This window comes from Vicugna pacos, chromosome 35 (assembly GCF_048564905.1).
Source record: "Vicugna pacos chromosome 35, VicPac4, whole genome shotgun sequence".
Taxonomy (NCBI): domain Eukaryota; kingdom Metazoa; phylum Chordata; class Mammalia; order Artiodactyla; family Camelidae; genus Vicugna; species Vicugna pacos.
The window spans coordinates 34500701-34572789 of NC_133021.1; the positions used below are offsets into that span (position 1 = coordinate 34500701).

Below are 72089 nucleotides of genomic sequence, written 5' to 3' on the forward strand. Positions count from 1 at the left end.
CTTTCAGGGACCCCCACGCCTGCGGCGCCGCGTCGCAGACACCTGCTGATGGTTAGAGCCCGCCGCCCGGCCCTCCCCCTGCAAGCCTCCGGCGTCGCTTTCTCGTATCCCAGCTGACCGCAGTCCAGCAAACGCCTCTGGAGTCTCCAGGTTTCCTGGTCTGTGTTAAATTTATTGGTATTCCTATATAGAGATGAACCATTCATCCGATATAAAATAGGGGCAGTTGGGGGAATTAAAAGCTCTCACAGCCGAAGCCCTTTAAGGCACCACAATGGGTGTGTTCACTTTAGAACAGTGTGCGTTGCTCCCAGGCGGCGTAACTTCCCAGACGGAGGTTCAACTTACTACATGCGTTGAGATTCAAGCCACCACATAACTCTTCACAGAGCGCAGGGAAAAGCCTTGCGGGGCAAACATTAACTAAGTAACTAAAATAAGCACACAAAAAAGACACACACACAGAACAGGAGGGACGGCGGATGGGAGCTAACAGGCGCTGTGCTGCGAGGGGCGTCTCCGGAGGGTGTAATATTTAAAACTGAACCACAGTGGGGTTCACAAGGCGAGACTGCTGAGACACGTAAGGGCAGGTGTGCCTTGAAGAGGAACCTGCTGACCGCCGTCCGCTTCAGCTGTGCTTTCCCCACTGGCAGCAACTCCTCCCGCATCCTTGCAGGAGGTGCACTCAGTACTGGCGCGTTTGTTGTGTTCTGTCCGTCACTCCCCTGGGTGCGCGGCGGCGTCCGTCACTCCCCTGGGTGCGCGGCGGTGTCACTCCGTTTTAGTTGCATCGCCCTAATGCTAATTAAGCTGTTTGAAAACGGAACCAGTTTCGTTACTTTCTCTCCAAACGGTCTGACTTCTACACTTTGTCTTGCCTCACTGCCCTGGCTGGGCCCTCAAAGCACAACATGCGTTAGGTGTGGTGAGAACAGGCGTCCTCGACTTTTTTGTGATGTGTCTGTTTATTTTTATCCAAAGCAAAATGTATGTTTCTTTAGCTTTCCCTGTCTCTTCCTCTTTGACTCATGAGTTATTTAGAATTATATTTTTAACTTTCCAAATATTTATGGATTTTTTTCAGGTAACTTCTGTTTGACTTCTTAATTTTTTTTCCCAGAGAAATTACTTGGAATTATTTCAATTATTTTAAATTTGCCATGGCTGTCCTGCAGCTCAGAATGTGGCCTCATTTGGTGAATAATCCATGTGCTCATGAAAGTAACGTGCATTCCGCTGTTTGGGGCTGGGTGTGCCATGCGTGCCCGGTAGGTCAAGGTGGTGAATACTGTTGCTCAGATATTCTAAATCCTTAACGATTTTTCATCTACCATTAGTTTGATTCTTGACAGAGGAGTGTTGAAATGTTCAAATAAAACAGAATTTTTAATGTTTCCTTTCAGTTGAGGTAATTATTTTTCTTCCTTTTAAAAATAATTTGGCAATAATCATTTATTCTGTTTCTTCAGTTGTTAAACAGGAACGTTTGTACTGACGGAGAAGCTGGTTCGCGTCCAAAATTCCCGCTAGGACACCCTGGGAGTCAGATGGCCTCCCGAGCTTGGAATTTTGGGGGGATCTAGAACAATGTGACCCTGCCTACAACAGATGACATGCGAGGCCTCCAAAGGGCCTGTGTGAGAAGCATCAAGTCAGACACATGAGCGTCTCTGCAGGGAAACGCGCAGATACTGGCGCTCGGTGGGGAAAGAAAGACTTTTGTAAACAGCCTCATTTAGCTCAGTCCATTAGTGCTCCCAGTGAATTATGACAAAACTTCCACTGTCAAAGGCAGCTGGGTTTGGGAATCAGAGATAAAGGAACGTGGGCCTGTGGCAGCTCGTGTTTGGGCGATTAAGACTATAAATTACAATTAGATCGCCACTGAAATTTACCAAGAGCGCAGAAAAAAACACAAGTAAAGATTAATAATAAAGTGATTACATAAAAGTAACTAATGGGACACACTCGTGAGCTTGTCACACACCCATCTACTTATATACGTTCAAGAGATACATACACATATTTACACACACATGTTTGTCATTCAACTGCTGTATATTAACATGTTCATGCCTCTTGTTTACAACTGACTGTCCAATAACTGGGGTCATTAAGTCTGGGCAGTGTTGAATTCTCATCAATAATTAAATCATCAGATATGGCGTTCAAGCTGGTTGATGTTGTAGGACAAACAACTATTTGTGTAATTTTATTTTTATGAAAGCACTGATAAAACCTTTTACAAAAACAGCTTCCCAATTTGTCACTAGGAAACAACAATTTGTTAACTACATCTAATAGGAATCCTCCTTCCTGAAAAAGAACTACTTGCAGGGTATGCAGGGTGAGAATCAGGTCTCACCCGGGCCTGGGCCTCGTTAGAAACTGGACGTCACTGACCCCGCTCCGTCCTGCCTTTACTGGCCGTGCCAAGACCGCCCCCTCCTCTGCCTGCTCTGCTGCCCTCGCGATCTGCTGGGTAAACGCAGCCCCCGTTCCCTTCCACGTGCTCTGTGACGCTTGAGGAGCCAAAAGGAGCAAACTTGGCTCACGGAAACGTAGCCGAGCTCGGGCAGACTCCCTGCTCCAATGCGAGCATGTGGCTGAGTGACTCTCACGCTGCATTTTAACCTAAAAAAGCAACATTTCTCAAAATCTGTTTAATCTTCAATTAATCATTAGGAGAGCCCGACGGATTCAAGGTTTAATCCACTCACTCTTATTCCATCAAAAATACCTGGTTCACATGATCTTATTGATGGAATCTCACGGGCTATCAGTTAATTTAAAAGTTCTAGAAAAATTTTTTAAAAACTTCCATGACCTTTGGTCATGCAGAAGCTAAACTAAATACCCAGAAGTTCGAAAACAATGATTGTTGCAAACACGCTGCCCCCTCGCCCCCCAAAAACCACACACACTCGGGGAGACTGACTCCTTCAAATGAAACTCTTACATTCTTCTGAATATCCACACAGATGAGTCAGAAAACAAAAAATAAAGAGCATTTTTTGAGAATAAGAGTTCCTGATGATCTAAAGCTTCTGAAATCCTAAAATATTACTAAACAGTCTCATTGCACTTAGAATATATGAATCTTCTTTCAAAACTTCAAATTGTTAATTTCTGTGACATCTTAGTCAAGCTGATGTAAAACTGAAGTGCCAAAGACTGCCTGTAAGAAAACATTTAATTTTAGCCTTTCAAAAATAATGTATTTCATATTGTTTCATGACAGTGTCCGCCCTGAGTCTCCATGGAGTCCCCCCGTGTAATTCAGCTGCGGTAACAGTGCGCATTCCATTTACTTGCCCTCATTTGCCCCGTTCTGTACAATGACAACAACGTAACAGTCTCTCCCTCTTCGGCAAGGCTGAAAGCAAGCTCAGGTACACGTGGTAGGAATACAATGTATACGCTGATCCGTGCAAATGGACCATTTTAGACACTGGTCCCCTGTTCTGGTTATTAATTATTTTATCTATCTGTAATATAGAAATGCATTTTTGTTATGCAGACACAGTGAAGCCTCCACAGCCTCCTCTCTCCCAAACCTCTTTGCAGCACCTGTGAGAGAGCAAGTCCGCGACAGGACCGCAGCCAGCAGCCGCACTTCAGCGTCAGGGACGAGCCCCTCGGCACTGAGATCATCTTCCTCAGAGGCTGCGAAATTGAAGAATGGCTCAAAGGAATCATATGCCGGCCTCAAAGGGCAGAGAGAGACCTGCTTTCCAAACTATAGTTCACTGCATGTCATCTCTAGACCAGAAACCCCTCCTGAGCTTCAGGAAAGCGGAGCAATGAGTTCACAGGCACTTCGAGATCATGATTTTTAAAACTAAGAAGCACCATCTTGTACTGAAACCCAGGATTACACAGATTAAGAAAAACAGTATCTCAGAGCAATTGGCATTGAACCTCAGGCAGGAAAACTGAAGCTAATCCGGGAAATGACGACGAGAAGCGTTAGTGATATAATCACGAGGATGAGGAGGAGGAGGAGGAGGAGGAGGCGAAAGAGAAGGAGGAAGAGGAGGAGGAGGAGGAGGAGGAGGAGGAATAATGACGCCATGAACGGGGGCAGCAGTGCACAGGGGCTTGTTGCGTGCCGACAGCCTGACAGCAGCTCCTCCCGACCCTGATACCCCGAGGTCTGACAAGTCCAGTCAACTTTAACTTCAGACCTTCTCAGGCCCCCATGGAACCTGCTCGCTGGTTTCCAAATCTCCACTCCTTACACCCCACAGTGAAGCCATTGGGCCCTTTTACAACAAAGAGGCTGTTATCCGGTGGGTAGAAATTTCAGTGTCTTCTTTCTGCCCTTCATATAAGCATCAAAACTCTCGCCTGACATGGAGCATGGTTTGTTCCAGGTCTTTGTTCTCACTTCCCTATTGATGAGGTCAAGTCCGGCTTCGTTCCCTCAGTCAGTTGAGTACCGCAAGTCCCTTCGACCTCAGGACCCTTGCACGTGCTGGTTCTCCTGCTCTCAAACCCTGCTTTGCTTGGTCCCCTGAACAATGTCAAGACAGCACTTCCACCATCATCCAATCTTTTCATAATTTCTCTTTGTTGATATTCTCATTCACACATTTTTTCCCTCTTGCTTTCTTTCCTTTAGTCTTTGTCTGTGGTGGTTTCCTTCAGTGTTTCGCGTGTATTTAAGATAGCTGGCGGAGAGTTTTGAATAAGTTCAATAGTTGGCTGCTTCTTCGATGGCATCTGTTGGCTTATTGTTTACCTGTGAGTGGGCCATAATTTTTTTTTGATGTTTTGTGATGTTGATATGTGGACTGCTGGGATTTATAATGTGGTAAGTTTGGAAGTCAGAGTCTCCCCTTTCCTCAGAGGTCGCTTCTCTTGATTGTTAAAGCCTTCTCTTTGTTCAGGGACTTTTGCACCGTATTCTGTAAAAGAGTGAATTCCTTGTCACACGTGGCCACTGAAGCATCTGTTCCTAGTTTGTACTAGCACGGTGTTCATCTTTCTCTGTCTTATTTCACCTAACGTAACGCCCTCAAGGTTCAGCTGTGTTGTCACAAATGGGAGGGTTTCCTTCTTTTTATGGCTGAAGCGTATTTCAATACACATGGTGCACTTTCTTTGCCCGTCCACCCACGGACGGATGCAGGCTGCTTCTCCGCCTTGGCTATTGTAAGTGATGCTGTAATAAACACGGCAGTGCTGATCTTTTCATGACAGTGGTTTCATTTTCTTTAGATAAATACTCAGAAGCAGAATTGCTGGACCATAGGGTAGTTCTGTTTTTAATTTTTGAGAAAACTTCGTACTGTTTTCCACAGTGGCTGCACCACTTGACATTCCCACCAGGCATGCACAGGGGCTTCCTCTTCTCCACGTCCTCACCGACACTGCTTGTAGCCTGTCTTTTTGACGATGGCCACTCCAGCAGGTGCGAGGTGGCGTCTCACTGTGGGTTTCATTTCCGTTTCCCTGATGATTAGCGACGTTGAGCATCTTTCACGTGCCCGTTGGCCACCTGGGTATCTTCTTTGGGAAAATGTCTCTTCTGGTCTTCTGCCCATGTTTTAATTGCGTTGTTTTTTTGGTGTTGAGTGTTATGAGCATTCTTCTTTCCCCCTCGGTGCTCTCTGGGGCTCCACATGCCCCTTTTCATACGCCTGTTGACTTCATTGCTATTGTCTTCTCATTTCTTACTCATCATCACTACTGTCATAGGTTTTTATTCTATTTTTATTTTCAAAGCCATTCTTTTTAAAGGACATGGACGCTCTTTTCTCATTTAGAGCAATTGCTTTTCAGGCCACACGTCTCACCCTGAAGTTGCCTATCCTTGGAGTCCTCAGTTATCTCCACAGTGTCTGATCTGTTACTTGTTCCTTTCCATTGGTTTGCTTTTTCCTCTTGCAGAATTAAATCAAGTGTTTGTTTTTAGATTTGTCTTTCCCGGAAAGGGAACTTGTGAGTTCATATTCTGAGGCCTTACCTGACTGAATATGAGTTTATCTTTTGCATTTGATTGATAGACTTGCTTGATATAAACTTCCAGGAGAAAAACCATTTGCTCTCACACAGTTGAAGGTCAAACTCCTCCGGAGTCTAAAATTCATTCTCACCAATGTAAAATCTTCCTATTCTTTGTAAGCATATTTTTAAGAGTTTTTTTCTCTCTCTCCAACCTGAGAAGCTCTTAGGACACTTTGAATTTAGTATTGTTTACATTCATACTGACTCCGTCTAGGGACAACCATTTGCTGTTCATCACAAAAATGTTCTGTAACATACCTACCCGGAACTGAGCGGTTTAAGACAACGGTCATTCCTTTCATGGTTTGCGGTCAGCTGCGGGAAAGCTCCCAGGCCCCGCCGGGCTGGCCAGCCCTGCTCGGCTTCGCGTGCCCCACCCTCCCCGCGTGAGCAAGCCTCCGGGGGTGTTGTCGTAACGCTGCAGGCGGGGGTGCGGAGAAGCAGTCCAGCTGTGCAGGCGTTTTTCCAGCTGTGAGGCCTGGTATTTTTGGTTACATTATACATTTTGACATGATTAACCATCGCTGTAGTAGACTCAGCGTTGCACGTGTTCTATTTTGTTTGTTTGAAATTGGTATTAATTCTTCTTTAAATGTGTGTCAGAGCTCACCAGTGAAGCCGTCCGGCCTCGGGTTCCTCTGTCCTGGGGTATGTTTGGTTACTGACTCAGCCACCTCACTCATTACTGATCTGTTCAGATTTCCTATTTCTCCATGATCCCCCTTCCCATCCCTGAACTCACACACTAATACTTTCCTTCTCTACTTCCTGGTTGGCTGCTTTATCTTGAAATATGCCTTAGTTTGGAAAGTGCTATAAACTGCATCTCAGAATCTCCTGGAATCACAAACAGACTCTGTCATGGTTCTGTTGCAAGGCGTCTCTACTCTGCCTTGGATGTTGACCGGGCAGGTGGCTGGTCTTGCAGAATGAGTGACACAGGTGTTCTTGTCTCCAAAGCACAACGGGCTCTTTGTTTCTATAGCGATACTGTTGGCAGCGTGGAAAAAAGAAAGGGGAAAATATAAGAGAGGGAAGGAGGGAGAGGAGGAGGCAGGAGGGGAGGAGGGAGAGGAGGAGGCAGGAGGGGAGGAGGGAGAGGTGGAGGCAAGAGGGGAGGAGGGAGAGGAGGAGGCAAGAGGGGAGGGGGAGAGGAGGAGGCAGGAGGGGAGGAGGGAGAGGAGGAGGCAAGAGGGGAGGAGAGAAGGAGGCAGGAGGGGAGGAGGAGGAATTAAGGGAGGAAGGAGGGGAGGAGGGAGAGGAGAGAGAAAGAGAACCTTTTGCCTAGCCTGGCCCACAATGGATGTTGATTCAAAGGTGCTGGCAATGGTGGGAGCCCCCAGGGGGCTGTGAGGTAAGTACATGTAAGAAGTGGACTCCTACAGGTAAAATCTGACTAATAAAATTAGCTCAGAGCAAAATGATTCTTCAGAGAAACCAAAACAGATGCATAATTAGAGATGGAAAAGCACTAGAAAGGCAGAAAGAGAAAAATCAACTTAAAATAGCATCATCTCTAGTGTGCGGTGTTGCTGTTTACAAGCGGGATGTGGGCTATTTTCTTGAAGCACACTCACAAGCATTCTGTGGCTCCGAGTGGCTAAGTGCCCCGAGGAACTGAGCGCAGAAATGAGAGTGGGTAACGGCGGAAATACCGAACCCCAAACGCCAATTGCTTTACATTTAAAATAAACAGGTTTTAAACAGACTGTCCCACAGCTTATGAACTCGGTGCACGTAACTAATTGTGTGCTATGTGTACTAGCTCCTGAGAGCGCTTTATGATTTATGGAGTTTTGCTGTTGCTGTTGTTCAAGTCTCTTAACCACTCTCTTCTCGGTTTTGTAGTTTGTTCTGTAATGGGGGGAATCCCAGCCTTACAAGTCGCAGGGGGTTATTAACGCGTGCTCCTGATCACCTCACTGGCGCCCTCGTCTTCTCCTCCCACAATTCCTCCTGCTCAGTGTTACTATATGTATTTAGAGGAACCATCCAGAGTATTATTCAAGTGCAATGGCCCCATCAAGAATCTGAGCGTAGAGGCGACTCCCTCCTGCTGTTCAGGAGCCTCAGAACACGACCCTGCTTTACCCGTCCACGCCACCCCCTCATCTAAACGCCTGCCTGCTCACCCCCTCAACGCCACGTTGACTGCAGCCTACGTGTGCTAATTCTCGCAGCCTCTCTGGAATAACTGACGTCTCACTTGAAGGCACAGCCTTCTTCCCAAAACCTCTCTCGAGCACTTGGGCCCTGACGACTCTGCCTGGGTGTGAGGAAGAGGAAGAGACTGGAAGAGGAGACACCACTTTCTGTAAGCTTAGGACCTGTTCGGGCAGCCAGGCTACGGGCACACGAAAGTAAAACAACGAGAAATAAACAAGCGATGAAATACGTAAGAGCTACGGAACTTCAGACACATCCACCGTGTGCACATTTTCTACACATTTTAAAACTGTAATCCAAATAACGCAGCTGTCTGAGTCACTATATTTTACTCAATCAAAGGAAATACTGGAAGCTCTTTAACCTGGTCAGAAAGTCATCATTACTCGTCAGAAACCCAGACATTTGTCCTTACAGACGAGGCTCACACTCTGGAATGTTGGTAATAACGCTGGTGTACCTTCTAGCTAAGACGACTCAACACAGAAAAATGGCACTTATGGGGGGAGGGTAAAGCTCAGTGGCGGAGCGCGTGCTTAGCTGGTATCAGGTCCTGGGTTCAATTCCTGGTACTTTCACTAAAAATAAAAATTTTAAAAAACAATATGAGGATGTAAGGAGCAACCATAGGCCAATAAACTTGACAATTTAAGTGAAAGGAATACATTCTCAGAAAAATTCTACCAAAAAAAGAGAAATGTCATTTATAATTGCTTAACTCTACGAAGTGGGGAGCAAAGGGAAGAAACAATTGAAAAATGATTAAAGCCTTTCACATTTTCTTTTACTTCTTTTTAAACCTTCCCCTTCCTCCAATAATGTTAAAAAAAAAAAAAGAGCAAGTGATGAGGTCAGCAGACGCCATAATTAGCCTAGAATCCAAGTCATCACTTCCTTTCTCCCTGTGGGAAGTTTCAGAACTGCTGACACTGCTGCTTAATTAAATTTAGAGAATTTTAGCAGCTAATTTCTTTGGCTTCACAGGACAGAGAAAACAACTACATATTTACTTTACTGGTGACAACATGAAAAGTGCGAATGGACCCTCTTTACAAATTCAAGTGTGCGCAGTGGAGAATTACACTGATCTAGCTTTGGGACTAGTGAGCGCCTTTGCAGATTCGGAGAGAGCCAGCGCTGTGCCCCCTGGAGGGAAGGATCTGCCCTCACCGTCTCTCTTACGCACCTACTTGCTTTCAATACCAAAAAGACAGTGCAACAGCTTCTAGGCAGATGCCCCCAAAACTACACCTAATACTCCTGCACCAAGTCACTCTCCCTCATTGCTCTCCGGGCTTTGCGCCTCCACTCATCATCCAGTTGCTCCATCCAGAGTGTCCTGTGGCTTCTGCGGACTCCTTCTCACCACATAAAGACGTCCTCCCCACACGGGCCGGGGCACTTGAGCCTGCTTCGTGACAGTGTTTTCTTGTCTCCTCAGCTGGTTCAGTCAGATCAGGATATTGTCAACTGCATTTCTTGCAAAGACATGTTTGGATTCGGGTATGAGGTTGCATCCTGGTGCTCTGGGGTAGGTACCTGTTTATTCCGAAGCGCTGGCTCCTGTAGGTGACTTTCTGAGACCACCCGCAGTGTAGGAGGGCTCCCTTTTCTCCACAGCCTCTCCAGCATTTATCGTTCACGGACTTTGAATGATGGCTATTCTGGCTGGTGTGAGGTGATACCTCATTGTAGTTCGATTTGTATTTCTCTGATAATTAGTGATGCTGAGCACTTTTTCATCTGTCTATTGGCCATCTGCAGGTCTTCACTGGGAAACTGCTCGTTTATGTGATCCCTATCAAATTACCCAAGAACTAGAACAAATAATCCTACAATTTATCACAAAAGACCCAGAACTGCCCAAGCAACACTGAAGAAAAAAAGATCGAAGCTGGAGGAATAACCATCCCAGAATTCAGACAATACTACAGAGCTACAGTCATCGAACAGCATGGTATTGGCATAAAGACAGACAAATGGATCAGCAGAACAGAATAGAGAGCCCAGAAATAAACCCACAGACCTAGGGTCAATGACTCTTTGACAAAGGAGGCAGAATATACAATGGAATAAAGACAGTCTCTTCAGCAAGTGGTGTTGGGAAAACTGGACGGCAGCATGTAAATCAGTGAGGTTAGAACATTTCCTCACTCCATACACAAAAATAAACTCAAAATAGCTAAAAGGCTTAAATATAAAACAAGGCGCGATAAACCTCCTAGAAGAAGACACAGGCAAAACATTCTCTGACATGGATCTCAGCAGTGCTCTCCCAGGGCAGTCTACCCAGGCAATAGAAATAAAAGCAAAAATACACAAATGGGACCTAATTAAACTGACAAGCTTTGCACAGCAAAGAAAATCATAAGCAAAAAAAACGACAACCTATGGAATGGGAGAAAGTATTTGCAAATGATGTGGCTGATAAGGAATCCAGAATATATAAACAGCTCATACAACTAAAGAACAAAAAAACAAACAACCCAATCCAAATTTGGGGGCAGAAGACCTAATTAAAATGTAGCTTGTGTTCTTGAACTTCTTTTCCACTATAACCGGAAAACTGTTGCAGGTGAGGGAGGGGAGTTTAGTCTTAGATTCCGCTCTGGGGGACATTGTAAGACTGCCAGGGAACAATCCACAGGCGTGTGTGCAAACACCACGTACTGTTACAGGAACTCAGCACAAGTCTGGGGAGCACACAGGCAAACGATGGGAGGGATTTGCAGGCAGAGGGGGTGTTGAGGGCCCCCACCCCTCTCTCTACCTGCCCAGGGCACAGCGTGCACCTCGTCGACCGACATCATTAAGGGATATTTCAGAGTTTGAGCACAAGGTGGCAGAAAGGAAACCCCACACAGCCTCAGTGCAGCCTACACGAAGCTCCGCAGTGGCAGTCTGCATGCGGGTCTCCCCGGCGGCTAGGACTGGGCAGCAATCCCACACCCCTGTGCGCTGAGCGCTGCACCACACGAGCCGGCAGCCAGTCCCGACCCCCTGTCCTTCCGGTCACCACAGTGCGAGTGCACACTGGACACACGTGGGCCTAGGAACAGCCCTGGTCGGGAACCTCCAACAGGGAGTTTGCTGCACCATCCCCTGTGGTCTTTTTAGTTGAAAGAAAACTTTTCTTTTTACTTTCTACTTGCTTTGAGCCCAACTTGACATATTTCATCTCCAGAGGTTTCACTTACATGTTTAAGAACACACAACTTATAAAAGATTGCTTCAATGGCAAACGGGAGAAGTCAGATAATGATGTTAGCATCCTGTGCTATCTCACGCCACGCCCGCGGCCTGGTCCCACGTGAGTCATCCTGGCTTCACAAATAAGCATTTACGTCTGTTCTATCGGCAGATACACATTTGGTAGAAAATGCTATCCGAAAATGTCAGGGTTTTTTCAATCTAATTAGTATAATTGCTTAGACGAGAGAAGCAGAAGTGTTTTTTTTTTTTTTAATATCTATCTATTTTCCACGATGCCAGAAAGGTGACTGCTGGCTGTGTTTCTTTGGTTACCGTGAGAGTGGTGGCTGTCAGGCCTCTAAATCTCCTGTCACATGAAAGCATTTGTGAAGCTGAAGCCCTGAGAAAAATGCCAGGTTCTTGTCAAAGACCCTTTTTCCTCGTATCACTGGCTCCAAACAAAATTTGATAAACTTGGACTTGAGAGTGTTCACTCCAATTGTGAGTCTAGTCCTGCTTGAGTCAGCCCCTGTTTAAACCACATTTACACTCTGATAAAAATGTGACGGTTAGAAAGACACGGCCCAGCACCCGCGACCTGCAGGCAGCATGGGTGGGGGGAGACACAGGTGTCAGATGTATGTCTTTTTGAGGGGAGGCGGCAGAAAAATCAGGCCAACAGTGTAAAAGTCAAGCTGTCTTTTGAGAACTTTCTCTCAGAATTGCCAATGATGTGATGGAAATTCACTAGGAAATTTTTTTTTGCAAATAAGGTTTAGAAACAAACTTACTGAACAATGTCCAATTGTGGGTTTTCTGACGGACAGCCATGGCCTGGACCTGCAAACAGACAAAAAAATGCAGAGTAAATATTAGCCACTCCTCACGTTTTATTCCACTGATCTAACCAGGGGAGGCACCAAGTCAAAGTCAAGTCAGAAGACGAGTATTCGATGTATTTCAGGCCACAGTGGCCTCTGTGGCCATCACGGTTGGCCCCATGGCTGTGAGAGGACCCCGCAGCCCGGGACCTGCCCGTGACCCTGGCCCCTCCCTGGACGCGGGGGCCCCCTCCCTCCCTGCTGTCGGGCTGGCCGTGTGACTGCTGTGAGTCTGGGGGTCACTCGACACTCCTGAACAGGAACACAAGACATGGCCGTCTGGTTTGCCTTGACCTCCTGTGTTTGCCCTTAGCCATGAGGGCAACATGCTCCAGAGGACACTCCCACCTGGCTTCTAGAACGAGACGGCCCCGGGACAGACAGGCAGCCTGGGCAGAGCTGCAGAACCACCCCATATGCCGCCGTGTGTGCGATTCCAGGAGCTGCGAGCCGTCTCGGGAAGCCACTGAGATTTGGCGGGGGGCGCCTGGGGCCTTGGCGGAGCTGACAGTTGGTGTCCCAAGGCCGCAGGGACCCTCCTCTCCTTTGGTGCCGCACAACCTGCAAACCAGGCTCCGAATGCCGACTCTCGGTGCGTGCGTTTGCCCCTTAATGCTTTTGTAATCTTCCACGTTGAGTCTCTCCCGTGAGCAAACCTACCTCAGGGGTCACTTCCCTAAGCCTCCAGAAATGTTACAGTGCCACTCTTGACAAGGCACTGAGTAAAGGACATTCCACACAAAGAATTCGTTGACAGGTTATCCGGGAACCTGAAATTCCGGCAACAATTGCAAAAGCTCATTATGAGGCTGAAGCAGACCTGAGCTGGTTAATATCTGAGGGCTACTGAAGCGTGTGGGGACCCCTGGGATAAAGATGGCAAACAGACAGGCGGGGGTAACGGTCACTTTTGGGAAGCAAGGAAAACCTCAGCGGGTGTTTTGGTGACACAGAGAGCGAGCCTTCATCCTCCGCCCAGGAATCTGCACACGGGACAATCCCTGACGAAGCGGGTGTCCTGCAGGTGTGAAACTCTGGCTTCCGGTGAATCGTCACCGCAAGCCGCAAGTCGCCAGCGGGTTCACAGTCTTTCAGACACACAATTGGCAAATGTGCTTGGGAGGCAAGATCTGCGACGCAGTGCTGTGTCAGCGTGCAAATTAGCACTGGTTCCTCTTCCAAAGAAGGAGGGAGACATTTTTGACAGAACCAAAAAGAAAGACAAACAAACAAACAAAAGCTAGAAGAATCTGTTGGAAAGAGGAATGCCCCTCTTCTCCTAAAAGAAATAGAAGTTTTTTTTTTCTGGCTTTTTGAGACCATGAGACTGACTTTGTAATATGTACTCACTTCAGTAACTGGTCTACACTGACTATATTTGCATTTAAAATACGATCACCTTTAGAACCAGGGGAGGGGAGTCACGCTGAGAAAGCCCGACACGGCTCAGCCGGGCTCCAGGCTGGAGCCGGGCACACCGAGCGTGAGAGCACAGCCTGTCCCCCTGGAGCCCCCACGGCTCCGGAGGGCCCGCCTGCCGAAAGAGCGCTTCTCTGCCCGCCTGTCTCGGGGCCGCTCCGGCGGCTTCCGGTCCCGGCCGAGCAGTCCTGCCACCTGTTCCCCTTCAGCATTTGTCATCGCGCTCTGCTGTCTTGCGCATCAGAGCTGGGATATTTTATGAGGCTTGTATTTGTCACTTTATGTTTTAGAAGTTCAGAAATAGTAAGCAGGTGAATACATCTTTTCTAAACGGAAAGGCATACTAGATTTTTTTTTGTCTCACCTACTGATACACTACTATGCTTAAAAAAATGGAATTGAAAATCAATTTCTTCCGTCATTCATCTGGAATACCTTATAGGTTCCATGATAACATAGTGTCTGTCAAAACGCAGTGCGTAGGCAAATAATAGGAGGAAATCTGGGTTTGAGAAGTATCTGCTTCAAACTCCCTTAGAACGTCTTGTGTTAAGCAAACGGCTTGCTGCATACTTCTTCGTTTTACTGGAGCCCAATCCAGTCACAGCTCTTCACACTGCTGAGAAATAAAATTCCATTTCACGTTTCAGTGTCCATCATTCCATCAAGTAAAGCAAATACCATGGCCTTTGTAAGAACTTCATGCACAGACTTCATGAACTGGGGTCACATCGTGTTTCCTGCAACCTCCCGTCAGCGACCTGTTCTCCCCTGGTTAGGCTGTAGCGTGGATTTAATCCTGCTCTCGGAGCCCGTGGCAGAGAGGGGACATCTGGCAGTATTTCGGCTTTCTCAGGGAGAACGCAGAAGTTAGGACAAGAGAAGCAGCTTAACTTACTTAGGAAGATGGTATTTCAGGGCTGTGAAACTCCCAGCTGCAGAATGGTATCACTATTAAAAAGTGATAAACACTCAAGACTTCGTATAAAGCTACAGTAATCAAGAAAGCGTGTCACTGTGGAAGACAAACAGTGCTGGAGCCAGAGACACCCACACAAACACACGTGGTTCCCGTGTGGCCTTTGACAGAGGGCCAGGGCGGCACAATGCTGGGCGTTCTCCTCAACAAACAGGCAGGAACCCCGGGCGCCCACACACAGTAGTGTGAAACTGGACACGCACCTTACAGCCGTCACACAGCCCAGCTGAATGGATCACAGATGCACACGCGGGACACAAGACTGTGCGACGCCTAGAAGGTAACACAGGAGAAAGCCCAGACGGCCCTGGGCTTGGCAGTGACACGGCGACTTTCAGACACAACACCAAAGAAGTGATCCATCAAAGAGCTGACCACGAAGACCAGACCCTTCTGCTCTGTGAATACGCCGCCACGGGAATGAGAAGCCAAGCCACAGGCTCGGAGAAATACGCGCGGAGACACACCTGATGGAGGACTGTTATCAGAGATGTGCAAGAATCCTTAGAACCGCAAACATAATGGTGGCTGTGTTTCATCACACATCCCAACCCGCAGAATGAACACCAAGAGTGAAGCCCAACGCAGACCGTGGGCGTGGTGGTGGTCCTGGGCCCTCGGAGCAGCGCAGTGTGGGCTCGTCGACTGCAACAGATGTGGCGTCTGGTGGGGATGCTGATGGGGGAGGGGCCGAGCAGGGGGAGGGAGGGGGTACACAGGAAATCTGTACCTTCCTCTTAACTATGCTGTGAACCTAGAACTGCTCTAAAAAGGGTTTATTTTTTACGTAACAAACATTGGGTTCATTATTTTCGAACTGCTTGTTATTTACATTCCTGTCCAGGCTTTCGCTGGACAGTGCAGCTGAATAGGTGTTAACACTCTGGGACCATGGTTTTAACTTTCAGGTGATTCCGCCGTGATGAGTCAGGTTTTGGAACTGCCCTGCACATGACTAATAAGGAAAGGAAAAAAATGGGGAACACGTTAACCGGACAGAACGCATCCTTGCAAAATCACGCCTCGCAGGTTCTCACTGCTGTTGGACGTGCCCCGCCTGCTCCTGGGTGAAGGAGCCCGAAACCGCTCTTTCCTGTCCTGGTTTCTCAGACGCAGTTTTGCCCGAGGTTAGATGCTGGACAGGTGAACACGTGTGGATGTCGCTGCTGGGGGCTGCAGTCTCAGACCCTGCCTCTGTCAGCCAAAACATGACGTGATAAAATACAAACGTGCCACCTTGGATACAGTTCATGTTAGAGTATCACCAGAAATAGCAGGAGGACGCAGTTCTCTCACGTTACAGCCGTTTCGACGATGACGTTGAGGACAGCGCAGTGGGTGAAGACTGAGCAGGCGTGGGGCTGCCTGTCTCTGCACAACTACAGCGGTAAGAATTCTCCTCGTATAATAAAGCTCAGCACTTGTAAATGTATTTGTCAAGAAAACTCAGGGATTGACACACAGTGTGTAGTGGTTATAGGTGATTTTAGTATTTATTATTATTCTTTTAGATGTAGATATTTTATTACATATTTTTATGTTTTGTGTATTTCCTAAACTATGCTTTTTTAAATTCAGGAAAAAAATAATAAAGCTTTATGTATCTATAAATAATCTTTATACATACAGGGTTATAATAATATACAATATATAATAATGTCATATAATATAGAATGTTCTTACTACACAAAATCTTTAAAGATAAAATATTCTTTTATTTTGGCAAAATGGCCAACTAAAACATACTATAGATAACATACATACAGGTATAACACAGGCAAGCAAACGCACTGATAGGAAAATACATATATTAATTGGGGAGGGCGTGGCTCAGTGGCAGAGCGTGTGCACAGCACGCGTGAGGCCCTGGGTTCAATCCCCCAGCCCCTCTGTTACAATAAATAAGAAAGTAAATAAACCTAACTACCTCCTCCCTCCAAAAAAATGAAAAATTCATATATTAAAAAGTACATACATTCCTGTAATTCTGTACATAAACTGTTGATGTAAATTGAACATCCGATGCCATTCACGCACACCATCTCTCTATGAATATAATCATCCTAAAATACACACAGCCCCAAGATAACTCAGATTATTAGAACTGTAATAAATTATATTAATAAGTTCTCTGTCAAAATATTCTTTTAACAAAGTCCGTTTTGTATACATGTCTATCTTTAGGCTCCATATTAACTTTTTGTTGTAAGCGCTTTCTGAAGCATGTCTCACATCAGGCAGGTTTTATCACATTGGGACTCTGGGTATAAAAAGGTAAACTGGGGTTATAAGCTTGGATATACTCGTTCTTACCAGCCTGCACTTTTTATTGGAATCTGACATCTTTATCAGTGCAAAGGGGGCCTGTGAAACGTACAGGTACTTGCCGGGCATTCTGGGCCCTGCGATATGAGCCTGCGGCCCGTTTTGGCAGGTGGTCACCCTGGGTGGGCACAGCACACGGGCCCTGGCTACGCGTGGACTGCGGCTTAAACCCTGACTGGCAAAGCCCCTGCAGCGGATCTCCGGTCGCCCTGCTAGGACGCAATGATGAGGCTCCCAGGCAGTCTTAGCGGGGACGGTCGCCGCAGTCCCGCCCTCAAGCCTTGGAGGCTCCAGGCAGTCTCCCCAGACACAGGGGCCACTAAGGAAGGGCTGAGAGGGGTCCCTTGCTGGTGCCCGGCGGGGCTACGCTGGGTCTTGTGGACGCTCCGTCCTGTGGGACGCCCCTGGCAGGCTCCTGCGGCCGGACAGCCTGGGTCTTCCTTGGGCCTTCTCTCATCTCCGCCCCCTGCGTCTCGGGGTCGAGGGCTTCCCCAGGCCGGGACATGCCGAGATCATGCTTCCCACGTACAGGGGATAAAGAAACAAAGGAAGTCACACCAGCATGTCTGTCCTCATATCTCAACACCCTCCGCCAGTCTGACCTTTCTTTTCTTCATCTTTAGTTTTGTGGTATCATTTGCTTTTTATATATTGTCCAAAGTTTTAAACTGTAATCGTTTGGAAGAACAGAGTGGAACACATTTACTCCATCCTCCGTAACTCGAAGTCAAGTGGCCATCATTTTGAAGTTCATTTTTTTGTGTGCATATACTAACAAATCTAAAGGCAAAAGATATCATGTCTCTCAAAAGCCAACGACGAACCGCGAGAGCACTCATTACACACAGTGCTGTAGTTCAGGGCCTCTTCTCCGGCTCAGGCCTTTCAAACTGCCGACAGAGGGTGTCGGGAGAGACGCTGGTCGGAAACACAGTAACTCTTGACTGTCGTCAACATCCTGACTGGTGCCACGGCGGCTCGGGGACTAAAAATAAAGGCACTCCCCAAGACTGGAGGCCAGCGTGGAAGCTTTTGGCTCAGAAGCTAAGTCTCACCTTTCAGGGCAGGAAAGGCGACAGGGCCAGAACGCGAGGCAGGCGATCAGCCTTGAGCGCCGGGACGGCCCCAGGGCGTCCGAGTCCTTCGTGTCCCCGCCCAGCGCTCAGGCCTCGGAGGGGCAGCGGCCAGGGCGGCTCTGAGGGGCTCTCAGCCCAACCCGCTGACGCGTCAAGGCAAAGCCTGGCTTCGGCCGTGGGGTCCACGTCCCGCTCTTCCCTCCTCAGCAGGCGGGCACAGGCCTTACTCTGAACACTGCGCACCAGCACGATGGCAGCGTTAGGCCATCAGTGTCATGCGGTGCGACCTGCCTGCCGCCCCTGCCCGTCCCCACCACTCTTGTCCCCCTGTGTAGCCAAGGTTCTGGAACCGCCTCGTTTCAGCCAAAGTACTTACATCAGTTGGTCCAGATTTTCTTTGCCTGAAAACATCTTTACTTGGTCTTCATTTTTTAAAGTCTATTTCCACTGAGTATGGAATTCTATCTTCATAGCTTGTTTGTTGTTATTTTCAGTTTAAAGAAACCAGTCCGCCATCTTTAGCCTCCCATTATTTCTGCTTTAGTCCCTTTAAAGTAATCCCTGGTTACAGCTCTGGATGACTTTACAGGTACTATCTCTGCAAGATATTAAGATTTTGTTTTTCCTCTCTTTTTTTGTTTGGTGGAATTTAACCATTGTGCCTCAAGGTGTCATTAGCATCATATTTGTCTGGCTTGAGATGGAATTTGTGATTTCTTGAATCTGTCAATTAATACCTTTTGCCAGATTTGGAAAGACGCTGAAAAGCCTTTCTTCACAGACTGCTTCTGTCTCTGTCTCTGTCTCTCCCCGTCTGTATCATTTTGGGGATCAAATGACGTGCGTGCTACACCGTCCCCAAGGCCCATGGGGAGCTTGTAACCCCTTTTCTGTATTTCCCATTCTTTTCTCCTTGTTTTCTGTTCTGTGTATTTCCCCCTGACCTGCATTCCAGTTTCCTAATTCTCTCTTTTGCACTTTCAAATATGCTATTAAACACCTCAGCTGGATTATTGCCTGTAGGTCTGCTCCCGGGATGTCCAGCAGGTTTTACTGCTACAGAGTAGCAGACGCTCTGATCAGCGCTGTCCCCTCCAGGCCACAGCTCACCTCGCGCACGCAGAGATGGAGACGGCTCTGTGCGCGGCCCTTCAGGGAGCCCATGGGAACCACTGGCTCTCACCAGGCCCCCTCTCCTCCCTGGTTAGGCTTCAGCTTCTTGGCGGCGACTTCCCCTTTCCTTCTGTAGGCGTCCAGAGCTCAGCAGCCCAGAATCTAGTAACTGCGGAGAGAGGAAATTCCACCGGCATGCCAGGCTCTGTATTTTCAATTTCCTTCTCTCCAGGGCCTTCCGTCCTCGAGTCCCAGCTGCAGGACTGCTTTCCAAGGCCCTGGAGGAGCCGGGGCCTTGGTGCACTGATACCAGCTGCTCCCGTGTAAGTGGAAGAGGAGCAATCTCTGTCCTTGGGGTCCCTTCGTCCGAGGTCAGGAACCGACGGCCGCGTTTGCTGTCACGTCATCAGCTACTGCCTTCCAGTGCACACGCAGCTTGTCCTCCACTCGCCAAACCTGCCCGCTGTGCACATTCTGCACACACAGCACATTCACTGTTTCTTTCTTGAAGAGACTTTAATTAGGGTCTTATGATGAAAAAAAAGGAGTTACCTTCTCCACTCCATTCTTACATGTCTCCACCTCCTCCCAGCACACGCACGATCATTTTCCTTTGTGAGGGACGTGCCTTCATTCTGGGGGAGTGTCTGTGGTTACTTATCCCTGTGTTCCTAAGCAACACGCTCCTGCTCCTTACACAAGGGTAACAGTTAGCTGACAGGGCTCTGGTTATAAATGCCGACGTCAGTCAGTGTGCGTGTGTCTGTCTGTGGTTATCCAAGACACCTTCCAGCTGTAACATCCTCTGGGAACACTTCATCCTTCCCTGAATCTGACAGATTAATACAAAGAAACCGGTGTGACTATTACACAAACTCACTGTGCCCGAACAAAGCTGATCTCCACACAATGAATCTCTATGTCTGCAGGCTGGTCTTCCCAAAGGGGCTGCCACCCACGGGGATATGACATAGAACCACCCTCCTAATCGTTCACCAGCTCTACTGTTCCAGTCCCCCCGAGCTCCCCCACCCTCCCCTCACCGCCCACGCCGACTGTGTTCTCTCCGAAGCCCTGACTACCGGCCCCACGTGTTCCTTCACACTTCACGTAAGTCAAGGACTGCAAGTGGAGTTAGAATCACCCCTGATACAACCGTTTACTATCAGATTATTCCTGCGCCCTTTGCAAAAAGCCCACCAACAAGCCAATGAACAAAACAGCTTCCATTTCACGTGTCTATCTTTCTTTTGAACGCTGATCCTGACTCATGAAAAATTTCACCAAGACGACCCAAGTGTCTTCCTCTCTACCCCCGTTAATCTGAGAGTTTTAAAAAAAATACCATGTAAACTCTGAAAATACAAGTGTCTCGTTTTCACCACCGCATCCCCAACACCAGCTGAAGGTCCTGTCCGAGAGCAGGACTGGATAAATACTGCTCATTAACAAGTGGGCACAGATGGGTCTGAGCCACCCAGTCGACAGCAGCGGCCGACACGGCCAGCGTCCACACCCAGCCCCACCCTTCCCTCTCCTCCTCCTGTGTCTCAGTGAAACCTCGGCACGTTTCCCTGGACCCCTCCTGTCATGATCCGTTATACCTCTGACTCCTTCCGTTTCATCCTCCCCCTCCGTAAACAACCCTTCCCTTTAGTATTAGGACAAACTGACAAAAATCAAAACCAAATAAAATCACCAACCCTTGGTGCCCACGTTGCATTCCAGCTGCCCCCTGGCTGCTCTGTTCCTTCTCACACCCACAGACCTCGGAAGAGTGATCGACATACCCTAAAACCCTTTCTATGGCTTCTACCAACCCTGCTCCGTCGACACTGGTACACACAAAAGAGTGCAAAATGCTCTGAATTCATATCGGTGAATTCCTGGAGTCTGTTTTAGGAACGGATCCCATGAGCGTGCAATCTTAGGAGGGAAGAAGAGAGTTTAGGCTAAAACTGCTAATAGAGACGGCATTTTAGGAGATTCCAGATTACTCTGACAACTCACATTGCTGAGAGACGTAGAATTCTGGCTCAGCTGACTCAGTGGAGTCTGTAATCAGTGGTACCCACCACCAAGTAAGCCTGAACTGTTATTCAAAATTATCAATTCTAAAACGCAGAAAATGACCCAAAGACCTGGAAGTAATTGATCTTTTGCGATATGCAAATCCATCTCTTCTTCCCAAAAGGGCCCCGAATGCACATCCTTTAGAAAAACCTTGATAAGTAAATGTTTGTTGAAGGGGGTTGCATTATCCTTGAAAAGTGTTTAATTTCTATTTAATGAAAGTAGAGGTGAGAGACACGCCAGTTAAAATGGGTTTTCTGACTTAAAAGGAAATACTTAAGTCACGGGTTGTGTTTCATTATCAAAGAGCAGGTGAGCACGTTCATGACCAGTGGGAGGGGGCAGGCATGGGGGCTGAACACAGCGATACACCAGCACAGGTGGGCGAACATGGAAGCCCCGCCTGATCTGCACACCTCAAGGCATCAGTCTGACAGAGGCCAGGCTGCAGAAACGGTCGTTTGTCCAGTGTCCAGACCGAAGGCACATTGCAGCTCAAAGCCCACGGAACTGACGGGGGATGGGCTAATTTGGGGAGGGCGGCTGTGGTAACACCATTAACATCCGGTCTTCTCGTCTGTGTCGTTTACCTGGGTTGCTGCATATCAAACCCACGATAGTTTACAGCCACCTAAGGACATGACATAACCAAAATACAAAATACGCAGTCATTAAAGAGACATACTCAGCACTCCAAGTATTGTCGCACACAGACTTGGAAGTAAACTGAATGCCGGGAGAGACCACAGCTGCCAGAACGTACGCACGCGGTCAGAACATCGGGGTACGGGCTGCGGACGGCGAGTGGAATTTGGTCTTGGGTCTTTCTCATCTGAGACCCAGCAGACCCCTTAACCCGCCCCTGGCTACTCCCCGTGTCAGAGCCTTTGAATAACAGTCTCTGTAAGTGGAAGAGCTATGCTGTTTATCTCACTGATCTGCAGAACAAGAATCATTTGAAATCAAAGTGAAAACCTGTTTCCTTCTAAAATAAAAATAAACAAAAACTATAAAACAGTCCTGGGGAAACTGCAAAGATCAGTGTCACCAAAAATGTCCTGAAAATGCAGATCTGTGGCTTTTATTGCCCACGTTCAACTAACCAGCTTGGCCTGTTTCATAAAACAGGTTAATCAATTCGTGATTTCACTTGCATGTGATGTTCCAATTTTACTTTATTTACTGGAAGCCCTGACATCTGGTGAGCAACTGTTTATCCTGCCAATACTTGTGTTTTGTTTTGTTTTGTTTTGTTTTGCTTTTTCCAGTAAGCGTGGAACCCTAAGGTGTTACATCTGATCTCTGGCTCTGTCACAATTAACTCCAAAGGGACTTCAATGACTCTGCGAGTCCACAGGGCACACTGGCAGTCTCCCATGTTGGGAACATCAAGCTGAAATTACCCAGGAGGCTAAAGGCACCAGGTTTCTTAGATGCCTTGGCAATAAACATGTGTTCCAGAAAATGAGGAATAAACTCCTTTAAAATAAAAGCTTTTGCAATCTCTTGCACATTTCTGCACTGCTGAAGTCTACATATATGGGGCAAATTGTTACACCTTTCATTTCTAACCACCGGAAAAATGAGTCACAGTGCCCACTCTGAGTAAGGCTCAGCGCAGAAGAGCCTTGTTTCAGTCAGTTCAGGCTGCTGTCACAAAACACGCCACGCCGGGGGCTGAGCAGCAGAATTGTCTCTCACAGTTCTGGAGGCTGGAGGTCTAAGACCAGGGTGCCTATGTGTTGGGTTCTTGGTGAGAGCTCTTCTGGGTGTGTGTCCACATTGTAAGCGCGCGCGCGCACACACACACACCCCCCCTGTCTCTTCCTCTTTTTCTAGGGGCATGAGCTCCACTGCAGGGCCCCACTCTCATAACCCCAGTGACCACTCTCCAAACCCCTTCACGCTGGGGGGTCTGTTTCAACAGACAGACGGGCAGAGGGACACCCTTTGTGACGCGGAAACCCTCGTGTGGGTCACAGCTGCAGTTTCTGCAGCTACGTTGGCCTTCCTACTAAATCAGCGCTTCAGTCGTAACAACGCATTGGAACTGCTGGGAGATTCACCGGCGTCGGGCTCCAGCCCCCGGCTTCTGTACTCCAGATCCACAAAAGAGTTCGTCTCTGCAAAGCCTTCTCTTGGCTGCCCTGAGATCACTTCAACCTGAATATGCATTTACGGTCCAAGCTGTCACTTTCCACTTGTAAGGCTCAACTTCCAAATCTAGTAAATCACCAAACTCGGTTGAGGTTGCATCCTCTTACATCTATTCATCTCCGCTTCCATCTTGCTAGTCTTTCTCAGCCACCAGTTACACAGCCTCTCAGGCTGTCTGCTGCAGACACGGGGACGCCTTCCTGGTGCTCTTACCTACGAGACAGCCTCCCCAGGAAGGCCGTCCGCAGAGCGCGCAGGGGCCCGGGCACGCGGCCCCGAGTAGGGCAGACCAAGTCCTCGCCACGACTTCTCCCACGAATTCCAGCCCAAGGAGCAGCTATGGGACATTTAAACAGGCCACTTCCATCATTCAAAGTCACCCCTCGAATCGCACGTAATCAGACATGACCCACTTTCTCACTGCAGGGACAGCGAGCTGATTTTTCTCACTGGAGTCTGAGGACGCCTCCTCACCAGTTCCAGACGTCTCAGCGTGGCTGCCTGGACATTCAGTCTCCTTGACTTGATTCCGATTAAAGGATAATTTAGAGCTTTTAAAAAAAATCATCTGTCATCTAGAAATGTCATCAGCCCCTCTTTATACTGATTTGTCAAGTGGTGGCCGAGTACCGCTGTTTAGAGATGGCTTTTCAATGGGGTGAAAGAAGAAATGGATTCCCCATCTCCTCAGCCCCATTAAATGCCTTGTGCCCCACACAGTGGAGCTCCTGGGGGATGATACAGGTCAGTGGATTTGGGGTCTGCAGATGGTGGAGGACGATGCCAGTATGAACTAAGCCTTTTTAGGTCATGATTTAAAGATAACCAACTCTTAGAGTGAATAAAAGGCCACAGAATGGGTCTAGGGGTGGGGAAGGACAAAATGCTCCAAAAGTCAACATTTCTGGAGACCTTTCAAACACCTGTCTCTGATGGTGCAATTAACAGATCGGGAAGTCCAAGCCCCTCGTCCTGGTTCGGGGCAAGTTCACACTGCCGGAATCCCTACCTTCCGTCTACACGGTTAAGTAATGCAGTTTTCCTGAGGCACAGTTTGCATTCAATAAGCTCATGCGTTTAAGGTGTACAGTCTGTCCTCTGTGTGACCTCTGAGCACACGTCTGTCCAGAGACTGCAGGTCCACAGACCCCCGGCACCCCCTGGGGTCCTATGAGACCCACCCGCTACTCCGCTCCCGGCGCGCCCGGGCGGGCGCTGTCTGCTGTCACCGTGGCAGGCTCACTCGTTCAGGTCTGCACAACGGGGACGCGGAGCGTGCACCCTTTCCTTCTGGCTTCTTTCACTCAGGGTCCCTGCGGGGGCAGGGCGAAGCTTCTGCGGGCTCCGCGTTCATCCAAGGACCTACAGTGAGGTCATGGGGCAAGTGCGCATCCAAACTCGGAAGACACCGCCGAACCACTCCTCAGAGTGGCTGGGCAGCCCCGCAGTGCCACCAGCACGGCGCGGGGGCACCGACACCTGCCCTGGGCAGCCGTGTGGAGGCTGTTGCCGTTCTGCGGCGTGTGCCTTACGGTTTTAGTTTGCATTTTCTGAATGACTGATCAGTTTGAGCGTTTTTTCACGTGTGTCTGACATCTCTGTCGTGGGTGAAGTTTCTGGTAACATCCTCTGCATACGTACAGACTGCACTATCTGCTTTCTTGTTGAGGCTTGGGAGTTCTTTGTGCATCCTAGAAGCAAACCCTCTAGCAGGTCTGCTCTTTGCAAAGATACTTTCAGCTCTTGTGTTTTTATTCTCCTAACAGTTTCCTTTTCCAAAGGATACTTCTTAATTGTGATGATGTATCATTTACAGATTAAAAAAATTTATAGGCCATCCATGCTTTTGAGATCACATTAAAAGTCTTAAGAGTTATCGTCTTGAAATTTTATAGTTTCAGGTTTAAATGAAATTTTTTTTCCATTTTGACTTATTTTTGTTCAGTTTGAGTCATTTTACTCTTGTCTTCCATGTTTCTTTCAAATTCATGAAACACAGTTAGAATACTTGCTTCAACGTCTTCATTAATTTTACTCCCGTGTCTGTTCTGGTTCGGTTTTAGCCGATTGATTTTTGTCCTAATCCTGTCCTTACTTGGTTTTTTTTGTGCCTAGTTAGTTTTCATGGCAGTTGCCAAACACTGTGGGTGTCTCTCTTGGCTGCCGAACAGTTTTGTTTTCTTACAGATGCTCTTGTGCTTTGTTCCAGGACATGGTAAAGTTACTCGGAAATGGGTCGATTCCTCTGAATTTTGCTTTAACAGCTTTTAGGCAAGACCAGAGGATACACTTTTAGTGTAGTCTGATCATTCCCTACAGTGGACACAAGACTTGCCCTCGTTACCCTACCCAACGCCCCGGGAATTACAGGGCGTCCTGGCCCCCCGGTGCCGCTGGCAACATTCCAGTTGTCTCCGATGGTCCCTTCACGGTCTTAGGCACTTTCCTCAAACGTGCATGGTGGTCAGCACACTATTAAACACTCAGACGTAACGAGGGCCTTCTGCAGGCGTCCGCAGGGTCCTCCATGTACCTCCCTCTCCAGTGCTCCGCCCTGTGAACTCTGGCTGCTCTGTTTTCCCCAGATCTCAGTGTCAGCTCCTCAGAGGGACTCTGCTGGTCTCTGCCTGAAACCCCGCTGCCTGGGCCCCTGCCAGAAAATTATCTGAAGGTTGTAATCTTGGGAAATCATAGGGCTCCTCCGTTTGTTTCCCGTCTCTTAGGCATTATTCTCCTTTATCGCCTAATGTCTAGCATCTCGAGGAAACAAACACACACACACTCACGTGTTTTTCCTGGCTTTATACATTTACTGTTTTAGGTCAGAGCACAAATTTGGTCCCTGTCACTCCATCTTGGCCAAAAGTATGAGTCCTCTTCATTTCCGATTTTTTCCTAAAGGGAAATTGCTATAATCAAAGAGTAATTATTAAATAACTCTCCACATTACAATCAGCTAAACCCACCATAAAAGTTACACTCTGCAAATTACTAGTCTTTTTATGCCAAGTCACTCCAGCGGCTGCCTCGTGTTGAACGATACGAGCTCCAAAGTAGGTCAGCTCCGAGAGAGACATTCTGGTAATTCGCCTTCGGAACAAACACATCAAATCAGAGTGAATGCTGAGCAGAAAAAGGCATGACTGAAGCAAAGGGGCTGGTGCAGGGCCAAGGACTGATGCGAGAGAAGGAACAGAAACAAAAATGGGAAAAAGGGGGAGACACGGAGGAAGCTCACGTCGCTGCTCTAACCGACACCCGTGGTCCCGACTACGAAACGCCTGCCTGACCACAGCCGCTGTATATTCCTGGTGTTCAGTGGGCATTACTTTCCAACTTCAGTCATTCCTTTAAAGCAGCATGGTAGTAGAGGGAATAAAACCAGCAATCCACAGAGGAAGTGGATGGGTTTAGACAGTTCCCAGTGAAAAGCTTTTTTAAACATCCCATGTGTCTCGGTAACAAGTTCCTCACACGTATACCCAGGGAAGCGGGCGGGGATGTTACGTTCAGCCGGCTTAAACACAGTTCATGCGCTGCCCTGCCTCCCACTGTGTCAGGTATAAAGTCGGTCCTTCCTGGCTGGCATTCAAACGCCAGCTCGAGACAAACACTTAACGTTTACTTGTAAAGCAAACAAAAGCAAAGCCACCCTGACAGAAGCTCCGGGCAGAGGCGGAGTCAGAACACAACAAACCACAAAGACACATGTTCATCATAATTACTTTTCCAGGACCCCATTTCCTGTAAAACTGACTTGTTTTAGTGTCCCCAGGTTCACAGAGTGCCCGTTGTGAATTATTTTATGCAATAATCCTCAATTAGAAAGACTTTAAGATGTTACTCACTTGACCTCAACATTCAATTATTGTAAGTTGAAGTACCATTGTCAAAATAATTGTAATTCTGAAATGAGCTGAAGTCAATTAGCAACCATGGAACTGGACAGTCGCATGTCACAATGGCCAGCAGCACAATGAGGACAGTAAAGATAACTGGGCGAGCTTCGTTCAGGGAGGCACTTTTCTTGGCCTCCACAGCACCTGAATTAAGACAGGGTTTCTTGCTATTGAAGAAGTTCAGGGATCAAATCTAAGAGAGGTAAGTATCTGTAATTTGACAAAATTCCCACCTCAAGGTCTCTCAGCTCTGCTTCTGCGGCAATTCAAGTTCCTTTCCAAGAGATGTGATTCATCACATTATACCATGAAATACAGACATTACAGATCAACAAAGTATTGGTTGACTTTTTTTTTTTAATTTGGTGATACAGCCACTAATTTAAGACTTTCAAGATATTAGGAACATGGAGTGACAGAGGAGGCCGGGTGGCACTGAGCACTATTAGAAAGGACGGGCCCTAAGATGTACTGACAGGGTTGATGGCTTCCAATATCGGCAGAGGGTATGACTGAGAACGCTTCCCTTCGCTGCTGGGGGAGTTGTATTCGGCACACACTCCATTTGGAGTCCAGCCGCAAAAGCTGTCCTGACACTGGATTGTGGGGCAAAGACAGAGCAGCTGTCTGAAGACCCGGTATCGTTCTGAATGAAGGCAGAACACGTCAGGCCATCACAACAAGTCACCCTGGCTCTACCTGGCCGTACACACTCAGATCTTACAAGGAAAGAATTCTAACTGTGAATGCCACTGATAAAACCTGTTACTCGCTACAACACTTGAGCCGGGACATAAGAAAGACCAGCAGTGATGAGAAAGAAATCACGGGGGCCACCTGGGTGAGGGGAGGGCAGCTCGGACGTGCAGACGGAAGTCGCGATCTGAGCAGCCGAGAAAACCAAGCAAAACCAGAGCGCAGACAGAAAGAAAAGCAAGTCGAAACTAAATGAGTGTCATCTGATTTCAGGCCCCCGCCATTTTTTGTACAGTAGTAATTTTAAAAACAAAACAAGCACACTTCGTACCAAGCCAGACTGCCTCCAGTCGGCCCCCACCCCAGCCCACCCCCCTCACTGGTCTGGGTTTACGTCTAGAGACAGACGTGTAAACCGCCTCGATCTGGAGCGTCCCCACGTTGACGGCACAGACGTGGGCTTGTGTGGCAGCACCTCCTCAGATGTCAGGGATGCAGAAAACATTTCTCACCTGGATGCGCCTGTCCCCACCGTGCCCTCACGTGGGAGGTTACGGCAGAGCGGCTGGGAAAGCCACGGACGGTGTCAGCGTGGTCCCTCCCGCCTGTGAGATGAGAAGACAGAAACGAGGAGGCGACAAACCCCACGGACAAGTATGAAAGGGGTCTGCAGCCGCTCCCCAGGGACCACGTCTACACACGTGCGCCCCCAGCTGGACGTGAGCGCCTGGAAGACAGGCAGGCGCAGATCAGCCCTACAAACGTGATACACACACGGCTGGGCCGCACCTGGCACTCGGTGTAAAGTTTCCATCTGTTTGTTGATAAAAGTCCTAAACTTCAGAGACTTATTGAACAAGAGAACGCAACAGAGAAAATGCCCCCTACGCTGTCCCTCACACTTAGGACTAGCTCTTGGGCCACAAGTTAAAATGAGAAGTTTCACAAGGTCTTCCCGGGTGGCCAGATACAAAACTATGAACAGGGGTCGATTCCAACCTCATTTTAGCTGTGAATGTATAGAGCTTGGTACCATTTCTTTAAATTTGGAAAATAATAAAAATTATATATGTGTGTAATAAATGCACATATAGATAATACTAAAATAAAATAATAATATATTCATACCTCTAGGAAGTGATCAACGTGTCTCCCTGCTCGAGAAGGAAGGAGAACAGAGTTTCCAGCTGCTCGCTGCTTCTCCGGTGCCTTACGGAAGGCGCAGCTGAACGGAAACACTAAAGACACCGTCGATGATTAAGAGCATGATTTGCAGCAGCCGCTCACAAAGGAAAACAACAAATGAAACACACAAAGTGCCCGAACATTCTTCAGCTCAGAAGCCTGCAGGGCAGTTCTGCTCGGCCCCACGGTAGCCGTCTTCACCACAGGCGCTGGCCACAGCGGGAGACCAGCTTCAGCCGCTGGGGACCAGAGACGCCACTGCAGCTCCCTGGAAGGTGTGGCCCCTGAAGTTCTGCCTCTGAGGCCTCTGCTTCTGTCCTTCTACTGTGTTCTGTCTGGAAAGGTCAGCGTTGTCATCGCTGCCTTGAGACTGGAAGGGGTGGTGGCTGACAGGCAGGGACGAACGTTCACGCTGGGCCTTGATTCCAGGGGTGCAAACCCGTCCACCTGCCCATGCAGTGGAGCAGCCCCTGGGAGGGGGGCAGGGAAGGTCACCCAGACCGTCTGGGGACCTGAGCTCCACCTACTCCCAATGTCTGATGAGCACATTAAATCCCATGGCACATAAACTTACGGACATAACAGACAACAAATTTAGCCTTATGGTCATTTTTCAAAAACCATTATTTACGAACATACCTTATTTCATGTGGCAATCATTATTCTCATTTACTGGCTTTTTTTTCTATACAAACTCAGCTGAAGGTCCACTCTTTCAACCAAACCAGACCAAACCTTTCTATATCTCAAGTTTTGAATGAAAACACTAGACAGAAAGACAGAAGACAGATGACAGGGAGGTAGGTTCATGTCGATACACATAGTAAGTGCAAGGCCACAGCCTGAAAGTTCATTTGTTCCTTAGAGATCGTGACAGAATGTCTGTGCTGTTGTCTTAAATAAAAAAGGAGCGCTATGCACAGGATGTAAGGAGCACAAAGAAGACAGAATTTCTCCCCGTAAGACAGGGAGCCGACGGCCGCGGCTGAGCTCATTTACAGAACTGCTGCCAGAGAACAAAACCTGTTGAGGTGGTCTGACGGAATCATGAAAAAGCACAAAGTTTAGTCATTTCAGTAGGTGAAAAAATGCTTTAATAGTTTAATTAACAGGTGCTACTGAAGATGATCAAACGTTTGAACAAATACACACAAATTTTAATTAAGTGATTAAATGATACTGAAAAATTCTGCTATCCTCTACGTGTTTACTGTCATTTGATTTTGAAAATGAGTAAGCTAGATTATGCCCTATGTACAAACTTTATAGCTCTCACATAGACGCATGAACCCCTGTTTCCCTTTTACTGTAATAAGGAGAGCTGAGAACGGGCTTTGTGTCTTTGGCTTGGAAGCGCAATGTCTGGTGCCCTGCCCTGCACTAGGGCTCAGGGCAGTTGAATTCACTGTCCGTGGCCATCCAGATGCGAAGGCCAGGATCTGATCCACTTGCCTCGCCTACAAAGCCCGGGCTTACGACGCCCCTACTGTCTAGACTTAGGGAACAAAGTCAGATGTACTCCAGTGAATATGTTTTCCATTTCTATCAGATGACTTACTAAGAATTTCCCAGAAGCTTTGTAATTTCTGTAGGTGAGAAAGAACCTCCCCAATGGGAGGTGACTGAGCAAACAGCCTAGTGCGAATCATCCTGAACACGAAGACACACAGATAAGCTTCAGGTGTCACGCAGGCTCCCCATCCTCATCTCCTGGGAGGCTTCAGGTCGTAACGGGACATGTTCTCTGCTCTCCGCGGATAGAAGCGCCGATTCCCGTGTAGAAGGAGATCGGGATTCAGCCACTTAGTAGGTCTCACTTAAACACAAACTAGACATACACATAAACATAGTCTCGCGATTTCCCCAGTTTCATCCAGGTGCACACGACCGCCCTGAGCCCAGAATTGCGTGTCTGTGTTCTGTCTCCTTGGGCCCTGCTGCGGTGTGAAGTCGATCTCCCCACGTTCCCTGAGCCACCTTCGCGCAGGCCCGTCTCGCGGAGAGACCACTCTCATTAACTGGGCCTCACGGCTGATGTTCCCCCACCTGCATCATTAACCCTTCACAGCTGAACAGGACTTTGTTTTTAACCATATTGGGTGAACCTATGAATTTTTGTCATTTGGGTCAATTTCAAGGCAAAATATTGACTTGCCCTGGCCTTGAGTTTAGAATGCCCCTTCTCTCTTTCTGTGCTGATGACAATAACATGTGTGGGCTCTTCCGGCATCCACTACCGAAAAGCCTAACCATTTCTCTCAATGTTCTCTAGTTCAATTTTTGCAAGTTGTTGAGCAAATTAACTAGGTGAGCCTGATGTCTGCTGGACAGACTCATTATAGTATTCACTCATTTATTTGAATTTCAAATGTGATTTTTTTCAATATCGTGTGAGATATATTGGAGTTAACAATGAGAGAGATGAGTCAAAAGCTGCAGAAATCTAATTGTGACAAAAGTTTGCACACACATACGTATGTAATTACACCCCACTTCTGAATGCTCCAGAAAAACATAAATGCCCTTCTCAAATTAGTTCTTTAACATGTATCTGAGAAAATTCTCTGTAAACCAAATTGGACCTTATGCTTGAGTCAAGGGTAGTTTGAGGGCAGCTATTTCCAACAACATTTCATTTATTTTGTTCGAACTTATTGTTTGTTGCTGTACACTTTCATGTTTTAAAATCTAATTTGAGACTTAAATTACTGTCAACTCACCTACGTTTGCAGTTCTGACGAAACTGAGTATAACGTGTACAGTTGTGTGGTTCCCACGAAGCATCAGAGGTTCCTTTCTGAAACATTGTTATGTGTTTGTTCTCCATCACTTTTCGTTCATTTCTTCATAAATGTCCATATATATGTATGCCTGTTTATATCTATTTTTTATTATAAATTTTAATAAATACGATCCAGTTATTTCAACATCATTTTTTGAAAAGTCCTCCCTCTCTGATTCTATTTCTCGAACGTCCTTTTTTAATTTTAATTTTTGTTTTTTCCTCGTTTTTAATTCCTACAGCAACAGAGCACCCCCTTGATTACTGTATTATAATCACATGTTTTCATGTTTTATACATAGCAAACCATTCTTATTGTTCTTTTTCAACATTCTCTGGACTGATTTTATTTATATTTTCTTCCACCTAATATGCAGAGTTTGCTTATTAAGTTTATCACTAAAATATCTGTTGGATGCTTACAGTTTAAGTTTTAGAAGAGGGATGAATTAAATATGCATAAAGGTAAATATTCTCAACCAGGAAAAGGGTCTCCATTCACCCTTTTTTATAGCCCTTTTTTTCCCTCCAGATTTTGAGTTTCATGACATTGGGAAATGTTTCTGTCCTGCTGGTCATTGTTTCCATATTTCCTGGGCACAGAACGGTTGTTGACACCTCTGTGTTGGTTAACAGTAGAAAGAGTGTGGGGCGGGCAGGGAGCAACAGTTAGCACACACCACAGGTGGGGAGGCACACAGGTGACCCACTGCGCCAGGGTCACAGGCTGGCACTTGGCAGAGTCTGGAAAACACACTTGTCTCCTCAGTCTCCATCCAGCGCTCCCGACCTCTGTAGATGCGCAGAGCAGGGGCTTGTGAAAAAACGTGCAATGAGAAGACGTCATAAACTCTGACCTTTCCAGCATCAAATCTTCTCCATCACGTTTCACTGTCTCAGCAATCTTCCTTCAAGTGATTTCACAAACTGCCTGGCCAGTGGTTAACACGAAGCCATCAATTAAGCCCCGGTACCACGTGCACACAGGTGTCCTGAACAGACAGACATACGACCTCTGGGGCTCTACAAGAACACGGTTCAAGCCAGACAGATGGAGGTTCCCAGATGCTGGCAGAGAAAGCAAGCTGTAAAGGCAGACGGTGGTCCTGAGAGGAGAGGGCGTGCTCTGACCCGGTGGGTAGTTTACAGGGCACCTGGCTGGTGCTGGAGAGAGCAGGTGATGCAGGCGGTATGCTGACCCCCCACCCGCCGAGGGTAATGGAGCCTGGAGGGAAGACGGGTCCTGGGCCAGCACGGCACTGAGAGCTACCTAACCCCTGCTCATCCCTGAATGTGCACCATTAACCTGAAACACAACCCACCTGTACAGCAGGTGCCGCCACTCGAGTTTTGTACACAGGAAACGAAGCAAAGTGGACTAACAAGTCACTCATCATCACACTAAACATGGCAAAAAGACAGCCACAAAGTTTTTTCAGAATAACTAATCTTTCTTAAAAGATAAACTGAATCCACTGACAGTGATTAGAAGTTAATCATGGCATATAATACCAGACACAGATATTTAAAATAAATATAGCCATTTTAAATGAATATAGATATTTAAAAGAAGTAATTCAAAGTACTTTATCACAGAAATATAGGGACATAATTAAAACACCATACAAAATTAAAACCTCCTCTCTCTGAAGCATCCTTTTATCTTCTTTTGTGTCTCCAGTGGCAGATACTCAAATTACATAATTGTTTCTGAATTTAAATCGCCCTGTTCAACACGAGCCATTATAAATAGAATCCCTCTGCACTGAGGACTCAGCTACTTTATTCTCCCCAGGTCCTCCCCCAAATACAGGTGTAATTACGCTTTTTGGGTATTTTCACCTTTTGGTATGAGTCCCGTCTTTTACGTCCCATCCTACTTGCCGCACGGACTGCCTATCCCCGTCTATCTTGCAGGATGGCGGTCTTAACACCCTCTACCGCCAGGAGAGCACGTGAAGGTCGCGCACCCTCTGGGCCCTGCCACAAAGCCCTGCCTGATCTGATCTTCTAAGAGGAAACGTCAGCAGGCTGACGGGGGAGACAAAGGAACACTCTCTAATTAGGTTGCGTTTTCAGATTTTGCCGTGTCCAAATCACATGCAACATTTTCTGGTATTTGAAACATACTTGCAGACAATCAGGGCCCCAACCTTACCCCTGCGGTGAGGCGTCCTCACCCACCTGGCTCCATCGGAACAGTGAGTGGGATTTAAATGGAGAGCTGGTCTCCTATTCTCCGCCTGTGTTTCCACATCTCTGAACAGTTCCGCTGAACAGTTCTTTGTACATTAAAAACGAGGCTATCAAAATATAATGCCAATTTAAGGTACAACAATTATTTACATTAGTGTTACCGGGAGAAAAAAAATACGATGTGGTGAATTAATCTTTGCGCAGCAAAGTACTTCTTAAAACAGGTTTTCAGCATGCATGGTAATGAACTATTGCTATCTCTACTGAACAGACATCTTTAAATAACTATGTCCAAAGTTTAAAATCCGTTTCCGAAAATTTCAGTTTCAGCAATGCAAGGACTGATTTCTCACTTGTAACACCGCACAACCACAGGCCTCATTTTTTTTTCAAATCCTTTGCTGAATGTAGGAACTCATGAATCAGCTGTGACTTTTACATGCCTCCCTTTGACCTTCCCCCGATAATCATAATAATGCCAGCCGCCTTCAGATTAATCTCGTATTATTAATTTTACGAGTTAAAAAGACAAGCAAGACAGGCATGATGGCCTTCACTGCTATTTGCTCCCCTCAAATTATTTCCCGTGGACAATAAACAAACAAATTTCCAATTCAGTGAGGCTCTAAATGCGCAGGCTTCAGAAAAATTAATTTAAATGGATGTGACTGCGAGTTTGGGACTGCAAAGATTAGGGGAGACGCCTGTCGCGGTAATTGCCTGCTCAGCCCCCCGTCACTCAGCAGTGCCACAGCTGCATTGCAAACGCTCATCACGATCTAATTCTCCGATCAAATTCCCATCTTCAACATACCCTTTAATAAGGTTTCCATTCTCCGTCTTTTAGCCTTAATTATCACTCCCTGTCTCCCTTGACAACCAAATTAAAAGGTACCTGCTACAACTCACAATGATCCTCATCATCACAATAACGCTGTAAAGTCACCAGCCTCTCGGATGCCGGCGAACCCCGCCAAGGCTGGGTGTCTTCTGGTCGCTAGATTTCCTGAGGATAGCTCCAGCACTGGGAGATAAGGAACCCAATTATATAACCTTTCATTGAATCTTTCCCCCTTTTTCCCTCCTTACTGTTATGCACAATTCTCTGAACACCTCTTAGGTGGCTGAAGCTGGAAGTGGAGCTGAAAGTTCTAACTCTTGGCTCAATACAGGCAGTTTCTGTTGAAAAACAAAGCTGAGGCAGCTTGTGTGGTGGAGAGGCCTGGTCTCAGCACGGCGTGCCCTGGCTCGCGGGGTGACTCTGCGAGGGCGCCCGGCCCGCGGGCTGAGCGCCTGTGCTCTGGGCAGTCTGCCCCAGGGCTCCTTCCCAGACCCCTCTGACTCCACGGCTTGGGCTGCATCACAGCGGAAGCAGACAACTGCTTTCAATGTGCATTGTTCCACTGTGGTTCCAATTTTCTACTAGGCCGTTTCTAATGTGACCGTCACATCCCCCTCGTGAGCTCCTGGGCGCGAACTTCCAGGCTTGGCCTCTATTCTCCTCGTTGGCACCAGGACCGACCTCAGGTTGTTAGAATCAGGCCATCCTTTGCCTGCCCGACCTCGTCTCTCTACTGCGCCATGACGCTTCCTTGGCCACCAGCACTCCTCTCCATCAACTCCTACGCTCGATGGCAGCTGGAGGCAGCACGTGGTGGTCGTGGGTCACAGTGGTTGTGAGCTGTGGCTGTTAAGCGGTGGCAGCGAGCGGTGGTTGGCTGTGGGTGACTGTTTATTGGTGGTGGTGGTGAGTGATGGTGATGGTGGCAGTGAGTGGCTGGTTGTGGGTGGTGGGTGGCTGTGATGGCTGCTAGCTGCCAGTGGCGGGTGGTTACAGTTGGGGGTGGAGGTGGGGGACGACTGATAATGTTTGGTGGTGAATGGTGGCAGTTAGTGTGGGTGGGAGGTGTTGTCTGTGCCTGATGGTGACAGCGGTGGCTGGTGGTGGGTGGCGGTGGCTGTCAAGGCGGGGCAGCTGTCAGCAGTGCTGTTACTGAGCTCCCTCTGAGGCCTTTGTTTCCTCACACGACAGTCTTGACTAAAACTGCACATTTCATGACTCCGTTTGCTGCTTTTCTAGTTTCATTTTTCCCCATTTTCTCCTTAATTTCTTCTCTCCCACTTACCTTGCCTTTGGACGCTTGGGCAGCTATACAGAAATGGAGTCTAGGTGTCTGTAAGATTCAGTCAAATCTCACAGCCATTCTGCCTAATTTGCAGCCAAGTCCCAGCCTCAGTGAGCGGCGGTGTCTGAGCAGACTCGCCTCAGAACTTCTCAGCTTCTTACAGGACTCTGCAGGCTGAAGATGTCCTCGTCGCCAAGAGCTAAGTACAGAGCGGCTTTGTCCACCAGGCGTCACGGCAGTTCATTGTCGTGCTTGGGGCCGCGTGTCATGCCACGTCCTCCTGTGCTTGCAGGCGGCCCCACGCGCGACCGAGTTGTTCATTCTCCCCGCAGACCCGGACCACCAGGAGGGGGGACTCAGAGCAGGAGCTGCTGGAACTGTGAAGGGTGTTTTCCAGAGTCACCCTGCCAGTTCAGCGGGAATGTATTTATTTACCCAGGAAAGCTTTACAACAAGCTGAGGGGGACTCGGCTGGGAGCCATGATAAGCAATGCAAAGCAAAGGGTCACCATGTCAAGGATGGTCGTGCCTGCGGAGCAAAGGTCCCGTCAACAGTGCACCTGACAGAGCAGCCGACTGGGGACAAAAGCAGCCATGGAGCTGCTGGCCGTGGCGGTGAAGTCAAGGGCAGCTGAGGTGAATGCGTCGGCCGTGCTTCTGCAGATAAGGGGGTCCGGCGGGGGGGCCCAAACTCCCAACCTGGGAGCCTCTAATTACAGAGATACCAGTATTGATTGGGTAACTGTGCAGAAACGAAGGCCGGGAAGCGGACTCTGCAAGGAGGGCCGGATTGTTGTTTTAAGCAGTTTATTGAACTATCCATGTGGTCCCCGGCGATGCTAGCTCTCATCCCAGGAAATTGGAGGAACCTAGAGGGAGTGAAAATGCAATGAGACCTTGACTGATGAGCAGCTTCCCCCAGCTAGAGATGATTTATGGTGAGAAAACACACATGCGGGCCAGGTCAGGAAGCACCAGAAAAGATCACAAGTTAAAGGAGCACGCACAAGGTACGGGCTGGGAAGCGATCTGAAAGTGATGGGGCATTTAAAAATAGCCCTGTAATGATTTGTGCCATCAAAACACAATTCCGGGAGAAGAGAAGGGGGTGAATACTGAGAACGGGGCCCCACGCTGGCGTCCACCACCAGACAGGCCCATGTTTAGAGACGTTTACACATGAGGTCATTGAATCTGCTCATCAGCGTACGAATCGTGTTCTCCTGTCTCCGTCCTCCAGGCAGGACCGGGCTGGTGCGCCTCACGAAATGGGACTTTCCCCACGATGTGGGTTGTGAACGGTCAGGAGGGACCAGCCTCGGTTTTTAAGAGTAAAACTTGGACACACACACCATCTACAAGAGGAGGCTGGTAGGGAAAATGATGGGGTCTTGTACAAACATTTTAGATTTTGAGTTATGGTTATTGGATGGTCTAAGCAACCAAGGGTCAAAGATTCTTTTTTGTCCACGTCATTAAATTGTGAAATAGGTCCGTGTGCATGAGAATTTGATCGACAGAGTGTACAGCAAACAGAAAATCTGGACCCAGACACCCCGAGTCTCAGTCCAGGCTGCACTGTTCTTCAGCTGGGAGGCCCCAGGAAGCCACTTCACCCCAGCCTCGCTGCACCTCAGTGTCTGCATCTATAAAGCAGACGACAGCCGAGGGTGCCTCTCAGCACCGCAGTGAGGCAGGGACATTAGTGTCTGCAGAGCGCGCAGGACGGCCGTCATAGGAAGGACAACACGGTAGGTCTTTCGACAGTAAAAATCAGCAGCCACGTGGATGCCATCCAGAATGGCTAAGCACCCAGAATAAATGTTTAATTTAGACTCAGCTCTTTAAAACAAGACATGGAATTTCTTTTTTTTTTTTTTTCAGATGATTGAGATGACTAGAATTAGGAGGCCAGAGATCTGGGGACTGATGAAAGCTGGCAATTTCTAGCATTAAAATTAACAAACTGCCTTTCATTTTCAGCCCTTGTACAGTTATCACAAAGATTTAATGCTCAAATAACTCACGTTCATTTAGTCAAAAGTGTTTACTGCGAAGCACCGCATACCAAGCATGCCTTTCTGTCCATCCCTGTTTAAGGAACTGCACATTTTACATTCAAGGGGGTTAGGTCTGTTTCTGAAATTTTAAATCATGAACAGAAATGAACTGCTAAAACACCAACATAAACTACACGTGGTACAAATAGCCTCTTGGCATCTGTCACCACACCCACTGATAAACACAAGTATGTGCCCCCTACATCCAAATAGCTTATTTTGGTTCAAACCAGGGATCTTTTTTTTTAAATTATAATACTTGAGTGCTCACCCAGAATTAGATACATCCCTGATAGTCCAAATATTTTTTATTGACCCAGGAAGTGAGAAGAGGGCCTAGACTGCTGGGACGGGCTGGGGGAATTCTGCTCTGAAAGTCACGCCGAGCTTCCAGGCCGTCTTGGGAGGTGAGCGTGTTAACAGCGCAGGGAGCACACCAGAGCCTTGTCCCAGGAGTTCGGGTCCCGTAGGGCTGGGCTGGGAACTGAGATCCCCGTGTCTGAGGAAACCTGCAAGTGCCTATGCTAGGCCGCTCGGAAAACAAGCCTCAGGGACCTTTGCTACATCAGCCACCGCCAAGGGCCGGGAGATGCCTGAGCAGTGTGAACGTGTGATCGAATATTCTGTGAAATTTGCAGGAGGAAAAGGCTGTAAATGCTGCTCAGGACGGCCACGTAAGGCCGCTGTCTGAACGTGCCTGCCCTGCGCTGGGGCTTTGGGGGAGCCCACGAGGGGCACCCAAGTGGGGGGGGGGGTAACCTGAGTCGGCTCTGGTGCAAGGCGGTTGGTTATGGACGGGCTGCCTGGTGCCGGGCAGGTTCCAGGATCCCCCCACGGCCCACTTCTCCCTGCGCTGACTCAGAACTGGCCTGAGGGACAGGACCAGAGGTGGCCCTGAACCAGGCATCCGTCCCGGGCACAGGCAAGGACGTGTGGGGTCGGGAGGAGACTCAGGCTTGCAGGGCGGAGAGGCAGAAGCCAGGTTTGGAGGAAGCCCCGGCCCAACCCCACGGCGGTAAACTGGACACCATGCGAATTACGAAAACCCGTAACCGTCCCGAAGTCTGTAGGACATTGCCAGTTAAGTTTTAATCCTGGAAAGTCTTTCTGATGATGTAAGATTAACCTGAATTAGCCACGCCAGAGTGATCTTTGCATCTGCCGTGTAGAAACGGATATTGCAAATGAGGGATGAAAAAATGGAGGGAAAGTATCGAGCTGTGTTAGTTAATACAGGTATTTTATAGGTTTTCATGCTGTTTGGGGTTTCCAGTGCTATTCATTTCTAACCCTCAGTAACACTTTCCTAGGCTTTACAGTCATGATGTTTTCTTAAAGGACCCCTCCTCCCATTTATAACACTCAGTCTCCATAAGGACTGGATTCACTTCCTAAGAAAATCCAGGTGACTTTAAAGACCACGACACATTTTCCAAACACGGCTACAGAACAAGGGTCTGCAGCCCGCGGCCACAGGGCCCATCGGGGCTGCGCTGCCCCTTGGCCACCACGCGGTTCCAGTCACAGCCGCATCGCCGGCTTCCTGCGGACCGTGGCCCCTCTCTCGCTACCCGGACAGGGGGATGACCTGCAGAGACCGCACGGCCTGCGAAGCCACAACTGTGCCTCGTGTGGCCGCTGTCAGGAAAGGTTTGGTCCACGTCCACAGAAGGCCCCCACTCCTGGGAACGTCACGTTTTGAGTCTGCTGTTATTCTAAAATGCTTTAAAATTTAAATCAGCATTTTAAATAACCATGCCTCATCACAGTTTTTTTTTTAATAAAACACATGAGCACATATTTAGGACGGATACACTGACTTCACAATAAAATAAAATTGCCACTTTCTTCCCTCAGTCTACCTTACACCTACAGCTCTAAGGCAGCTAATCTCGTTCTGCCTCACTGCACTGAAATTCCTTCTGATTTCCAATCCAGTTTGTATCCAATAAAACTTTCATAGATAAAAATTCTCTTCAAATTTTTTAAATTAAGAGCATACATCAGTCAAACAGGAATGTATAAGTCTTAGCTCTGTGCTGTATGATACACCTCAGGCTTCAACACTGAATAGAACGTACTTTCAACTGTAAACAAATACTCAAATGTTTCTAACTCTTATCATTTGCAACTAAATCCCCAGTTAACCGTTCAGGAGAAATAACTCTGAGTCAGACTCACAGCTCTCGGTGGGGACCGCTCTCTGCGGACACCTGAGCCGTGGCCCAGTCCCCGCGCCCAGTCCCCTGATGCACGTCCAGCTGCCCTGGAGGGAACTGGTCTTTGCTGATCCTGAAGGTAGAGAAACAGATACACCAAAAACGTGCTCCATTTACTCCACGGCTTAGCTTTCTTTGCATCCAAAATGTTTTGATCAAGGGTCTTCCTCTGACAGCAGCAGCTTTTACAGCTGACTGACGTTGCAGTGAGGTCGTGACCAGGGCCGGGGGAGGCGGCCCTGCTGCCAAGGCCAAGCCGCACAGACAACACTGCGGACGCCTCTCTCCCGGGAGGGGCAGCAAAGCGAAAAGCAGGGTTTGCCCAGAGCGTCCTCCCTGCGCCGCAGGGCAAAGGACGTCTCTGCTGACAGCACACGCCACATTGAACACGGGTTTTCTCCCCGGGAACGGGCGAGGAAGACGGTTTTCCAAAGCCGTTATCACAACCAGCTCAGTGTGACAGGAGTCTTTCCCCGACCTCTCAGGTGTACTGAGTCCACCGAAGGGTGGCGGGGACTCAGGAGAAGACAGTCACATTTACAGAGAAGCCAGCCCCTTACGCTCCCGCGCTCCGCTGGGAGAAGCCTGGCGCTCCGACCCAGTCACAGGTGACCTGCGGTCACACGTGTGGCGTACACGACCTGCGTTCCTGAACGTCTGAAATCAGCTCAGTCGCCCCAGCCCAGGACAGCACGAGAATTCAGAATCAGTGAAGTGCCCTTTCTCCACCGAAAAATGTAAGGCCTCACAGTACTTGAGACTTTGTTGAGTTGCATAGATCTGATTCAAACTACTGGAGACTTCTCGTATCACAGATGCAAACTTAACCTTTATCAATACGATAGTCAGCGTACAAATATTACGTAGGGTTGTGTTCACACTCAAGTGAGGGAGGAAGTGAGCAGGTAGAAAATAAGAATTTCTAAGAGACAGGGTATTGGAATTTCTGTAAGGACCTATTATGAAGTTATGTTAATGGTAGAAAATAGCCACTTTACACCGAGTATCAATACTTCTATGACTATGAACCACATATTTATGAATAAATTTAGGAGGCTGAAATTTATATGTTACTGCTCGTATCAAGCTTATTACCTAACCGCACGCAGCACTGTCTTAAGTAGAAACACCCTAACTCTGGGTTGTCATAAATCTCTATTTTTGGAAAGCCTTAAACTAAAAGGCCCTGATTTTCTCTTACGGGCAACACTGAATAAACGTAGTTACCAGTGCATGTGTTAACATTGGTCTCCTGCAAATAACCATCTTCTTGGAATATAATTTTCCCGTCTAAGTCAATAACACTGTTTTCACATAGTTGTGTTTCTCTCAAACTAAAATCCCCTCTTGACTCAAGCAGTGGGAACAAATAAAGAGCAAACACACAGAACAAAGCTACGTTTTGAGCTGGAATTTCCAAAACGGGCCAGGCCTCTCGGCCTCAGGATGATGCCAAGAGACTAACTGGCTTTACTGATAAATTCCTGAAACAGAACTCAGTCTGCAAAACCTCAGAAGCAGCATGCTTTAATTGTAGTGGAAATATCTACGTGAATTCCCATACATACAGTCCCAAAGCAAAACCGTGTCTTTTTCCCTCCTTCCTGGGGCCCAAGTTCTCAATCAGTGTTTGCTGATCAAATGAAGGAATCTCAGGCACTACAGCAGCTGGTGCTGAAGAGTGTTCAGTGCTGCTGTCGTGCAAAATTGAAGACGTTTTCCATGACAAACGGGACTTTAGCCGGCCTGTGTCCACATCCTCTCGCTCGTTTTCCTTGAGACTGACAGCAAGCATCAGCGCTGCCACCTACGTGACAGAGCTCCTGACGAAGTTAGCTTTCCCTGGGGGAAAGCACCACGGAAGACCTGCATCTTCAGCACATTTCTCTCTCTGAGTGGCTAAAACTGTACGGTCGTCGGAAACTGTCTCTCTTTATGCAACTCCACAAAGTGATGCACTGTGGGGTTTGCTCCCTGGGTCATGGATGCTGACTTGGAGATTCTTGGCTAGGGAGGGCACTCAGGTGGGCACTGGGCTGAAGCTCAATGTTGACGGTGCTGATTCAAAAACCGGCCCCCCATGCTGAGACAGGTCTCTTCAGCAAGTGGCGTTGGGAAACCTGGACAGCAGCATGTAAATCAATGACATCAGAATGCTCCCTCACACCACACACAGAAACAAACTCAGAATGGCTTAAAGACTTAAACTTAAGACAAGAGACTATGAACCTCCTAGAAGAAAACACAGGCAAGACATTCTCTGACATAGATCTTAGAAGTGTTCTCCTAGGGCAGTCTACCCAGGCAATGGAAATAAGAGCAAATAAACAGGGGCATTTAATTAAACTCATAAGCTTTTGCACAGCAAAGGAAACCATAAGCAAAACAAAATGACAACCTACAGAACAGGAGAAAATACTTGCAAATGATGTGAATGACAAAGGCTTAATTTCCAGAATAAACAAACAGCTCATATGACTTAATAAGAAAAAAACAAACAACCCAATCCAAAAATGGGCAGAGGACCTAAACAAGCAATTCTCAATGAAGACATACAAATGGCCAACAGGCACATTAAAAAATGCTCAGTATCACTAATTATCAGAGAAATGCAACTCAAAACTACAGTGAGGTACCACCTCACACCAGTCAGAATGACCATCATTCAAAAATCCACAAATGACAAATGCTGGAGAGGCTGTGGAGAAAGGGGAGCCCTCCTTCACTGCTGGTGGGAATGCAGTTTGGTGCAGCCACTATGGAAAACAGTGTGGATATTCCTCAAAAGACTAGGAATATACTCACCATATGACCCAGGAATCCCACTCCTGGGCTTGTATCCAGAAGGAACCCTACTTCAGGATGACACCTGCACCCCAATGTTCATAGCAGCACTATTTACAATAGCCAAAACATGGAAATAGCCAAAACATGGAAACAGCCTAAATGTCCATCAACAGGTGACTGGATAAAGATGTGGTGCATTTATACAGTGGAATACTACTCAGCCATAAAAAAGAAAATAATGCCATTTGCAGCAACATGGATGGACCTAGAGATTGTCATTCTAAGTGAAGTAAGGCAAAAAGAGAAAGAAAAATATCATATGATATCACTTGTATGTGGAATCTAAAAAAAAAAGACACTATGAACTCACCTACAAAACAGAAACAGACTCTCAGACCTTTAATAAAAAAATATTAAAACGAATATATGTATGTATATGCATGACTGGGACATTGCGCTGTACATAAGAAACTGACACATTGTAATTGACCGTACTTCAATAAAAAAAGAAAAAAAACACCTTTTTCTCCTTTAAATTCAGGCAATCCTGTTTTAGTTACCTTCTGGGCGGTTTACAATTCAAAGACCTAAGATTCAGGGGAAAGAGAAGGCAAGCTTTTCCCCCAGAGCTGTGGGGTGGACTTCTCCACCCGAAGTCCAGGGTAGATCCCCTCTGCACTAGGGGTTAACGGGTGCAGGGTGCTGTGTCCATTTCACCATCAGTCAGCACGGCTCCTCGCTCTGACCCTCCTTGCTTTCTCAGGCAACCTGCTCCCTTCCGTCCTAACCGGGCTTCTTCACAACAGCTCAGCTCCTATTCCACAGGGACCCTGCCCACCCAGCTTTGCAGGGGGGCAGTTCAGCTCTCCAGAGCTTATCCTGCTCTCTTCTTTGACTCTTCAGGGTAAGCAGCACCTACCTCCTCACAGGGCTCCCGTCCCCAAATTAACACGTGGGGCATGAGCCACTACCCTCCCAGCTGCTCCTTTTCTGGAATACAACAGAACAGGTAAAAATCCATTCAAAATTCACACACTGGCCTGTATTTATTTTTTAAAAATATTGACAGGTAAAAAGGAAATGGAAGTGCATTAATGAGGCAATTCTAAGTATCGAATATTAAAAACTTAGTACTGAAATGTAAATGGAGGCTTTTTAACATAAACGGCACACCATGTTCGATCACATAAAAACACAGTTAGAGACTATCTTTAGATATCACTTTGTGCAGTGGTAAAACTAAAGTGTTAAATTTAATATTCCCTCAAAGTTTAAAAGAATCAAGCCAGCACATTAATAGCAGTTGAAATACTGTTTCTTCCCCTACAAGTTTTGTGTTTTTTTCACTTTTGATCGATCTGAACGCTCAATCTCTCTTATCTCCAAGAGCTGCCTTGGGCCCTGCGGCAGCTAAAATATTGATCAGCCATTGCCAAAGTTTCAGTATCACTAAATGTTAAAAAATGAACTGAGGTATATTAAAATTTTTAAGAGTTTACTGCAGCAGAAATTGACTGGAATCAGGCAGCCGCCCGGAAGTGGGTGGGGGCACTCCGCTGCCCGGAGCCAGGGGAAAGGCTCTTACAGAAAAAGCGTGCAGATGAGGCAAGGGAACTATTGATTGCCTGTGGCTTTCAGCTCAGTGATTGGCTGGACTTCACCTTTGATTTCCATAACCTCGAGGCGCTTACAGCGTTGGATTTTGGCTTATTTACAGAGCCCCATGATGAGAGCCTCGTTAACTCCTTCAACACAACGCAGCCGCATTTCTACACAGAGCCCCCGCTGCACCCCGGAGCACACTGCGTCTTATATCGCTGGACGGGATCCAGAGAACATGCTCTTGAGTTAAAAAAAAAAAAAGCAGATAGAAAGTTGGTCAGAAACAAAAGCTGGTACCATTTTTCCAAGTGCACTAGTGTTGGTAACTTCGCCAATCAGCTCTTAAGTACCACCTGCATTAATATCCGCTGAGGACGGACACGCATCCTCGTGTTGCAGGGATGACACTGGAAACCAGGCCAGCGGGAGCGACAAGAGCACAGCTCCCGAGGGCCCGCAACGTGAGGAGCGGCTGTGTTCCTCCCACGCCAGCCCATTCAAAGACACCAACAACCTCGTAAGTAGGGAGAGTGAAGCACAGGGTAAACGTGCAAAGTCACAGGTCTACATATATGAAAGTAAGAGACATCAGGTAATATAAGGATTTAAATGGCAATTCAATCTTAATCTCCACAAAACAAAATTTCATGCCAAAACTTCACACAGGACTGAGAGCTGATAATCTGGCATTGTAGCAGCTCTATCCATGCTAATTAACCTGACCACTTTTTAGACTCAGAGAAGAATCTAAAGGTTTTTAAATAATTACCATTTTAACCAATATAATCAAGACTGAAAGTGTATGATTTGGACCCTCAGTTAATGTCAGTGGCTTTATGATGATCTAAATGTTACTTATTGGACCAATTTTCAGTTTCTCAGGGTCTTATTCCAATCTGGTTGCTCTAACAGAAGACCACAGGCTGGGGGCTTATGAGCAAACACATTCACGTCTCACATCTGGAAGCTGGAAGTCCAGATCAAGGCATCAGCAGGTTCAGTGTCTAGTGAGACCACACTGCCTCGCCCACAGTCAGTACCTCCTCTCTGGTCTCCACGTGGCAGAGGGGGTGGGGGGCTCCCTGAGGTCTCTCACAAGGGCACTAATTCCATGCGGAGGGCTCCACCCTTGTGTCCCAATCACGTCCCAAAGGCCCCACCTCCCAATGCCAGAATTGCAACGTCTAAATGTTTAGAGGTTGTAGGGTCAGTAAAAATTTCCTTCCTCCTGTCCAGGTTCTTTCTTTGTCTTATGCCAGTTTAATTCTCAGATCAGCTGAACAGGACAGATTTCATCTGTATGGGAGCCCCAGGCTACTCAGGCAGTGCAGGCTCCCAAGTCACCCCGAGCTAAGGAGAGGGGGAAGGGGTCTGGGGGACAAAAGACAGTGATGACAGCTCAGAGGAAGATAAGACAGACGACTGATAAATGTTTGCCCTGTCACGCAGATGTGTCTTCTGGATATAAAAGTTATCGCTGGTCACAGCTCTCTTCCCGATACAGGACCCCTATCTAAATTCTTCTAGACAGTTAAGGGGAGGTAAAACATCCCGAGTCTGTTGGATCTCAAAACTGCTTTCATCTCCAAAGAACTGATCTGCCAAAGCAGCACATTCTGCTCTCCCCTGGTCCCACCCTTGAAACCACGTGAAATTCAAAGGCACGGGGCTGATGTGGTAGACCCTCCGTCTTACTGAACATTCTCTCACTCCTGAGAACGGCTCGGTTTCGTTGCACTCATCAGAGGAGGTGTGATGCACTGGACTCCCAAACATGGTCCGTATTCTGCAAGCAGTTAGGTATTCAAGAGGTGTTTCTAAGGAAGCAACACCCAAAGAGCCGCTGGAGTGGACTGTAATCCCAGTTTTGAGTTCTGAACCCAGCCAGTCTAGACACCTTCCAGACGTCGGGCTAGAAGCACCTTCAGAAGGAGTGACGTGGGCGGTGGCACCTGCCAGGTTACCTGGTTTGCCGTTTGAACGTCTGCGATCATCTGAGTGACTACGCAGAACAGACAGAAGACCGTTCCAATGCGAGCTGTTGTGGTGATTTATCTGAAGTAGGTATCAAGTTCAGTTCGCAGGGTTTCCAGAAAAGGGCAGTTTCAGTTCTCAATGATCATTTCAAGTCAGAAAGTAGGAGAAAACTGGAAATACTAGTTTGGAGAGTTGCAGCCAAATATTGGAGGAACCAAGAATTCAGGATCCAGATAGTTTACAGGAAGAAAACAAAACCACAGATAATGAATGCGACATCCAAAAAGATGTTACTGAAACCATTTCTCTCTCATCAGCCCTAATTCTGTGAAAGACAATTTGCCCGCAGAGGACTCTCACACTAATCACGTCTACGTTCAATACACTTGGTGTGGCTACTTACATAACTGCAGGAGGCAGTGATTAACCATGCGGACTCTCAAGTCTGCTTTGCTGGACCTTTTCAAAAGGAACCTCAGGTTGGACCTAAAGAACTCAAGGTGGGGAAGCCAAGCCGAGGGCCTGCTGGAACCTGCCTGCAGTACCTACAGAGCTGGGTAAATGTCTCCTGAAGTTCCTGGGCCTGCTAAGAACTGACCTGCCTTATCACCTGGTGCGGCTTCTAGGAACCCTACAAGCAAGGCAGCAGGATCATGTTTCTAGGGGTTGTATCGGCTCCATAAAGTCAACCTTAGCTCCTTTTTTTTTTTTTTAATTCTCTTGCTTATCAGTTTTTTTTAACATTTTTATTGATTTATAATCATTTTACAATGTTGTGTCAAATTCCAGTGTTCAGCACAATTTTTCAGTCATTCATGGACATATATACACTCATTGTCACATTTTTTTCTGATTTATCATAACATTTTGTGTATATTTCCCTGTGCTATACAGTGTAATCTTGTTGATCTATTCTACAATTTTGAAATCCCAGTCTATCCCTTCCCACCCTCTACCCCCCTGGTAACCACAAGTCTGTATTCTCTGTCCATGAGTCTTTAGATTCCACATATGAGCGATCTCATATGGTATTTTTCTTTCTCTTTCTGGCTTACTTCACTTAGAATGACATTCTCTAGGAGCATCCATGTTGCTGCAAATGGCGTTATGTTGTCGGTTTTTATGGCTGAGTAGTATTCCATTGTATAAATATACCACATCTTCTTTATCCAGTCACCTATTGATGGACATTTAGGCTGTTTCCATGTTTTGGCTATTGTAAATAGTGCTGCTATGAACATTGGGGTGCAGGTGTCATCCTGAAGTAGATTTCCTTCTGGATACAAGCCCAGGTGTGGGATTCCTGGGTCATATGGTAAGTCTATTCCTAGTCTTTTGAGGAATCTCCACTGTTTTCCACAGTGGCTGCACCAAACTGCATTCCCACCAGCAGTGTAGGAGGGCTCCCCTTTCTCCACAGCCTCTCCAGCATTTGTCATTTGTGGATTTTTGAATGACGGCCATTCTGACTGGTGTGAGGTGATACCTCATTATAGTTTTGATTTGCATTTCTCTGATAATTAGTGATATTGAACATTTTTTCATGTACTTTTTGATCATTTGTATGTCTTCCTTGGAGAGTTGCTTGTTTAGGTCTTCTGCCCATTTTTGGATTGGGTTGTTTATTTTTTTCTTATTGAGTCGTATGAGCTGCTTATATATTTTGGAGATCAAGCTTTTGTCGGTTTCACTTGCAAAAATTTTCTCCCATTCCATAGGTTTTCTTCTTGTTTTATTTCTGGTTTCCTTTGCTCTGCAGAAGCTTGTAAGTTTCATTAGGTCCCATTTGTTTATTCTTGCTTTTATTTCTTCTAGGAGAAAATTTTTGAAATGTATGTCAGATAATCTTTTGCCTATTTTCCTCTAGGAGGTTTATTGTAACCTTAGCTCCTTAAAGCCATTTTTAGCACAGTCATCTGTGCATCTCTCCCTCAAATATGACATTCCACTCGGAGCTTAAGTAGCAACAGGCTTACTTAAATCTAGAAAAACAAAAGAACCAATAATGTTTCAAATAAAGAAGCCACAAAAATCATCATCAGTTCATTCAGCCCCATGAGATTCTCCGTTGATCCCGACCTTTTGTTGGCAGATTTATAAAGCCGCTAGTTCCATCATTGGAGTTGAAACTTACCAGTCACTTGTACTTGTTAGAATCCTTTCCACGAGGCTCCTTGAAGACAAAGCACTTTTTCATGAATATTTTGCAAGAGCATCAGAGTGACACAATAATTGAAAATGGTAAGATGACCATAAAGATCTGGTGAGAGTTCATTATAATGCAGCTAAAAAGGAAATGTGGTTATTTCTGCGACATACATTTTAAATAACTAGAATTATGACTCTCACGACCTAGATATATTGGTTTTTTTTTTAGGAATTTCATATAAATAAAGCCTTTTAAAAGTTTACGATTGCTTTTTATTTGACAATGCTTCCCCTTATCAAATAAGCCTAATTAGTTTATCATCTTCCTTTTAAGGAGAGAAAACAAATCTCATAAGATGCCCCAAGGACCTTCTAGTAAAATCCCAATTAGCCCAAGACGTCATTTAGAATTTGATTTGTGGAAAGTTTTAAATTACTCTGATGTTTTTGACAAACACTTGATGATACAGGATCATAGGTCACTGCGAAGCAATACTCACCATTTAACTAAAATGACAGAGACCTCACAGCAAATACAGAAAGTTAAATAACTAGATCCAAAAGCCTTTAGCTTCTTCAATAGAGAAGACTCAGTGTTCTTAAGTTTCAAAGACCAAATAAAGACAACTTGAAGCACAGGAAATGTTGGTAAAACACAAAGGCCTCACATTCCAGGCAGATTACTTGACAGGTGAAGAACAGCCTTTCACGGCCTTGGCGCAGGCAGAACAGTGCCCGAGGATATTCGGTCCCTTTAGGAGATGAAGCGTATTTGGTAAGCGCACTACTGCTACAGCTTATTCTCAGGCCGCTAATCATCTCATTCTATTTCAGCTAGCTTGGCCACACGAGAAAAATCTCCCTCCCTCCCAACTTTCTGTATCCATGGAGTTTATCCTTTCTTTTCATCTTTCTCATTCTGAAAAACACTATTATACTATTTGTTTTTTCCACAAACACACATCTCTGTAACTCATGCTCTTCTAGCCAGAACACAAGCTACATTCCTTGCATAGGGAGTTGTTCCCCTTATTTCTCAGGGTTTTCATCACAGACATTAATAATGAACTCTTCCAACCTTAATTTCTAGTTAAAACTCTACCAGGAGTACTGAACTGTCACACCAGCATTCCACAGACTGGCAAACGTATGAATGTACTTCATGATTTCCAGAAGCATACGCTTACATAGTACAATTTTAACATGGTCCAAGACATGTCCACTGACAGATCCAAATATCTTGCCAAAAATGGATAAGCCTATGTTCAAATAATGATTATTTAAGTAATTTAGGAATGATCTAGACAGTCAATGAATTCCCATCAGGTAACTTAAGGAAACATCTAGGGATGTAAGTTACCAACAAATGTTGGTAAACTATTTAAGTAAATGCGTATCATTGGAACGCTCACTTGTAAACTTGCACCCAACTTACATCTATTTAACTCACTTGACAACCGTATCTAGACGAGTCAGGAAGCATCATGAGACATTCAGATATTATCCAAGTTATTTCTCACTGACAAACTTTGTAAAAATTAAAGAGTTGGACTAATAAACCAAGATAGAATAAAAGTTGTATGTATGTATTATATTTAACCTTTGTAACTCTGAAAACGTGTCTCTTTAAACCAAAATACAAACCAGACTGCATTTACCAAAGATTGCCCAGATCATGTGAACTAGAAAGCATTCAGTTTGTTCTCTATTATAGTCCTGCAAGTTTAGAAATAATTTACGTCACACTTTCTTTACGCCAATTAAATTGAGCTATTTCACAATTTTTTTTGCATTACCATACGAACACAGGAAAGTATCACGTCCCCATAGACATGAACGCGAACACGGACATAAGCAGAGGCTCTAGCTTCTGTCCCAGAATTCTAGCCGTGAATCAGGTGCAATAGCACAAAGCTCGCTAGTTTATAAGTAAAAATCAAATGCAAATTGTTTCTCAAACAGAACAAGTGAAGGTTATCTGCTCAAAGAGAAAGTTTTACTAATGTTTGGGACGAAGACTTAGCAAAGACAAACACAAACAGTAAACAAGTGTTAGTAAAAGCCTTTCGCCATCCCAGCTCTGGGAAAGGGGGCTTCCGGGGGGTCACATTGTACAGACTTTCCCTCCTTTTGTTCTTTGGTCTTGGTGTGGGTGGCTTTTAGTCACCTTCTCGGGTGTTTGTATGTTGAACATGGTAACATTTACATCTTCAAGGGACACAAAGTAACGAAAGTTTCTATTAGACATTTTCGGATATGTTCTGTGTTATCAAAAGTCCAGGCTACTTATTATTTTTTTTAATTAACACAAGCCGGACAGTCCTGCTTCCAAGTCCTGATCGTTTACAATATACACAAGCACATCGAGACGCACAGGGGAGGTCTGGGGGATGGTCAAGACAGGTGGACCTTGAACTGCTTCTAGAGCTGCATTTCTGGATTTGCAAAGGTGTGTAAGCTAGGGGCATTTGCCTTTGATTCCTTAAAGAACTGGGTTGCAGACTGAGAGAGACCAAAATGTGGGTCCATCCACCCAACTACATCATCCTCAACTCGCTCCTTTACATCAGGGAGAAGATTTCTAAACAAGATGAAAATCGAAACTGTCTATGTTCTGGGGCTTCAGGATTCAGTGCAGGATGCCTTTTAAAAGTCTGTATACTGGGTTTAACAAAGGCCTTTAAATGCTCTCGTTCCCCCTCTGGGTGTACAGTTCAGTCACCAGCCCCAGAACATCGACAACCAGCTGATGCCTTTCCCTCCTCACTCGCAGGAGGGCCCGGGATGAACTGTCAGCGGTTTCCTCTGGAAGAGTCCTGCCTTCACCCGCCCCCCAGGAACTCGCTGGCTCTTCTGTTAACACAGTGTAATTACGGGGGGAAGAACGCCCCTCAGCAGCTATTTAAGATTCCCTGTGAGAGGGGCTGTGAGCATCCAGTGATTTTATTTTTTCTCTCTAAGTCTGGCAGGAGCTTCTGAAAGTGGAGGCAGAGGGGCCTTGTGATTTACAACACCTGCTGCCCACGGGCTGTGAGTTCCCTGAGGTGGCGTCCAGGGCATGTCTACAAAGGGCGTGGCATAGCGAGACCTGAAGCTGGACACGCCTGGCCACAGAGCCCTGCAGGGCAGGCAGGGCTGTGAGGGGCAGACGTGTGAGCCCGCCACCTGCCCTGCTACTTCTGCCAATCAGCGTCTACACGCGTAACCTGTATGTGCTGGGGCTGGAGATCAGGACGGGTGCTCCGTAAATCTGGTAGGAAAGGCAAGTTAAAATGCGCAGCTGGGTGCTTAAGAGGTGTTCTGGGGAAGGCAGAGAAATTTCAGGAGCTAAGGAAATTTTCTGAGGCTTTGGGGATAAATTTTAAGGACTGATGTTAGATGGAACATTCTAGCTTCCATTTCTTCACTTTGCTAAGGGAGTGCCCTAAGGCCAGCTGTCATGGGCCACTGTGTCTTTGTCCTTCCACAGCTATCAATAGGACAGCGTTAGGATAAGAGCGCTGAGAGCTTTTTTCAAACACGTAACCTTTTCTAATTCAGAGTTACTCTCTGGCCTTTGATGAGCAGGGCATTATATTAGTCTCAGTAGCTGGGACAGTGACTCATCCCAATGAGCCCATTCAAGGCTTACACACGGACGCCCACGGTGCCCAAGCAAGGACGCAGCAGCTGCTGTCTCATAGGAGCCCGGAAGCTCACTCCCACGGCGGGCCTGAGACAGACCTTCACTGCACAGGCGGTCATGACAATGACATGAAAACGGTGTCTCTGGTTTCCCCAAAGGAGGTGAGACCCCCTCCGGGCACAGACTCGCTAATCCAACACCAGCAGGTGCCACTGAAATGGGACCTTCCTAACGGACACGACAGAGCCTGAGGAAGACAAAGGCCCACTACATCCTGGGCCCCGGGGACGGAGTCCCTGAGAGCTGGCACGCTCGGACAAAGAAGGCTGCTGGTGACCTCGTGTCTCAGAACCCAGTCTCTTTGGCCACCAAGTGCACATGGGCACTCGCACCTGCCGGCTGATGGAAACCAGAGAACGCTCTCACCCTCCGCCTGCACCTCCCCCTCTTACGACAAAGGACAGAAACAAAGAGAAACAAGGAAACGTTTCCGTCTCCAGAAGGAAAGGCGTAGACACAAAACAAAAGCGCTCATAACACGCCTTCCCCGGTCACCGCAGCACGGCCCCAGCTCACCCAAGTATTTCCTGATCATCTGAATTTAGGGGAGAGATTCCCTGCTCTTACGGCCAGGCAGGGCTCTGGGGGACCTGTGGAGAGTGCACCTGCCTTTTCCTGGCTCCTCTCGCAGGCACTCGGAGCAGCACCCAGCCAGAGGTCACCAATCCTTCTTTAAACAAGTGCTGGGCCTGCCCTGCAGGTGTGGTCTGAGCTACAAAGTTCTCCCTGGCAACACCGCGGCCTCACGGCACAGGCCCTTTAGGCAGTTGAAGGACAGATACACAGCTTTCCCTGCGTCTGCTGGGGTCTCAACGGCCTTCAGTGCAAAGGAGCCAAATGCCCAAGTGCCACATTCTGCCCCCGGGGCACACACACTCGGTCCACGCAGCCCACATACAGAAGGTGAACAGGGTTAGCCTCCCACCCAACTACAAACGCCACCGCTGTGGGCGTCAGGAATCCAGACCTGAACGTGGAGGGGCCCGTCCCCCCTGCAGCACTCAGATGTTGCAGTCTGCTCGGTCCTGTAACCCCGCTTAGGGACAACACAAGGATGACAAAACAGTTACCTGACTGGTCAGCAAGGACTGAGCACGTCTACTGCGTCCCAGCCCCCTTAGCTTTAGTTCAGTCGGGGAGACGAGCCCTGGTCGTTTGAAATGTGCGACAAGCCGCGCACAGCAGCTCACTTCGGATTTCTGTGGATCACGTCTCACCTGAGAGAAACCCATACGCAAGGCGAGCATCTGGGTCATTTCGACGTGAAGGAAGTGCTCAAAGAAAGATGTGATCTATTTTGTGAGTTGCGTCAAAAACTGCCCTGGCATCAGCAGGATGGCCGCCCGCGTGGCGCTGCATGGAGCACATGACCCCGCCGTTACCGAGGGTCCCGCAGGGCCCGAGTGTGCTCTGTGTAGGCAGAGACCTGGCTTCAGACCCAGGCTCCGTCATGCCGGGAGCGCTTTCAGCCCCTCCACGCCCTGCCTCTCCCACCTAGGAGCCAGAGGACAGAGCAACAGTCTCTCAGCTCCCGTCAGCAGAAACCGTTGCACGGCACCTGCTGAAGGAACACCAGGCAGTCCCAGCCTGGCAGCAGATCCTTTAGTGGTCGGGGTCCAGACGCTGGTCAGACCAGGTGTTGCAAAAAAACGTTGTTACAGCTCAGTTGTGACAGCAATCTGGCTCCAAACGAAAGACCAAACAGCACTCCGAGAACTGGAAAACTCAGGTTTACTACAACAGCAGACACAATAAAGTTAACACTCCAAGCTCCGGAGCCCTTCCGCAGGTTTACACAGGCTTTTATAGGCTGCCAGTTTACACTTTGTAACATCATATGCAAATAAAGTATAACAGAAGTTGACCAACCAGGAACAAGCTTTGTAGAAATAGCCCAATCAGGAGTGAGCTCCATGTAAATGAAGTACTACAAATGGACCAATCAGAAGTTAGGGAAGTGGACCAATCAGAAGTGAGAGTAATAACCAATCAGGAGTGAAGGAAAGTGAGCTTAGGGAACCAATAGAATTCTAGGTGTAAGTTAGCCGCTTTAGAGGCAAAAAGTGAGATAGAGCCTCTGGGCCAGGGAACCAGACGGTGCTAAGAGGAGAGCAGCGGCCCTGTCCAGGGGTCCTGCCGGTCTTTTTATAGGGCTTCCTGCCTCACAGGTCCATGTTTTGAGTCCTAGTCTACCTGTGGGGTGATGAGCATGTAACTTTGACCCTGACTCCACGATTCACTTTCCTTTTAAGTTTATACACTATCGCCAAATAAAAAAACAAAAACGGAACAGACTACCTCAAAACTCTTGTCTGCAAAGAATATGACAGGGTGCTTTGGGGCTCAGTAAAGGGGGACTCTGTCATGAGTGGTCTTTCCATATTGGAACATTCAACTGGGTGTCAATTCCAAACCATTCTAAAACCCACCATCAGGTTAAAAGCGTATGAAAGGGAAGTTTTAAAAGCTTTATAGAAATACAAAAAAAGTATCATGACTCTTGAGATTTGAAAACGTCTACTACAATAGCACCCCAGATGTACTAACCATGAAACAAAAGGTCGAAATATTAAGATAATTTGGAGTCGTCTGAAATTTAAACACACACACACACACACACACACACACACACACACACGTTCCTCCCCAGGGATGGGATGCCCTCCCAGAGGAGGGTCACTCACAGACACAGTGAGACCTGCTCAGGAATGCTCAGGAACACTCAGGGCCAGGCTGCTGGTGACAGCAGAGGCTGCACACGGTGGACAATCTATTAACAGGAAATGGATAAATAAAATACGGCGTGTTCACATGATAGACTACTGCACAGCAGTGCAAGTAAACGACTTCAGCTCTGTAGAGAAGGGGTAAGTCCTAGAAGGATGGCATGGAGTGGAAAATGAAATAAGACTACACATAGCATAATGCCATTCAGATATGGCCAGAGGTATGCAAGTGAACAATGGGATGTTGAGGAACACATACGTTGATAAACCAAAGAACAGAGGAGAACAGGACCCAGGAGGGCGGCTGCCCTCTAGGCCACAAGGAGGACGGCTTTTGGGAGAGGTGCCCGGGTGGCCTGCGTGGTGCTGCTGGCACGTCACTTCTCACATCGCACGTCGAGTTCACGAGCGTCAGTTCTACCACGATGCCTTGTGACTTAACAGTTTGTCCTCCCAAATCCATAAAGCTTTCCATATCATATATTTACACAATTTTATTAGTGACACATCAGGATTTATTTTTAAGTAATTACCTTTTTACCCTCTGAATGTAAAAACTAATGAGGAAAACAAGTTACCAGAAGTGTTTCAGTATAAATAGGAGATGTAAAGGAATCCCAGCTGTATATTCATTAAAACAAGGTCCTGATATATTAGTCTTGATATGAATGATCTGAAAGGTCAAGATGCTAAGAAATCTCTCATTATAAAAAGAAAGTCTTCCAAGAGAGCTAATCAAGGCTTCTCAAATTACGACAGGGATGAAAACCTTGACACAAATCTGTTTTGACAGTAGTCACGGGATTCAGAATAAGAGTCTGCCATCAATCGGCTCCAAAAAAGGAGTCACAAGCAGAAACACTCTGCACAAGGAACGCAAGAAAGGTGGCCAGAAAAAGCGAGGCAGATGAAAACACGGCGCTTCGCAAGGTCCCCGCATTCGATTCGGGGAGAGGAGATGTGAAGTTAATGAATTAGGGTAACGCCTAGAAATACACGGAATTCCACACATGCTTATGTAGAATTTTAAACCTTATGACCCTGCGGCCCACGCCAGAAGCTAAACCACAGGGAGCCCAGGCAGGGCATCCCCAGGCCTCGCCGCTTGACAGCACCAAGTGCAAAATGCCACCCAGGACACCACGCAGCACAGCTCTGCTTCAGACAAACCACAAACTGAGCTTCACAGGACAAGCCACCACAATCACACTTGGGGCTACCACCTTTTCTTGCACAACAAAATACCTTCTAAGTTTGTTTAGCCAAAATTTTACACTTGAGTAGACATTTGAGAGAGCTGTAGTAATTCACACAATTGAAGGATTTTATTACCTCCTGAGGTTTACCAATTCTAACTGGAAAAAATTACTTTCAATAGGCTCTTTAAAAATGGAGAGCTCCTCAGACACACAGCATTTCAGCCTTTCAAGGGAATAAGGTCGAGGGTCTGCCAACCAGCACAGAGGACCATCACCCGTTTCCCATGCACACATGCTCAAACACAGTTACTCACATGGACATGGGGACACACTTGTGTTCATGAACGAGCACGCGCACGTGACATTCCATCAATCAGACCTCTTCTGAGCACACCCAGCAGAGATGTGATTACAACTCAAACACTCAGCACTTTGAATAAGCAACTCACTGTATTTTACTAAGTAAAGGACAATTCTGGGGACAGACTGACTGTATCTAAGAAATCCTCTTCCCAGATCCTCAGGACTAAAGCCATTTAAAATATATAAACTCAGAGCTGGGAACAGGAGAGCAGAAAGCCTTAAGTCAACATTACATCTAGAAAGTAGACAAAGGCTAGCTCACCCCGCCGACCCAGCAAGGCCCCCACCAGCCCACGTGTGGAAGCAAAGCCGCCCTGACTGAAATGCAGGCGCCCTGAACCATTCAGAGGCAGCACCCGCACCTGGAATCCGGGCCAGAGGACCGGGGTGGCCAGTTTTATGTGTCAACTTGAGTGGCCACGAAGGACCTGGGCGTTTGGTCAAATGTGATTCCAGATGTGTCTGCAAGGGTGTCCCTGGATGAAGTCCACGCTTCCATCAACAGACTGAGGAAAGCTGCCCGCCCTTCCTAAGGTGGGTGGTGCTCCTCCCACCAGCTGCAGGTCCGAGAAGAACAGACGGACTGACCGTCCCGAGTACGAGAGGACGTCTCCTGCCCGGCTGCCTCCGAACGGAGACGGGGCACCTTTCCGGCTTTGGGCTCAAACCAGAACACCAGCCTCCTCATAAAAACATGCTGAGAAAAGCATATAATATTTCAGTTATAATAAAACATCAATGGAAAAATGCAGACAAACTCTTCTAGAAAGCAGAAAAATCTAGGTAGCACCAAAGATAGAAATGAAGGGCCAATTCTAAGAGTCCCGCATCTGAATGACAGTGCAAGTGTCTGAGAAAATTTTCAGAGGAGGAAGAAGCAAATTAACAATCCAAAAGACTCCCAAGAATGAGGAGTCGTTTCCTAAGTCAGAAGGGCCCATTCGAGCCACAGCTCAGTGGGTAAGACTACACACCCAACGTGGTCACACGTCTGGTCTTTGTTAAAGGAATTAGAACATCTTCAGATTTCTCAGTGGTAACACAAGACGTCAGAAAACACTGAAATGATTTTATACACTGAAGGATGATTTTTAACTTAGAACTCCATCCCGAAATTATTAGTCAAATAAGGACACAGAATAAAGGCACTATTATCTGTGATTTTAAAAACAAAACCTTATTCCCTACACATCTTTTATCAAAAACTACCTGAGGATGTGCATCACTGAAACAAGGGCATAAACCAAGAAAGAAATATATAAGTTCACAGGAAACAGAGAATATAGAAGGAGACAGAGAAGACCAAGGTGACAGGGAGGACAATGACTGTGGAGGACAATGGTCCTGAGCTGGACTAAGACTGGATGTCTCTGACCAGGACCCCTGCAGTGACCTGCATCCATAACTGGGTTTCCTTCCAGTGACGACTGGAAGTCCTAGTGAAACAGGATTACTCTGACCAGACTGTGCTGGCCAACACTGAACTTCAGGGCTTACCCTGAAACCTGGTGTTACCTTGTCGCTTTGCTGGGTTCTGATCTCCACAGAATACAGAAGAAAATGTAAGTATGCCCAAATGAGATTACACTCTGCTCACTCTCTCTATACACACAGTGTCTCTGACAGAACATAATAACCTGATCCTGACGGTCTCCAGAGGGAGAAGCTGAGGGGCTGCTGGAACAGGTTATGAAGCAGAATTACGTTTTCATGTCTTCCTTATTTCTTGTGAGTTTATCATAAATATGATTTATTCCAATTGAATAAAATACATTATTTTTCTAAAGACATTAACAGCAAATGCAAATATAATTTGAGCCAGCAATTTGACTCCAAGGATTCTGTCACATTTATACATATTTCAATGATCTATTTAGAAAGATGTTCATTGCCGTATTGAGCTAGAAAAATATCAAAAATGATCCAAGTGCTGATTATCAAGAAACCAGTAAAGAAGCAGTAGATGGTAGACTGAGGACCTCTGCAGACACGGGAAGGCGTGAAGGGAATAGGCAGGCACTAATGCAGAACCCTCTCCAGTACTCCTTGTCACAGGCAGGAAGAGCAGGGCTGACAGTGCACACCGTGCTGCCGTCTGCGTAAAGAGGAAGAAAGAACAGCAAGTTCTGCACGTGGCTCAGACAGGCGTGAAGCGTGTGCAAGGACAGGCGGCACCTGCTCCTGAAACCGCCAGCTTCATCTACACGAGGGAAATGTTGGTGAGGAGACACGTGGGGTGAGATTTTTGCTGCATTTCTTCTTGTATCTTACATTGTGACCATGTGTTGTATAAACCTAAAACTTACTTTATAAGGTCAAGTGGAATGAGTGAGAGAGAACTGGAAAGTCAAATGAAGAGGACTGACCCCAGGAAGAATGGATGGTGTGCAGAGGATTTCAAAAGGAAACTGGTATTTAAGATGGTCTTGGAGGAGGGACGGTATTTTCAAAGAATCAATCTCTGTTTGAAGGAAAGGGAGAAACTGGTCAGGATTCAGAACTTTCAGGCAGAGAACAAAACTTGAGTACATGGCGGTGAGTAACCACGGAGCCTATTTAACAGGCTATGCCAGGATGACAGGAGACTAGGAAGTCCAGATGGAAGTAATCGGACCAGAACAAAGCTGAACATTCACGGTGCAAAACTGGCACTGAGTGCTTGGGGTGGCCGTGTGAATGGCCTGTATGTGAACCAAGTTTGAGGCTGAAGTGACCCTAATGGTACGTTTAGGAACTGCGTTACTTACAGTCATGCATAATTTTGTTTTACTTTCTAAATGTGATTTGTTTTCGGATATTCTAGGATTTGCTAGAATATTACTGATGTCCATATATTAATTTATTCCCATTATATCTGTTTATTTTTGTTAGTATTTTACTTAGAGTTTGCTGACCAATTGCATAGATTGTCACGAGTGCACATTTCTGTGGGTGTATGCCCTAAAAATTAGGAAACATTAGTTTGTCAAAACCTTGAAGATCAGTGTGTCCTTGACAACGCACACCAAATACGTCCTTCATCCTCAGCATCTGCCACTCCCCTTGACGGTTCTTAAAAAGACAGAATCTGTTCTGGCTCATGGACTCTGAAAACAGTTCAAATTGCATAAATATTTAACCAAGGAGGCGAAAGACCATCAACAAAATAAGGCAACCTGCTGAATGGAGAAAAAAATGTGCAAACCGCGTATCTGATGTAAGGTTAGTACCCAGAATATATAGAGAACTCATACAGCTCAAGAGCAAAAAGCAAACAATCCAATTTTTAAAAATGGGAAGAGCTCAATAGACATTTTTCCAAAGAAAACACAAATGGCTGGCAGGCACGTGACTAGTCAGGGACGTGCAAACCCAACCACAACGAGCTTCCACATCGCGCCTGTCAGAACGGCCACTGAAAGAAAGAAGCGTGGGCAAGGACGTGGGGAGTCCTCACGCACCGCTGGTGGGAATGTAGAGTGGTGTGTCCACCACGGAAAACAGGCTGGACGTTCCTCAGGAAGTTAGAGGTAGAACCGCCCTACGACCAGCAATTCCACTGCTGGGTGTCCGCCCCGGGGAAACGGAAAACACCGCCTGGAACAGCCGTCCACCCCCGCTGCTCCCTGCGGCGCTGCTGACAGCACCAAGACAGGAGGCGCCCTGCGCCCCTCCATGGACGGCCGGGTAAAGCAGGCCGCGCATCACGGAACACTCTTCAGCCAGAGAGAGGAAATCCTACCATTGTGCCAACACAGGTGACCTCTGAGGGCATTACGCCAAGTGAAATAAGACACGTACCACATGATCTCACACGTGGAATCTAAACAATCCCAAACTCGGAGATACAGAGAGCAGGCGGGTGGTTGCCAGAAGTGGTGAATGGAGGGGGCGGGGAGGGAGCACGGGTGAAGGGGGCAGGAGGGACAGAGGTCCAGGCATATGTCCTGGGTGCGTGACGCACAGCGCGGTGCCTACAGTTAACACCGCGTGCACGTGTGAAAGCTGCTGAGGGTAGCCCCTAAACGTCCTTGTCAGGGAAAGGGATGCGCTGTCCCTGCCACACACACAAACACGGGATCACTGGGCCGTGCAGCACATCCCCAAAAGGGGGGCAGTGCGGGAGGGAAATGAAAGCATTCTGCGACAGGTATGCACACATAGAATGGAATTGGGTACTTATGTTAAAAACTTAAAGTTGTGGTCTCACTGACAGATGTAGCGTCACATGCACAAGCCACGGCCAAAGTCAAGTCTACACTCTCTTCTGTATCATATCAATACATGCACATCGTATTTCAATTCAAAACCATCCCCTCATGCAGCATTTCAACGCGCAGCATCACCACACGGACACGATAAAGTCGGCACTCCTGCTTGTCATGAGAAACAGAGGAGCTTCCTCTAAGGGATGAGGGAAATGGGGACACAGCCTGAGAAGATGAGCAAGGTGCACTGAGACTGGGCATCGACGGCCAGGGGCCGCCTCCCCACAGCTCTCCAGTGAGAATGGGGGCGCCCGTCGCTGTGCAGGGATAGAGTCCGCCTTACGTCTTGCTGTGCTATTTTCTGACTTGGTTTATTCCATCACAAGCCTGTTCTCTAAATGCCAGCAAAACGCACCGACCATACGAGGAATTATTGTCATAAAATGGGTGCTTCTGGCTCCGTCAGCACCAATTCAGACAAATCACGTCTTAGTCAATGTGGAGAATGACCCCCAATATGTAATAAATGGATATTTGCAAAATAAATTTTTACTTAAAACAAGGTCTTAGTAATTTGCAATCAGACGTCTAAGTAAATTCATTTCTGAGTAAGTGAAATATACCGTAAGAATTCACAGGGACCTGAGAAAATAAAGTAAGATTTGCCACGAATGCTTTACATTTCTGTGACACTTCTGGCGCTTCTAGTTCTGAAATTATGTAAGCAAATGTCTTAAAGATCAGTGCAAAGTGCCTTGAGACGTATCAGGAAACTCAAAGGTGGGGGGAGAAGTCTTGTAGAACAGTGCTACTCAAAAAACAGCACCAAGGGGTAAGGTGTAGCTCAAGTGGTAGAGCACATGCTTAGCATGCATGAGGTCCTGGGTTCAGTCCCCAGTACCTCCTCTAGGAATAAATAAATAAGTAAACCTAATTACCCCCCACTAAAAAAAGAAAAAACACTTCAAAAAAAAAAAAAACCAGTACCAATATATAATATTAAAATCCATACACCGTGGGAAAAAGAAGACTGAAAATGGGGGAGGGAGCCCAATGCAAGATGTGTAGGAAATGTTTGCTCCAGGAAAGGAGAATGCAGGTCACGCTCCTCCATCAGAACCCACACTTGCTGCATCACCCAGCGCGTAAGCAAGGCCCACGGGGCACGTGCGGTGCAGACCCACGCAGGTGCCTGAAGAGCTGGACTCTCCCGCGTGACATGCGTGTGCTCCTCAGCTCTGCTCACCCTCAGCAGGTGGAAACCTCGTCCACGTGCGGTCCCCCTGTGCTTTCCCGGCAGCTGTCAGAACTGCCCTGATGTAGCCGCCAGAGCACTTTCCCACCCAAGGAAAGAGACAGCGTATCTTACAGCTGTGCCATCTGACCCACTGATTTAACTAGCACTTTTTATAGGAAGGGATCTGAAATGGCAGCCAGTCTTCCCCACTCCCACCTGCGCTTGAGTTTGCAAGAAGCAACCAGAATCAGTAGTGGATCCAGCCAAAATTAACTCCGAAATACCACCTGGAATACACGTGTACAACTGAAGGTATTTGTAAAGGAAAATACTTCATCTTGACCGAGATTCTGACTTAAAGCATAAAATTAAACTTCCCTGAATGCAATACAAGGTAAACGAAACATATCTTTAAAAAAAAAATCTTGGTGAGATACAGGCAGAAGCTAGGTATGTTCATAATTTGCCAAACTTTAAGCCCCTCCTGAAATGCTCCATCACCTCGCAGGGTTAACTCCGCCACACGTGGACTCAGTCAGGACGCCAAGCCCGCTAACCTAAACGCACAGTCATCACCGGACTGCAGACCTGCGTCCACAAAAGTGGTTCCTCTCACGTGACTTTGCTCTTTGGGAGCAAAGAATGTCTCACGGCTCTGATTTGGAAGGAGCCGACCGTTTTTTTCCATCCTTCTGCCAAAAAAGCAGTGATCTAACCTGGCAGGAAGGTTTCTCAGTGCCTTGAAGACAAGGTTTGAACCACCAGACTTTCCTCCCTTCTGACCAGCTGTAAATTGACAAAGCAAACCACAGCAGCTGGGATTTACAGGAAACTTCTATCTCGTTATCCAGATCCTTTTAGTTTGCAGAATTTCTTAGAGCCAAGAAACACCGCTCACCCCTCAGCCCACAGGAGTGAGAGCAGATGAGAGAGACGCTCATGGTTCTGATCTTGTTGTGACAGCGACATTAGCTGGGGAGCAATTATAAAAGCCACTGACTACACTTCACTAGCATCGGGAGGGGTCACCCCGAGGACCCTCCTGCTCCAGGCTGGTGCCCATGCGCTCACCCTCTACTGTGGCCCAAGTGTTGAGGCCACATCCCCTACAGGCACTGAGCACCTCCCTGAGGGTCAAAGTGCAACAGAAGAAGTATGAAGGGCCGGTTACTGCTGCCTGCAGCGTCTGCTCACACCCCCGCTCAGTCAGGGAAACCGGAAACAGAGTGTCTTTCCCCTTGGGTGCTGTGCAACTCAGTGGCCCCAGGGTGCCCGGTAAAGCTCTCGGTGCTGCTACAGATTAATTCACAGGACAGGGTCCAAAGTTTATACAGAGGTGCTCCCTGTCTATTATAAACTTCTACGGCCCATATTTTTAAGTAAAATCTTGTATGTGAATAGTTTCAGATCTATAGAAAACATCTGAAGACACTGCAGAGTCCTCATCGACCTTACATCCAGCTCCTGCTACTGAAAACAGGTTACATTATGGTACATTTACCACAACCAGGGAACCGAATCGGTGCATTATTAATCTTTACTAACATCCCTGTTTTATTCAGCTTTCCCCTAATGTCCTTTCTCTGTGCCAGGACCCCATAAGGGGCACCCCATTACATTCAGGGGTCACATCTCTTAGGCTCCCCTTGGCTGGGACACTTTCGGATTTGCTGGGTTTTTGATGATCTTGACAGTTTTGAGGAGCTCTGGCCAGGTACTTAGTAGGCTGTCATTCAAATGGAGTTTTCCTGGCGTCTTTCTCATGATTAGATTCAGTAAGAGATTTTGGGAGAGAGAGCAGAGGTAAAGGACCCTTTCCATCAGAAAGCATCCAGGTGCGTGCCGTCAGCATGACTTGTCACTGTCGGCGCTGGCGCTGAGCACCGGGCTGAGGGAGGCTGGTCGCGTTCCTCCACTTACTCTTCCCCCGTTTCCATACTCGTCCTCAGAAGTCAGTAAAAGCAGCCACATTTAAGGAGAGTTAATACCCACCTCCCTGAAGGCAGAACAGCTGCACGAATTCTTTACACGCTCAGTTTACATCAGTATGGGCTCATGGGCATTTATGCTTTACACTTTGGAATATAGCTGAATACTGCTTTATTTTGTTCAGATTATTCCAGATTTGACCATGGACAGATTTCAGCTGGCTCCCGTGTCCCTGACATGCTCTAACTGTTTCTGCATTCTGTGCTTCTGAGCACTTCCTTTCTTCCAGGATTGCGAGATCTGCAGGTTCATCGGGGGTGCTCCCTCCCCCGGACCCAGGGCCAGCCACTTCTCCACAGATCCCTGGGTCCCTGATTAGGGCATATTGGACACCAGAATCTGGGCACTGGGTGTGTCCAGTGCGACTGAGCTGTTACTGCTTCCGGGGCTTGCCAGCGGAAGGGCAAGGAACTACACGTTCTAATTTCTGTGTGTGCAGATACCGCGACATTTTTGTACATATTCATTTGTACCTACAGAAGTAAAATATGAGTTCATACTTATGGCTCCAATTTGAATCTAGTACCACACGGATCATTTAGGTGCCTTCCTTTGGTCTGCACCTCCGACTCACAGTCAGATCTGGCCCAACCACCACCTGCCATTCATGTACTTATTTCTAGGACAACTGTACCGTGTTTCAGAACTGTCTACCTGCACTGTGGGAAATTTATCAGCCAGAGCACAGTGCCTACATGTGGCTCCCTCCACTTTTTGTCTTTCAGACGCATTTGTAAATTCACTTAAGTTGGTGCCTTTCCCCCACCCCTTTCCGTGAGATTGCCTCGTACAATCTTTACAAAAACATTTGCAAAAGCTTCTGCCCCAGGCTGCATTCCACTCTGCGATTCCCCCAACTCCTAACTTGTTTCTCATATCCACACATGAAGCACCCTCTGTGCTGTATGGTTCTCAGGGTTTGACACACGCATTGCCAGGCAGCCACGGTGACGTAACAGAGTAGTTTCCCATCTTACAATTTAAAAACTCTGTCATATTAGTTCTTAGAAACTAAATTACTTTGGAGAGGACGCTTTGGCATAAACAATAATTCTGAAAGCTTCTAACCATCACTGTGATGCAGAAAAGTTGACAAAATGCCTTCATTTCAGTCTGAGCTTCTTGAAGAAAAGTCAAACAAGGGTAATGAATCCTGGGAATTCATTAGACCCAAGATGGGCCTTCAAGGGTCTGATGGAAATGCTTTGGACAATTACACCATCACCCGGAACAGGCTCTTTGGGGCTCCCTGTGATCTAGAAAGGGACGCCCCTCAAAGTCAAAGATGCTGTCAGAGGAGGGAGCGACACACGCCTTGTACTCAAGAAACTCTGACACTTTTGCTTCCTATCCAGCTGCTTTTAACATGATCACACCAACAGGCAGAGATTGTTGGGGTGGAAAACAACACACGGCCCAGCCATGTTCTTGTCAAGAAGAAGACAAATGGATGCGTCAAGAACACCTGGGAATAAGTTTAACCAAGGAGGCGAAAGACTTACATACTGAAAACCACAAGAAATTAATGTAATAAATTGAAGACAAAGGTAGATCAGAAAATATTCTATGCTCATGGATCAGAAAAAAATGGTTAAAGTGTCCATGTTAACCAAAGCAACCTACAGATTCAGCGCAACCCCTATTCAAATTTCAATGCCATTTTGCACAGAAATAAAACAATCCTAAAATTTGCATGGAACCACAAATGACTCTCAATAGCCCCTGATTTCAAATTTATCAGGAAGCTTTATCTTAGTAATAAAATGGCACGGTACTGGCATTAAGAAAAGACACAGAATAGAACAAAGAGCCCAGAAGTAAACTAATGCAGACGCAGGCAATTAATTTACGACAGGGGAGTCAAGAGCGTCCAGCTGGGAAAGGACAGGCTCCTCAGGTGGTTCTGGTCTGCATCTCCCTGATGACAAGCAGTGCTGAGCATCTTTACGTGCCTGCCGGCCAGCTGCGTGTCGTTGGAAAATTGTCTATTCAGGTCTTCTGCTCATTGTTTTAATTGGGTTATTTTTTTTGATATTGAGTTGTATGAGCTGGGATGGACATGAAGGGTGTTATTAGTGAAACAAGTCAAACAAAGACAAATACTGTACGTTGTCACTTACACGTGTAATCCAACAAACAAATTTACCAAAACGGAAACAGACTCACAGCGAACTAGTGGTAACCAGCGAGAAGAGGGGAGGGGAGGGGCAAGGCAGGGGACGGAGAGGCACAAACTACTAGGTAAAAAATATGTTGTAAGGATGTATTACACAACACAAGGAATGTGGCTAGTCGTTTGTAATACCTTTAAGTGGAGTGTAATCTATAAAAGACTGACTCTGGAGGTGGTATGCCTGAAACCAGTGTGATTCTGTAAATCAGCCGCAAAAAAAGGAGAATAAATGATCTGGGGACACTGGACAGCTACAAGCAAAAGACGCAACTGGGCCACAGTCTTACACCATGCGCAAAAGTTAACTCAGAATAGATTAAAGACCTGAATATAATACCCGATGCTGTAAAACTCCCTGAAGGAAGCGTAAGTGGCAAGCTTCCTGCTGCAGGTCATGGCAGTGTTTCTTGGCTTTCTCCAAAGGCAAAAGCAACAAGAGCAATATCAAGTGGGCTACAAACTGAAAAGCTTCTATGCAGCAAAGGAAGCCACCAACATGAAAGGCAAACTACTGAATGGGAGAAAATGTTTGCCAATCTCGTCAGAGGAGAGGTTAACATCCGAGGCACATAAAGAACTCACGTGGCCCAAAGTCGCCGTGCACATCATTAGGTTCACTGTGACTGTCCACACTTAGACGAAGGTCATGAACTGTTTCTGTACCTAGCTGTCTTGTCTGGTTGCTTTCGTCAGCCTCATCTTTCATCTTAGTATCTGCTCTCCGAGGACAAAGCCAGCGTCCTTCACGAGAAGCCTTCTATGAGGAGGAGGTTAGAAGGTGGAAACTCACAGTTATAAGATAAGTAAGCTGTGGAGACGCAACATACAGCTGGGCAAGGGTAGTTAATATCGTTAGCAGTTAGTAACTGTCGCACGTTTGAAAGTTGCTGGGAGTAGATCTTAAACGTTCTGATCAGAAGTAAAATCGTACTGTGTTGACCCTTTCTCAATATACAGATATACTGAAGTAGTTTGCCGTTCAACTGCCCTGAGATTTCAGTTAGACCTTAGTAAGAGAAATCCCCATCCCGCTCCGGGATCTTCTACTCCAGGTGAGATCCCCTCCGCCAACTCCCAAGGCGTGCTCGCTCTGAAGGGCAGCCAGGTACACGGAGGGCTGGGCCAGAGGCTTTGAGCTCAAGGCCCCCTGGGCGACTGCAGGGCGCACAGACCACCTGTCCAGGCCCCTCTCCTCCAGGATCCGAGGCTGTGCCTGCTTCCTGCACCCAGAAGATGCCACAGAGGCTGCTGGATGCCTGTTTAGCGGAAAGGGTGGCTTTTATGTTCTTTGTATTGATCTAGCTACACTGTGGCCAGAGCCATCTTAAATTTCCAGTCTGCCGTGCAGAGTTCCAGGAACAGAAATCCATCTGTATTTCCCATCAAAGACCTTTTCATACCCAGCAGTCACACTGCGTTCTGTCTAGCCTCATCTTTATCTTTTTTTCCAATAATTCGTTCACTTTGCATTTCTTATTTTAAGTGTGTTCTTTAAACTACGTTCTGACAACTAAGTCACCCGAGGGTCCCGGGGCTGCGTCTGTTTGTTTTTATAATGTCGCTGTTTCCCAGAACGGAAGCCCTCATGGCCTGTGAGGAACTTGATACTCTGGAGAGGGTGTGAAAGGGCTCCTGTGATGTGTTCCTCGGGGCATCACAGACCCAGGTTCACACAGCTGTCTCAATTTTAGGTTTTCTGAACCAAAAATATCAGTAACAATTTGACTCGAAACCCCACCTGACAGTGTTCTGTTCACAAGTTAGGACGTTTTTTTACACGCAGTCCTGGGGAAGCGTGTCTAGTTAGCACGCACCTGGCCTTTTTCCTGAGCTCCTTCTCTTCTGTAACCCCTGGTCACAGTCATGGGTCCAGCGCTCATTCCCCGTGGACTTGTCTCCACGCTGCTCACTTGCGCTCTTTCCAACCGCTAAAAGCCAAGCTTGGGAGTCACCAAGGGCAGCGAGCTCCCACGAGGCAGCTGAAGTTTCAGGGAAAAAAGTCACAGTGTGCTTTTCTCTCCCTGTTTAATTTTGGCCCTTGGAGATGTCCCTGTTTATCCCAAGTTCCACTCTGCATTTGCGAGACTTGATATATTTTCTCTGACACATCCAGGTGTTCTGCGTAGAGCACCGGGCATTTTCTCTGATACGCTGTTTCTGGACATGGTTTTATTTTAAACTGACAGCGTGTAAGTTATTGCCCGGCAATTCTTTGACAGAAAAGATGAGACAGTAAGAAATGGACTTGTGGTTTCACCATTATTCAGTTTAACCTCAAACTCCACTCAGCCTCTTGACCTCAGATCCAAGACTTATCTCCCTTAGACACATTACATCCGTTGAAGAGTTTCCAGTTTACCAGGAAAACCAGGTGTGTGCAGAAGCAATGAAGAGGCACCACATTCTGCAGAAGCCCCAGGATTCAGCGGGGCAGATCTGGTTACCCGTTATGCTCTCCAAGGATCTTCCTACAATGATGTGATATCAAGACCCAAAAAATACAGAGATCACAGTGGAGAAGCCTGGCCAGCAGCGGCTTCACCACACGCTCCAGCACCCGCTGCCCCCGGAGTCGTCAGCGCGACTGCCCTAGTGTTTTTGCCAATCATAAGCGGAATCCGGTCAAGACAAGCTTCATCGTGCTCTAAAAGCAGCCTGATCAAATCAAACTGTACCCTTGAAAACCTGACGTAAATTCTGCTTCCCAGTGTCCATTTTCAAGACAGCAGCACAGGCCGAAGTCCAGAAGCCAGTCAGGATAGCGTCTCGCACATCCTGAGGGAGGCTGAGCTTGACTCGGGGTCTCCGCCAGGAAGGCAGACGACCAGGCCTCTGCAGAGCTCACCACCTGGGGTTTCCAGGCGCACGACCTGCCTGACGTGGGGAGTGCCGGCAGGCTAATGTCACCTCCTGAACCGAGAACCATCTGACGACAGGAGAACATGAGCAAATCACGCTCAGATAAAGTGAAGCTGCAACCGCAGGCTCATGCTGTGGCTTAGACCCACCAACCTGTCCTCATACCGCAGGTAATCCTCGCTCACTAGTGGTTTGGTCATCTGTCCTCTTTCCCTAGCATTTTCTAGGAGGTGCCAAAAGGGGAAAATGGGGGTGAAAATGTAGAAAGTACACAGCCTTTCTATTCATTAATTTATGGTTTTTACAAACGGGTTTGAAGGCAACGCCACACACTCTGGTGGTAAACATACTAACCTAGCTCATCGGACACCAGCGTTCTGCAGAAACAGAGATTACAAATGGCCATTTCCAACAAAAGTAGGAAACGCTGCCTTCCGTGCTTCGCAGCAGACGCTCAGGGCCACAGGAGGCCCGGACTCAGCCGAGCAGCCCTGCTTGGACGGGCGTCACGCCGACACCTGCTTTACTTTCACAGCTGTGGAAATAACGACCCGGAGGAGCTACACTGTTCAAGGTCACACAGGAAGGTGACGAGGGCTGTGATTCAAACCCAGGCGTGGGCGCATCCCCTCACTGTACACCAGGCTCCCAGGACCATGCACGGGTTCAGTTACTAAGTTGAATTACACAGAAGTTTGGATTTTTTTAAAAAAGTTTCAAGAAGGATGGTCTCAAATCAAATTTTAATTTCAATATTTTAGTCTTCTTTACTGCAGAAAGTAGTGAAAATCCAAATTTTAAAATTGACCAGCAAGCAGCTGGCCTCGCCCTGTGAGGTTACCTCCTGGAAACTCCTGAAAAGACTGAGAGTTCTTCTTTCCCCCAGCTCAGCTCTTCGGAACTCTGCTTTCATTATTAACATGTTTGCTTAATTCGCCAGATCTTCATGCTCTTCAGGACCAGCCTAGGCGTGTAGGAGCCGCGCCCACGAGCTCGGCGGCCGCTGGCAGCTGCAGCCAGCGCAGCGCACACACAGGCACCGCTGATGATGGGGCCTGCGGCGGCCACATCCCAGGGACTGCGCAGGGACGGCCACACCTGCTTTCCATCCATCCTCGTTAACAAGCGCAACGCAAAATCAAAAGTGATAGGACACAAGCTCCTGTCACCAGCTGGTCCACACAGATGTCGAGACGCGTGTCACTGAGGTGGGAGAGGCAGTGGATTCCACACTGCCTGCAACGTGCGTGCAGAGTCCAGAACCTTCCCCGATCTGTCGTGTTGGGGCCGAAAGGGTCTCATGGCCAACATGCCATGGTCCGCCGTGCTTTCTGATGTGAGAGACGGGAGACTTATAACCCAAGTCGAGCAGTCAAAGTAAGAGCTTCTTATACGTCTGGAAGCTTTTTGTAGCCCCAATGCAGTCTCCAGGGAGAACCCATCCTGCGTTTCTCATCTTTGATCCAGGTTTGCAGCAGACCAGCTGGGATGGAAGGACAGTAACGGGGTCCCCGTCTCCCCAGCTACAGGCCTGGTGGCATCATCTGGGGAGCAGTGGGAGGTGAGTGCGTCTGGGTGCCTGGAAGACACTCACAGACACAGCCATTGTGAGACAGGCCTTCACAAGGAGACGCAGGAAGGCCCAGTATCGATCAGGCTTCTTTTGTAGTTAAGGGCAAAGCAGTCGCCCATTCCTCGAGTTCAAGGTGAGGCCAGGCTGCTCCGTGATAAGCGCAGAAACCATGGGGGTAAGTGAGATCTGACCGATTACAAACGCACGGGGCTTTACAAATTTAATTCCGCAAAATAGAACTCTTTCAAAAACAGCTGCGTGAGGGTCTGCAGTTCCTCCGGGTGGAAGGGCTGCATCAGCTCAGATTTTATCCTCTCCCAGAAACGAAGGCTCTGCGACTTAGAGCCTCGTGTGCCTGCACCTCTGATTGTACAGTTTTTATTTGGTGAAAAACAAGACACCAGCTGCTGCCCTCAAAGCCTTTAAAACCACATACTAGGTTTGGTGACTACACAGGCAACCTCCTGAAAGTACTTCTCTTAAGTCCATGTGTTACAGGAAAAGTGAAGGGAAACAGTATTTAGAAAGTAAAAAACAAAGTGAAGAAAGCATTTGTATGAAAAATCAGGAAAGTTAAAGATGCTAAGACTAAGAGAAACTGACAGTACTGCTGTATTTACCTTGTGGCTTAATTTTGAAGGCCACCTTTTCCAGGAAGCCTTCCATGAATGCATCATTTGAAAGAACAAACTTCTCACTCACCATCACTATCTCCATTGTTCTTCTTAATTTCCGTCCTCCCTGCCATCACTGTCTGACAGTAGACAATTGTTTCTGCTTTGTTTTGTTTTGGGATAGTTGGTGGTGAGTCTTTCCCAGCACTACAGGGCGCAGGACCGTGGGAAACGCATCACTGTATCCTCAGAGACTAGAGACGAGCCTGAAACAGAGAAATTCAATGAAATTAGGAATGACTAACCGGCACAAGCCCCAAGATCCTTCTACTGACTCATCTCTACAAATGAATGAACCCCGTTTTCCATATATTAACAAACAAAAGAAAGTACAGAAACTTCCTTTTTTCT

At 47.2% G+C, this 72089-nt stretch overlaps 3 long non-coding RNA genes across 3 annotated transcripts; 1 reads left to right on the forward strand and 2 right to left on the reverse strand.

Moving 5' to 3' along the window:
* Positions 1-16346: 16346 nt before the first annotated feature.
* LOC140691525 (uncharacterized) lies at positions 16347-35030 on the reverse strand. Its single transcript, XR_012067235.1, has 2 exons — positions 34143-35030; positions 16347-19998 (listed from the first exon to the last, which is right to left on the reverse strand). It is a non-coding gene; the product is annotated as an uncharacterized lncRNA (long non-coding RNA).
* Positions 26184-27282, reverse strand: LOC140691524 (uncharacterized). Its single transcript, XR_012067234.1, has 2 exons — positions 27245-27282; positions 26184-26486 (listed from the first exon to the last, which is right to left on the reverse strand). It is a non-coding gene; the product is annotated as an uncharacterized lncRNA (long non-coding RNA).
* LOC140691523 (uncharacterized) lies at positions 27374-30376 on the forward strand. Its single transcript, XR_012067233.1, has 2 exons — positions 27374-27497; positions 29126-30376. It is a non-coding gene; the product is annotated as an uncharacterized lncRNA (long non-coding RNA).
* Positions 35031-72089: the final 37059 nt, after the last annotated feature.